Source organism: Rutidosis leptorrhynchoides, chromosome 9, assembly GCF_046630445.1.
Source record: "Rutidosis leptorrhynchoides isolate AG116_Rl617_1_P2 chromosome 9, CSIRO_AGI_Rlap_v1, whole genome shotgun sequence".
Taxonomy (NCBI): Eukaryota; Viridiplantae; Streptophyta; class Magnoliopsida; order Asterales; family Asteraceae; genus Rutidosis; species Rutidosis leptorrhynchoides.
In genome coordinates, this window is record NC_092341.1 from 59525409 (window position 1) to 59597497 (window position 72089).

At 36.4% G+C, this 72089-nt stretch overlaps 1 non-coding gene across 1 annotated transcript; it reads right to left on the minus strand.

The window, feature by feature from the left end:
• Nucleotides 1-33638: 33638 nt before the first annotated feature.
• LOC139869838 (small nucleolar RNA R71) lies at nucleotides 33639-33745 on the minus strand. The gene has a single exon (XR_011766412.1). It is a non-coding gene; the product is annotated as a small nucleolar RNA R71 (small nucleolar RNA).
• Nucleotides 33746-72089: the final 38344 nt, after the last annotated feature.

Consider the following 72089-nt stretch of genomic DNA (forward strand, 5'->3'; position numbering starts at 1 on the left):
AAGCATAAGCACACTATATTACTTATATTACACCACACGAATACAACTATCTTATTCCGACTCGCTTGTTTCTTCTTCTTCGGTTTTGGTTCGTTTTGCCAAGTTTCTAGGGATATATGATGTTCCCCTAATATGAGCCGTCGTTATCCACATTGGTTTAGAAAAACCTGGTGGTTTAGAGGTTCCAGGGTCATTGTTACAACTTAAGGACTTCGGGGGTTGACGATACATATAAAGTTCATCGGGGTTGGAATTAGATTTCTCTATTTTTATGCCCTTTCCCTTATTATTTTCTTTTGCCTTTTTAAATTCAGTTGGGGTAATTTCTATAACATCATCGGAATTCTCGTCGGAATCCGATTCATCGGAGAATTGGTAATCCTCCCAATATTTTGCTTCCTTGGCGGAAACACCATTGACCATAATTAACCTTGGTCGGTTGGTTGAGGATTTTCTTTTACTTAACCGTTTTATTATTTCCCCCACCGGTTCTATTTCTTCATCCGGTTCCGATTCTTCTTCCGGTTCCGATTCTTCTTCCGGTTCCGATTCTTCTTCCGGTTCCGACTCTTCTTCCGGTTCCTCTTCGGGAACTTGTGAATCAGTCCACGAATCATTCCAATTTACATTTGACTCTTCATTATTATTAGGTGAGTCAACGGGACTTGTTCTAGAGGTAGACATCTATCACATAATATCAAACACGTTAAGAGATTAATATATCACATAATATTGACATGTTAAAAATATATAGTTTCCAACAAAATTTGTTAAGCAATCATTTTTCAAGTAAACACGGTCGAAGTCCAGACTCACTAATGCATCCTAACAAACTAGATAAGACATACTAATGCAAAATTTTGGTTCTCTAAGACCAACGCTCGGATACCAACTGAAATGTCCCGTTCTTATTGATTAAAAACGTTCCATATTAATTGATTTCGTTGCGAGGTTTTGACCTCTATATGAGACGTTTTTCAAAGACTGCATTCATTTTAAAACAAACCATAACCTTTATTTCATCAATAAAGGTTTAAAAAACTTTACGTAGATTATCAAATAATGATAATCTAAAATATCCTGTTTACACACGACCATTACATAATGGTTTACAATACAAATATGTTACAACAAAATAAGTTTCTTAAATGCAGTTTTTACACAATATCATACAAGCATGGACTCCAAATCTCGTCCTTATTTAAGTATGCGACAGCGGAAGCTCTTAATAATCACCTGAGAATAAACATGCTTAAAACGTCAACAAAAATGTTGGTGAGTTATAGGTTTAACCTATATATATCAAATCGTAACAATAGACCACAAGATTTCATATTTCAATACACATCCCATACATAGAGATAAAAATCATTCATATGGTGAACACCTAGTAACCGACATTAACAAGATGCATATATATAAGAATATCCCCATCATTCCGGGACACCCTTCGGATATGATATAAATTTCGAAGTACTAAAGCATCCGGTACTTTGGATGGGGTTTGTTAGGCCCAATAGATCTATCTTTAGGATTCGCATCAATTAGGGTGTCTGTTCCCTAATTCTTAGATTACCAGACTTAATAAAAAGGGGCATATTCGATTTCGATAATTCAACCATAGAATGTAGTTTCACGTACTTGTGTCTATTTTGTAAATCATTTATAAAACCTGCATTTATTCTCATCCCAAAAATATTAGATTTTAAAAGTGGGACTATAACTCACTTTCACAGATTTTTACTTCGTCGAGAAGTAAGACTTGGCCACTGTTGATTCACGAACCTATAACAATATATACATATATATTAAAGTATGTTCAAAATATATTCACAACACTTTTAATATATTTTGATGTTTTAAGTTTATTAAGTCAGCTGTCCTCGTTAGTAACCTACAACTAGTTGTCCACAGTTAGATGTACAGAAATAAATCGATAAATATTATCTTGAATCAATCCACGACCCAGTGTATACGTATCTCAGTATTGATCACAACTCAAACTATATATATTTTGGAATCAACCTCAACCCTGTATAGCTAACTCCAACATTCACATATAGAGTGTCTATGGTTGTTCCGAAATATATATAGATGTGTCGACATGATAGGTCGAAACATTGTATACGTGTCTATGGTATCTCAAGATTACATAATATACAATACAAGTTGATTAAGTTATGGTTGGAATAGATTTGTTACCAATTTTCACGTAGCTAAAATGAGAAAAATTATCCAATCTTGTTTTACCCATAACTTCTTCATTTTAAATCCGTTTTGAGTGAATCAAATTGCTATGGTTTCATATTGAACTCTATTTTATGAATCTAAATAGAAAAAGTATAGGTTTATAGTCAAAAAATAAGTTACAAGTCGTTTTTGTAAAGATAGTCATTTCAGTCGAAAGAACGACGTCTAGATGACCATTTTAGAAAACATACTTCCACTTTGAGTTTAACCATAATTTTTGGATATAGTTTCATGTTCATAATAAAAATCATTTTTTCAGAATAACAACTTTTAAATCAAAGTTTATCATAGTTTTTAATTAACTAACCCAAAACAGCCCGCTGTGTTACTACGACGGCGTAAATCCGGTTTTACGGTGTTTTTCGTGTTTCCAGGTTTTAAATCATTAAGTTAGCATATCATATAGATATAGAACATGTTTTTAGTTGATTTTAAAAGTCAAGTTAGAAGGATTAACTTTTGTTTGCGAACAAGTTTAGAATTAACTAAACTATGTTCTAGTGATTACAAGTTTAAACCTTCGAATAAGATAGCTTTATATGTATGAATCGAATGATGTTATGAACATCATTACTACCTTAAGTTCCTTGGATAAACCTACTGGAAAAGAGAAAAATGGATCTAGCTTCAACGGATCCTTGGATGGCTCGAAGTTCTTGAAGCAGAATCATGACACGAAAACAAGTTCAAGTAAGATCATCACTTGAAATAAGATTGTTATAGTTATAGAAATTGAACCAAAGTTTGAATATGATTATTACCTTGTATTAGAATGATAACCTACTGTAAGAAACAAAGATTTCTTGAGGTTGGATGATCACCTTACAAGATTGGAAGTGAGCTAGCAAACTTGAAAGTATTCTTGATTTTATGTAACTAGAACTTGTAGAATATATGAAGAACACTTAGAACTTAAAGATAGAACTTGAGAGAGATCAATTAGATGAATAAAATTGAAGAATGAAAGTGTTTGTAGGTGTTTTTGGTCGTTGGTGTATGGATTAGATATAAAGGATATGTAATTTTGTTTTTATGTAAATAAGTCATGAATGATTACTCATATTTTTGTAATTTTATGAGATATTTCATGCTAGTTGCCAAATGATGGTTCCCACATGTGTTAGGTGACTCAAATGGTCTGCTAAGAGCTGATCATTGGAGTGTATATACCAATAGTACATACATCTAAAAGCTGTGTATTGTACGAGTACGAATACGGGTGCATACGAGTAGAATTGTTGATGAAACTGAACGAGGATGTAATTGTAAGCATTTTTGTTAAGTAGAAGTATTTTGATAAGTGTATTGAAGTCTTTCAAAAGTGTATAAATACATATTAAAACACTACATGTATATACATTTTAACTGAGTCGTTAAGTCATCGTTAGTCGTTACATGTAATTGTTGTTTTGAAACCTTTAGGTTAACGATCTTGTTAAATGTTGTTAACCCAATGTTTATAATTACAAATGAGATTTTAAATTATTATATTATCATGATATTATCATGTATGAATATCTCTTAATATGATATATATACATTAAATGTCTTTACAACGATCATCGTTACATATATGTCTCGTTTAAAAATCATTAAGTTAGTAGTCTTGTTTTTACATATGTAGTTCATTGTTAATATACTTAATGATATGTTTACTTATCATAGTATCAAGTTAACTATATATATATATATATATATATATATATATATATATATATATATATATATATATATATATATATATATATATATATATATCCATATATATGTCATCATATAGTTTTTACAAGTTTTAACATTCGTGAATCACCGGTCAACTTGGGTGGTCAATTGTCTATATGAAACATATTTCAATTAATCAAGTCTTAACAAGTTTGATTGCTTAACATGTTGGAAACATTTAATCATGTAAATATCAATCTCAATTAATATATATAAACATGGAAAAGTTCGGGTCACTACACATCAAGTGTGAACCACGTGCCGGTAGCACTATAAAATTTAGTTGTGAACCACGTGCCGGTAGCATCAAGTGTGAACCACGTGCCGGTTGTAGTGACCCGAACTTTTCCATGTTTATATATATTAACTGAGATTGATATTTATATGATTAAATGTTTCCAACATGTTAAGCAATCAAACTTGTTAAGACTTGATTAATTGAAATAGGTTTCATATAGACAATTGACCACCCAAGTTGACCGGTGATTCACGAACGTTAAAACTTGTAAAAACTATATGATGACATATATATGGATATATATATATAGTTAACATGATACTATGATAAGTAAACATATCACTAAGTATATTAACAATGAACTACATATGTAAAAACAAGACTACTAACTTAATGATTTTTAAACGAGACATATATGTAACGATTATCGTTGTAAAGACATTTAATGTATATATATCATATTAAGAGATATTCATACATGATAATATCATGATAATATAATAATTTAAAATCTCATTTGATATTATAAACATTGGGTTAACAACATTTAACAAGATCGTTAACCTAAAGGTTTCAAAACAACACTTACATGTAACGACTAACGATGACTTAACGACTCAGTTTAAATGTATATACATGTAGTGTTTTAATATGTATTTATACACTTTTGAAAGACTTCAATACACTTATCAAAATACTTCTACTTAACAAAAATGCTTACAATTACATCCTCGTTCAGTTTCATCAACAATTCTACTCGTATGCACCCGTATTCGTACTCGTACAATACACAGCTTTTAGATGTATGTACTATTGGTATATACACTCCAATGATCAGCTCTTAGCAGCCCATGTGAGTCATCTAACACATGTGGGAACCATCATTTGGCAACTAGCATGAAATATCTCATAAAATTACAAAAATATGAGTAATCATTCATGACTTATTTACATGAAAACAAAATTACATATCCTTTATATCTAATCCATACACCAACGACCAAAAACACCTACAAACACTTTCATTCTTCAATTTTCTTCATCTAATTGATCTCTCTCAAGTTCTATCTTCAAGTTCTAAGTGTTCTTCATAAATTCCAAAAGTTCTAGTTTCATAAAATCAAGAATACTTTCAAGTTTGCTAGCTCACTTCCAATCTTGTAAGGTGATCATCCAACCTCAAGAAATCTTTGTTTCTTACAGTAGGTTATCATTCTAATACAAGGTAATAATCATATTCAAACTTTGGTTCAATTTCTATAACTATAACAATCTTATTTCAAGTGATGATCTTACTTGAACTTGTTTTCGTGTCATGATTCTGCTTCAAGAACTTCGAGCCATCCAAGGATCCATTGAAGCTAGATCCATTTTTCTCTTTTCCAGTAGGTTTATCCAAGGAAATTAAGGTAGTAATGATGTTCATAACATCATTCGATTCATACATATAAAGCTATCTTATTCGAAGGTTTAAACTTGTAATCACTAGAACATAGTTTAGTTAATTCTAAACTTGTTCGCAAACAAAAGTTAATCCTTCTAACTTGACTTTTAAAATCAATTAAACACATGTTCTATATCTATATGATATGCTAACTTAATGATTTAAAACCTGGAAACACGAAAAACACCGTAAAACCGGATTTACGCCGTCGTAGTAACACCGCGGGCTGTTTTGGGTTAGTTAATTAAAAACTATGATAAACTTTGATTTAAAAGTTGTTATTCTGAGAAAATGATTTTTATTATGAACATGAAACTATATCCAAAAATTATGGTTAAACTCAAAGTGGAAGTATGTTTTCTAAAATGGTCATCTAGACGTCGTTCTTTCGACTGAAATGACTACCTTTACAAAAACGACTTGTAACTTATTTTTCCGACTATAAACCTATACTTTTTCTGTTTAGATTCATAAAATAGAGTTCAATATGAAACCATAGCAATTTGATTCACTCAAAACGTATTTAAAATGAAGAAGTTATGGGTAAAACAAGATTGGATAATTTTTCTCATTTTAGCTACGTGAAAATTGGTAACAAATCTATTCCAACCATAACTTAATCAACTTGTATTGTATATTATGTAATCTTGAGATACCATAGACACGTATACAATGTTTTGACCTATCATGTCGACACATCTATATATATTTCGGAACAACCATAGACACTCTATATGTGAATGTTGGAGTTAGCTATACAGGGTTGAGGTTGATTCCAAAATATATATAGTTTGAGTTGTGATCAATACTGAGATACGTATACACTGGGTCGTGGATTGATTCAAGATAATATTTATCGATTTATTTCTGTACATCTAACTGTGGACAACTAGTTATAGGTTACTAACGAGAACAGCTGACTTAATAAACTTAAAACATCAAAATATATTAAAAGTGTTGTAAATATATTTTGAACATACTTTAATATATATGTATATATTGTTATAGGTTCGTGAATCAACAGTGGCCAAGTCTTACTTCCCGACGAAGTAAAAATCTGTGAAAGTGAGTTATAGTCCCACTTTTAAAATCTAATATTTTTGGGATGAGAATACATGCAGGTTTTATAAATGATTTACAAAATAGACACAAGTACGTGAAACTACATTCTATGGTTGAATTATCGAAATCGAATATGTCCCTTTTTATTAAAGTCTGGTAATCTAAGAATTAGGGAACAGACACCCTAATTGACGCGAATCCTAAAGATAGATCTATTGGGCCTAACAAACCCCATCCAAAGTACCAGATGCTTTAGTACTTCGAAATTTATATCATATCCGAAGGGTGTCCCGGAATGATGGGGATATTCTTATATATGCATCTTGTTATTGTCGGTTACCAGGTGTTCACCATATGAATGATTTTTATCTCTATGTATGGGATGTGTATTGAAATATGAAATCTTGTGGTCTATTGTTACGATTTGATATATATAGGTTAAACCTATAACTCACCAACATTTTTGTTGACGTTTAAAGCATGTTTATTCTCAGGTGAATATTAAGAGCTTCCGCTGTTGCATACTAAAATAAGGACAAGATTTGGAGTCCATGTTTGTATGATATTGTGTAAAAACTGCATTCAAGAAACTGATTTCGATGTAACATATTTGTATTGTAAACCATTATGTAATGGTCGTGTGTAAACAGGATATTTTAGATTATCATTATTTGATAATCTACGTAAAGCTTTTTAAACCTTTATTTATGAAATAAAGGTTATGGTTTGTTTTAAAAATGAATGCAGTCTTTGAAAAACGTCTCATATAGAGGTCAAAACCTCGCAACGAAATCAATTAATATGGAACGTTTTTAATCAATAAGAACGGGACATTTCAGTTGGTATCCGAGCGTTGGTCTTAGAGAACCAGAAAATTTGCATTAGTGTGTCTTATCGAGTTTGTTAGGATGCATTAGTGAGTCTGGACTTCGACCGTGTTTTCTTTAAAAATGATTGCTTAACATTTTTGTTGGAAACTATATATTTTTAACATGTGAATATTATGTGATATATTAATCTCTTAACGCGTTTGATATTATGTGATAGATGTCTACCTCTAGAACAAGTCCCATTGACTCACCTAATAATAATGAAGAGTCAAATGTAAATTGGAATGATTCATGGACTGATTCACAAGTTCCCGAAGAGGAACCGGAAGAAGAGTCGGAACCGGAAGAAGAATCGGAACCGGATGAAGAAATAGAACCGGTGGGGGAAATAATAAAACGGTTAAGTAAAAGAAAATCCTCAACCAAACGACCAAGGTTAATTATGGTCAATGGTGTTTCCGCCAAGGAAGCAAAATATTGGGAGGATTACCAATTCTCCGATGAATCGGATTCCGACGAGAATTCCGATGATGTTATAGAAATTACCCCAACTGAATTTAAAAAGGCAAAAGAAAATAATAAGGGAAAGGGCATAAAAATAGAGAAATCTAATTCCAACCCCGATGAACTTTATATGTATCGTCAACCCCCGAAGTCCTTAAGTTGTAACAATGACCCGGGAACCTCTAAACCACCAGGTTTTTCTAAACCAATGTGGACAACGACGGCTCGTATTAGGGGAACATCATATATCCCTAGAAACTTGGCAAAACGAACCAAAATCGAAGAAGAAGAAACGAGCGAGTCGGAATAAGATAGTTGTATTCGTGTGGTGTAATATATGTAATATAGTGTTCTTATGCTTTATGATATATGTAAAAATTGCTTGTATTAATAAGTATTTTTTTTTATGAATCTAACTCTTGTCTATTTTACAGTTTAAAAACACAAAATGGATAGACAACCCAATATTTTAAGAGACCTACCCGGAGACATGATTGATGAAATCTTGTCTAGAGTCGGCCAGAATTCTTCGGCACAACTATTTAAGGCGAGATCAGTTTGTAAGACATTCGAAGAACGTTCCAAGAATGTCTTGGTTTATAAGAGACTTTCGTTTGAAAGATGGGGGATATCACATTGGGAAACCCATAAGTTACGATGTGTTTACTTTGACGCATATATTGCGGGGAACCCAAATGCTATTTTACGCAACGGGTTAAGAAATTATTTTGACTCAATATATCCGAATATTGGACTTCGTGATTTAGAAAAAGCGGCTAACATGCAACATAAAGAAGCATGTTATGCTTACGGATTAGTAATGTTCGCTTCTCACCAAAGTGAGAACAAGAACATCGGGCTACAACTATTAAACAAAACGTTCCCACAAGTGACGGAGTCGGTAATTGGGGTAAGAAATGAGGTTTTTAGATTGTTACGGGACTGTTGGACATTACGTAACCCTCGTCCCTTTGATGACGTTACAACACGATGTCTTATCAACGGCCATAACGGTTATGTTGCACAAGACCAAGGATGGGAAGTAGTCCTAGTAAAACCAGAATGCATGACTTGTTTCTGGACGTATGAATTACGTGTCTTTATTGCCTTTGCTGAACGACTTGTGTACTAGCTAGAATTGTCTTCACAACTATCTTGTATCAAAGTTATTGTGTGCTATATTTCATGCTTTATGTAAAATAAGCGGTATTGTAAGTTTGTAAAATATTGTATAAAAGTTTGAACGCGAAATATTATTACAATCAGTTTTTCATATAGAATTGTAGTAGTTGAATTGTATATTAGCTACTAAGTATGAACTTAACGGGTAGGTACTACCCGAATTTAAACTTATAAAACGCTAATATGAAGAAAAAGCTTTTATAAATGAGTTCATATTATGCTACGAAATACTATTAACTACTCTTAATATTCTGTATGATTAACTTGTTCCATTTAACTATCTTGAAGGAAATGGCACCGACTACTCGACACAACGTGAATATGAATGAAGAGGAATTCCGTACTTTTCTAGCTCCAAACATAGCCGCAGTACAGGCTGCACTACATACCAACAATAACCTTGGATCTAGCAGTACAGGAAATCGTGTAGGATGCACCTACAAAGAATTCACTGCCTGCAAACCTTTGGAATTTGATGGAACCGAAGGACCGATCGGATTGAAACGGTGGACCGAGAAGGTTGAATCGGTGTTTGCCATAAGTAAGTGTACTGAATAGGACAAAGTGAAGTACGCTACGCATACCTTCACAGGTTCTGCGTTAACATGGTGGAATACCTATCTAGAGCAAGTGGGACAAGATGATGCGTACGCACTACCGTGGTCAGCATTCAAGCACTTGATGAACGAGAAGTACCGTCCCAGAACCGAGGTCAATAAGCTCAAGACAGAACTTAGAGGGTTACGAACCCAAGGATTTGATATTACCACGTACGAAAGACGATTCACAGAATTGTGCCTATTGTGTCCGGGAGCATTCGAAGATGAGGAAGAGAAGATCGACGCGTTTGTGAAAGGATTACCGGAAAGAATCCAAGAAGATATAAGTTCACACGAGCCCGCCTCCATACAACAGGCATGTAGAATGGCTCACAAACTAGTGAACCAGATTGAAGAAAGAATTAAAGAACAGACTGCTGAAGAGGCCAATGTGAAGCAAGTTAAAAGAAAGTGGGAGGAAAATGGTGATAAGAATCACCAATACAACAACAACAGCAATTACAACAATAATCGCAACAATTATCCCAACAATCGCAACATCAATCGCAACTACAACAAACGGCCCAACAACAACAACAACAACAACATCAACAGCAACTACAACAATCATCCCAACAACAATAATAACCGCAACAACAACAATAATCAGAAGCAGCTATGCCAAAGGTGTGAAAAGAATCACTCGGGGTTCTGCACCAAATTTTGCAACAAGTGTAAAAGAAATGGTCATAGCGCGGCGAAGTGTGAGGTCTACGGACCAGGGGTTAACAGAACGAAAGGAACAAATGGTGTCGGAACGAGTAATGGCGGAGCAAGTAGTGTGAGAGCAAGTTATGCCAATGTAGTTTGTTATAAATGTGGAAAACCGGGCCACATTATTAGAAATTGCCCGAACCAGGAGAACACGAATGGACAAGGCCGTGGAAGAGTTTTCAATATTAATGCGGTAGAGGCACAGGAAGACCCGGAGCTTGTTACGGGTACGTTTCTTATTGACAATAAATCTGCTTACGTTTTATTTGATTCGGGTGCGGATAGAAGCTATATGAGTAGAGATTTTTGTGCTAAATTAAGTTGTCCATTGACGCCTTTGGATAGTAAATTTTTACTCGAATTAGCAAATGGTAAATTAATTTCAGCAGATAATATATGTCGGAATCGAGAAATTAAACTGGTTAGCGAAACATTTAAGATTGATTTGATACCAGTAGAGTTAGGGAGTTTTGATGTGATAATCGGTATGGACTGGCTGAAAGAAGTGAAAGCGGAGATCGTTTGTTACAAAAATGCAATTCGCATTATACGAGAAAAAGGAAAACCCTTAATGGTGTACGGAGAAAAGGGCAACACGAAGCTACATCTTATTAGTAATTTGAAGGCACAAAAACTAATAAGAAAAGGTTGCTATGCTGTTCTAGCACACGTCGAGAAAGTACAAACTGAAGAAAAGAGCATCAATGATGTTCCCATTGCAAAAGAATTTCCCGATGTATTTCCGAAAGAATTACCGGGATTACCCCCACATCGATCCGTTGAATTTCAAATAGATCTTGTACCAGGAGCAGCACCAATAGCTCGTGCTCCTTACAGACTCGCACCCAGCGAGATGAAAGAACTGCAAAGCCAATTACAAGAACTTTTAGAGCGTGGTTTCATTCGACCAAGCACATCACCATGGGGAGCTCCTGTTTTGTTTGTCAAGAAGAAAGATGGTACATTCAGGTTGTGTATCGACTACCGAGAGTTGAACAAACTTACCATCAAGAATCGCTACCCACTACCGAGAATCGACGACTTATTTGATCAACTACAAGGCTCGTCTGTTTATTCAAAGATTGACTTACGTTCCGGGTATCATCAAATGCGGGTGAAAGAAGATGATATTCCAAAGACTGCTTTCAGAACACGTTACGGTCATTACGAGTTTATGGTCATGCCGTTTGGTTTAACTAATGCACCAGCTGTGTTCATGGACCTTATGAACCGAGTGTGTGGACCATACCTTGACAAGTTTGTCATTGTTTTCATTGATGACATACTTATTTACTCAAAGAATGACCAAGAACACGGTGAACATTTGAGAAAGGTGTTAGAAGTATTGAGGAAGGAAGAATTGTACGCTAAGTTTTCAAAGTGTGCATTTTGGTTGGAAGAAGTTCAATTCCTCGGTCACATAGTGAAAAAAAAAGGTATTAAGGTGGATCCGGCAAAGATAGAAACTGTTGAAAAGTGGGAAACCCCGAAAACTCCGAAACACATACGCCAGTTTTTAGGACTAGCTGGTTACTACAGAAGGTTCATCCAAGACTTTTCCAGAATAGCAAAACCTTGACTGCATTAACGCATAAAGGGAAGAAATTTGAATGGAATGATGAACAAGAGAAAGCGTTTCAGTTATTGAAGAAAAAGCTAACTACGGCACCTATATTGTCATTGCCTGAAGGGAATGATGATTTTGTGATTTATTGTGATGCATCAAAGCAAGGTCTCGGTTGTGTATTAATGCAACGAACGAAGGTGATTGCTTATGCGTCTAGACAATTGAAGATTCACGAACAAAATTATACGACGCATGATTTGGAATTAGGCGCGGTTGTTTTTGCATTAAAGACTTGGAGGCACTACTTATATGGGGTCAAAAGTATTATATATACCGACCACAAAAGTCTTCAACACATATTTAATCAGAAACAACTGAATATGAGGCAGCGTAGGTGGATTGAATTATTGAATGATTACGACTTTGAGATTCGTTACCACCCGGGGAAGGCAAATGTGGTAGCCGATGCCTTGAGCAGGAAGGACAGAGAACCCATTCGAGTAAAATCTATGAATATAATGATTCATAATAACCTTACTACTCAAATAAAGGAGGCGCAACAAGGAGTTTTAAAAGAGGGAAATTTAAAGGATGAAATACCCAAAGGATCGGAGAAGCATCTTAATATTCGGGAAGACGGAACCCGGTATGGGGCTGAAAGGATTTGGGTACCAAAATTTGGAGATATGAGAGAAATGGTACTTAGAGAAGCTCATAAAACCAGATACTCAATACATCCTGGAACGGGGAAGATGTACAAGGATCTCAAGAAACATTTTTGGTGGCCGGGTATGAAAGCCGATGTTGCTAAATACGTAGGAGAATGTTTAACGTGTTCTAAGGTCAAAGCTGAGCATCAGAAACCATCAGGTCTACTTCAACAACCCGAAATCCCGGAATGGAAATGGGAAAACATTACCATGGATTTCATCACTAAATTGCCAAGGACTGCAAGTGGTTTTGATACTATTTGGGTAATAGTTGATCGTCTCACCAAATCAGCACACTTCCTACCAATAAGAGAAGATGACAAGATGGAGAAGTTAGCACTACTGTATTTGAAGGAAGTCGTCTCCAGACATGGAATACCAATCTCTATTATCTCTGATAGGGATGGCAGATTTATTTCAAGATTCTGGCAGACATTACAGCAAGCATTAGGAACTCGTCTAGACATGAGTACTGCCTATCATCCACAAACTGATGGGCAGAGCGAAAGGACGATACAAACGCTTGAAGACATGCTACGAGCATGTGTTATTGATTTCGGAAACAGTTGGGATCGACATCTACCGTTAGCAGAATTTTCCTACAACAACAGCTACCATTCAAGCATTGAGATGGCGCCATTTGAAGCACTTTATGGTAGAAAGTGCAGGTCTCCGATTTGTTGGAGTGAAGTGGGGGATAGACAGATTACGGGTCCGGAGATTATACAAGAAACTACCGAGAAGATCATCCAAATTCAACAACGGTTGAAAACCGCCCAAAGTCGACAAAAGAGCTACGCTGACATTAAAAGAAAAGATATAGAATTTGAAATTGGAGAGATGGTCATGCTTAAAGTTGCACCTTGGAAAGGCGTTGTTCGATTTGGTAAACGAGGGAAATTAAATCCAAGGTATATTGGACCATTCAAGATTATTGATCGTGTCGGACCAGTAGCTTACCGACTAGAGTTACCTCAACAACTCGCGGCTGTACATAACACTTTCCACGTCTCGAATTTAAAGAAATGTTTTGCTAAAGAAGATCTCACTATTCCGTTAGATGAAATCCAAATCAACGAAAAACTTCACTTCATCGAAGAACCCGTCGAAATAATGGATCGTGAGGTTAAAAGACTTAAGCAAAACAAGATACCAATTGTTAAGGTTCGATGGAATGCTCGTAGAGGACCCGAGTTCACCTGGGAGCGTGAAGATCAGATGAAGAAGAAATACCCTCATCTATTTCCAGAAGATTCGTCAACACCTTCAACAGCTTAAAATTTCGGGACGAAATTTATTTAACGGGTAGATACTGTAGTGACCTGAACTTTTCCATGTTTATATATATTAACTGAGATTGATATTTATATGATTAACTGTTTCCAACATGTTAAGCAATCAAACTTGTTAAGACTTGATTAATTGAAATAGGTTTCATATAGACAATTGACCACCCAAGTTGACCGGTGATTCACGAACGTTAAAACTTGTAAAAACTATATGATGACATATATATGGATATATATATATAGTTAACATGATACTATGATAAGTAAACATATCACTAAGTATATTAACAATGAACTACATATGTAAAAACAAGACTACTAACTTAATGATTTTTAAACGAGACATATATGTAACGATTATCATTGTAAAGACATTTAATGTATATATATCATATTAAGAGATATTCATACATGATAATATCATGATAATATAATAATTTAAAATCTCATTTGATATTATAAACATTGGGTTAACAACATTTAACAAGATCGTTAACCTAAAGGTTTCAAAACAACACTTACATGTAACGACTAACGATGACTTAACGACTCAGTTAAAATGTATATACATGTAGTGTTTTAATATGTATTTATACACTTTTGAAAGACTTCAATACACTTATCAAAATACTTCTACTTAAAAAAAATGCTTACAATTACATCCTCGTTCAGTTTCATCAACAATTCTACTCGTATGCACCCGTATTCGTACTCGTACAATACACAGCTTTTAGATGTATGTACTATTGGTATATACACTCCAATGATCAGCTCTTAGCAGCCCATTTGAGTCACCTAACACATGTGGGAACCATCATTTGGCAACTAGCATGAAATATCTCATAAAATTACAAAAATATGAGTAATCATTCATGACTTATTTACATGAAAACAAAATTACATATCCTTTATATCTAATCCATACACCAACGACCAAAAACACCTACAAACACTTTCATTCTTCAATTTTCTTCATCTAATTGATCTCTCTCAAGTTCTATCTTCAAGTTCTAAGTGTTCTTCATAAATTCCAAAAGTTCTAGTTTCATAAAATCAAGAATACTTTCAAGTTTGCTAGCTCACTTCCAATCTTGTAAGGTGATCATCCAACCTCAAGAAATCTTTGTTTCTTACAGTAGGTTATCATTCTAATACAAGGTAATAATCATATTCAAACTTTGGTTCAATTTCTATAACTATAACAATCTTATTTCAAGTGATGATCTTACTTGAACTTGTTTTCGTGTCATGATTCTGCTTCAAGAACTTCGAGCCATCCAAGGATCCATTGAAGCTAGATCCATTTTTCTCTTTTCCAGTAGGTTTATCCAAGGAAATTAAGGTAGTAATGATGTTCATAACATCATTCGATTCATACATATAAAGCTATCTTATTCGAAGGTTTAAACTTGTAATCACTAGAACATAGTTTAGTTAATTCTAAACTTGTTCGCAAACAAAAGTTAATCCTTCTAACTTGACTTTTAAAATCAACTAAACACATGTTCTATATCTATATGATATGCTAACTTAATGATTTAAAACCTGGAAACACGAAAAACACCGTAAAACCGGATTTACGCCGTCGTAGTAACACCGCGGGCTGTTTTGGGTTAGTTAATTAAAAACTATGATAAACTTTGATTTAAAAGTTGTTATTCTGAGAAAATGATTTTTATTATGAACATGAAACTATATCCAAAAATTATGGTTAAACTCAAAGTGGAAGTATGTTTTCTAAAATGGTCATCTAGGCGTCGTTCTTTCGACTGAAATGACTACCTTTACAAAAACGACTTGTAACTTATTTTTCCGACTATAAACCTATACTTTTTCTGTTTAGATTCATAAAATAGAGTTCAATATGAAACCATAGCAATTTGATTCACTCAAAACGTATTTAAAATGAAGAAGTTATGGGTAAAACAAGATTGGATAATTTTTCTCATTTTAGCTACGTGAAAATTGGTAACAAATCTATTCCAACCATAACTTAATCAACTTGTATTGTATATTATGTAATCTTGAGATACCATAGACACGTATACAATATTTCGACCTATCATGTCGACACATCTATATATATTTCGGAACAACCATAGACACTCTATATGTGAATGTTGGAGTTAGCTATACAGGGTTGAGGTTGATTCCAAAATATATATAGTTTGAGTTGTGATCAATACTGAGATACGTATACACTGGGTCGTGGATTGATTCAAGATAATATTTATCGATTTATTTCTGTACATCTAACTGTGGACAACTAGTTATAGGTTACTAACGAGGACAGCTGACTTAATAAACTTAAAACATCAAAATATATTAAAAGTGTTGTAAATATATTTTGAACATACTTTAATATATATGTATATATTGTTATAGGTTCGTGAATCAACAGTGGCCAAGTCTTACTTCCCGACGAAGTAAAAATCTGTGAAAGTGAGTTACAGTCCCACTTTTAAAATCTAATATTTTTGGGATGAGAATACATGCAGGTTTTATAAATGATTTACAAAATAGACACAAGTACGTGAAACTACATTCTATGGTTGAATTATCGAAATCGAATATGTCCCTTTTTATTAAAGTCTGGTAATCTAAGAATTAGGGAACAGACACCCTAATTGACGCGAATCTTAAAGATAGATCTATTGGGCCTAACAAACCCCATCCAAAGTACCGGATGCTTTAGTACTTCGAAATTTATATCATATCCGAAGGGTGTCCCGGAATGATGGGGATATTCTTATATATGCATCTTGTTATTGTCGGTTACCAGGTGTTCACCATATGAATGATTTTTATCTCTATGTATGGGATGTGTATTGAAATATGAAATCTTGTGGTCTATTGTTACGATTTGATATATATAGGTTAAACCTATAACTCACCAATATTTTTGTTGACGTTTAAAGCATGTTTATTCTCAGGTGAATATTAAGAGCTTCCGCTGTTGCATACTAAAATAAGGACAAGATTTGGAGTCCATGTTTGTATGATATTGTGTAAAAACTGCATTCAAGAAACTGATTTCGATGTAACATATTTGTATTGTAAACCATTATGTAATGGTCGTGTGTAAACAGGATATTTTAGATTATCATTATTTGATAATCTACGTAAAGCTTTTTAAACCTTTATTTATGAAATAAAGGTTATGGTTTGTTTTAAAAATGAATGCAGTCTTTGAAAAACGTCTCATATAGAGGTCAAAACCTCGCAACGAAATCAATTAATATGGAACGTTTTTAATCAATAAGAACGGGACATTTCACCGGTAGCACTATAAAATGAGGCGTGAACCACGTGCCGGTAGCGCCAAAGTGTGAACCACGAGCCGGTAGCACTATAAAAGAGTGAGACTCAAATGCGTATGGTGTGAACCACGTGCCGGTAGCACCATTGTAGCGACCCGACAAAATCGTCATTGACGGCGCCATCTACTTAGGTCCCGTTATGTGGTCATAAGTCTTTAAAATGACGTTTGACCAAAATATGTCGCATTCATTTCAAGTGTAAAAGTGGTGCAAGTTTACAAAGGTAGTTCCACGACTAGTTATATTACAATGTTTGACGTACAAATGAAACCTATGCGACACAATTTTGAAAGTAATCCAAAAGATGCTCCATGTATGCATATAAACTCGACATCCAAGCAAGTATCAAAAAGAGTGCGGAAGCATGTATCACATGGCATTTAAGGACCTGAGAAAACATATAGAAAACTTTCAACGAAAAACGTTGGTGAAATCATAGGTGTATTAGTAACGTTTGTTTTTGAACCACACGATTTAATATAGTTAATTATCCAAATCGTTTGTATTCTAAAAGTATGTTCGCGAGCACCCAATTATCAAGACTTAACTGTTTTGTACCCTGTTACGTAGTGTTAGAACATACACTATACTCGAAAATATATTTCATCCGCTAACGGTAGCGAACCTTCCGAATAAAGCTCGTCAAGCCCATGTGATCACATAATATAAGTTCTCGTTTACACCCTGCAAGTGTAACTAATGATAATTGAATTGAGGCTTTTTGTTCAAACTCCCACGTGGAATGTTTGTTTTCATACTTGTGTTCAAAGCATAAATGTATGATACATATATGTTTCTCATCCCATAGTTTAAAGTAAAAGTTGTTGAAAAGGTGGGACTATGATCTCACCTTGAGTGCAAGCGTATAAAAGTACTTCACAAGTAAATGTGTGCAAGAACGAATGCTAGTCTTAACCTAAACAAGTAGGTCGTATCAATAACGGTAAACACGATAGGTCAAAGTGTTCAATTAGTCCTATGGCTCGTTACGACTCGATTATTATAGCATGTGAATCAAATTGTCAAGTTTCATGCAAGGTACAAGTATAAAAGCATGTTAGAATGATTGCATAAGTATTTGGTTAAGTTTGGACAAAAGTCAACTTTGGTCAAGTCAAAGTCAACGAAAAAGTCAACACGTTCGGGTCGGGTCCCGAACTATTTTTCTGAGGTTTTTATTCATATATAAGCATGTTAGAACAAGTTACATGTGAATCGGAGGTGCGTAGCATAGCAAACATTTTTCGAAATTTGACCATGTAGGTCAGAAGCCAAACACGGCAAATGCCGCGCCGTGACCAAGGAGGGCCGCGCAACGTGGTCTGGTGCCTGGTCAGTTTCAATTGTTCAAGTCTAAATTAAATCTTCGATTTAGCACAATTCACAAACCGTAAACACTTACGACACGTATCTTATATCGTTGGAAAGGTAATTTGACAAGGAACACAACTAAACACGTTTCATCAATCAAAAACATCATTTGCAATAATCGAAATTTCCAAATCAAATGCTCATTTAATGCTCATCATAAATGCTTCAATTTCATAAATGCATAATTATGATTCGGGAAATAAATGCACACATATGATACGCCGTTTCGTAGATAATTACGCATACAATGTAATTAAACACTTACAAACAACATTTGTAAAGCATTCAATGTATCAAAGTTCATTTTACTCCTATCAAACCCTAACCCAAATTCACAAATTTAACAATTTTACTTATGAAGCTAGTCCATGTCAACTTACATATCAATTTGAAGCTAGTGATGTTAGGAACACATTTAATACATGCATTTATAACATCTAACAACATTTAAGCAACCAAAACTCAAGATCAAACACACTAAACTTTCAAGTTCATGCTAAATACTTAAAATAATGAGATCGAGCATATAAATCACATATTCATATTAAACTTGAGCCATAGACACTAATTAACACTTTTACAAGTAAAAATCATCAAGAACACAAAATCTAGTGTTTTTAGAAAGTTACCCAAATGCAATAAAGTTGGTATGGATTCGAAGAGAAAGATGCAAGGATTCCGAATACGTAATTTGTTTGGATTGATGCTTGCTCGATTTGAAATAGATGATGATTCTTTGGATTTGAGTTTGAGAGAAAATGTGAAAGTATTAAAGAAAAATTAAAAAGGAAAGGATAATGAATGGAGGAGGTGGGTGTTGACTAGTCCATCTAGTCACACCTTTGATCAATTGGCGAAACTAGTCCCTCGAGTTCGGTTGCGGGTGCGTGAATTACCTAAACGAATTATTTTTAGAGCGCGTTTTAACGGAAGATGTTATAATTACATAACGGACTTTAAATAAGTAAAAGAAAAGTAAACAGAAAAAGGCGGGATGTTACATTACCTACTCCTTAAAAGAAATTTCGTCCTGAAATTTAAGTAGGCATAGTAGTCGTTGTTTCTTCCTCGAGATCTTGCGTTTCTGAATCCGCGAATAAATGAGGGTATTTCTTTTGCATTTGATCTTGTCTTTCCCAAGTAAACTCGGGTCCCCTTTTGGCATTCCAACGGACCTTAACAATCAGGATTCGACTTTGTTTTAGCGTTTTGACGGAGTGGTCCACAATTTCGATCGGTTCTTCCACAAAATGTAGTTTGTCATCATTAGCAAGTTCCCCGAGAGGGATGATGAGTTCGGGTTCGGCAAAGCACTTCTTCAAATTTGATACATGGAAAGTAGAATGAACGGAGCTTAATTGAGGCGGAAGATCTAAACGATAAGCAACGGTTCCAACACGCTCCAAGATTTCGAAAGGACCAATATACCGTGGATTTAGCTTCCCGCGTTTCCCGAAAGGGATTACACCTTTCCAAGGTGCGACTTTTAACATTACGCGGTCACCGACTTGAAATTCGAGGTCGTTGCGTCTTTTGTCGGTATAGCTCTTTTGAAGACTTCGTGCCGTCCGGAGCCTATCTCGGATTTGAACGATTTTCTCGGTTGTTTCATGAATGAGTTCAGGCCCGGTGATTTGTGTGTCGCCTACTTCGGCCCAACAAAGAGGAGAACGACATTTTCGGCCATATAACGCTTCGAATGGTGCAGCGTTGATACTCGCATGATAACTATTGTTGTAGGAGAATTAGGCGAGAGGTAAGTGCTTGTCCCAAGCTTTTCCGAAATCGATAACGCAAGCTCGTAGCATGTCTTCCAAGGTTTGAATTGTGCGTTCGCTTTGTCCGTCGGTTTGTGGATGATATGCGGTGCTCATGTCTAAACGCGTTCCCAATGCTTCTTGTAAAGTACGGCAAAATCTAGAAACAAAACGGCCATCTCGATCGAAAATAATCGATAAGGGCACACCGTGACGATCGACGATCTCTTTAATATAAAGTTGTGCAAGTCTTTCCATGTTATCGGTTTCCTTCATGGCTAAGAAGTGCGCGGATTTGGTGAGACGGTCAACAATAACCCAAATAGTATCATAATCGCCCACCGTCTTTGGTAGTTTGGTGATAAAATCCATCTTTATCCTTTCCCACTTACATTGCAGGATTTCGGGTTGTTGAAGTAGTCAGGACGGTCTTTGATGTTCGGCTTTGACTTTGGAGCAAGTTAGGCATTTTCCAACATAAGTAGCGACGTCCCTTTTAATGTTCAGCCACCAATATTGTTCCTTGAGGTCGTGGTACATCTTATTGGCACCAGGGTGAATCGAATATCTTGACTTATGGGCTTCGTCTAAAATAGGGCTTCGTCTAAAATAAGGCTTCGTAGGTCCCCATAACTAGGTACCCAAATTCTTTCGGCGAAATATCGGATTCCGGTTTCTTTAACTTCGAATCGAGAGGTGAGGATGTTCAAGTGCTCGAGAGAGATGTTTTCATCCTTGAGAGCCTCGTCTTGGGCTACACGAATTTGACTATTGAGGTTGGTGTGAATGGTGATGTTTAAAGCTCGGACACGAAGAGGCACCGCTCTTTCCTTATGACTTAAGGCATCGGCCACTACATTTGCCTTCCCGGGATGGTAACGAAGCTCGCAATCATAATCGTTTAAAGTTTCAATCCACCGGTGTTATCTCACGTTTAGTTGCTTTTGGTCGAAGATGTGTTGGAGGATTTTGTGATCGGTGAAGATAGTACTCTCGGTTCCATAAAGATAGTGTCTCCACATTTTAAGTGCAAAGACAACGGCTCCGAGTTCAAGATCAAGTGTCGTGTAGTTCCGTTCATGAATTTTTAGTTGTCGAGAGGCATAAGCAATGACTTTCTTTTGTTGCATCAATACACACCCAAAACCATGTTTCGAGGCATCGCAATATACAACAAAATCATCATTGCCTTCGGGAAGAGACAAGATAGGAGCGGTGGTTAGCTTTGTCTTCAAGATTTGAAATGCGGATTCTTGCTCGGTTGCCCAAATGAATTTCTTTCCCTTGTAAGTTAACGCGGTTAGAGGACGTGCAACCAAAGAGAAGTTTTCGATAAATCTACGATAGTACCCGGTGAGACCTAAGAATTGACGAATGTGAGTAGGAGTAGTAGGAGTCTCCCATTTACTAATGGCTTCGATTTTTGATGGATCGACCTTAATACCTTGATCACTTACAACATGACCAAGAAATTGAACTTCCTTCATCCAAAATTCACACTTGGAGAATTTGGCATAGAGTCATTCTTGTCTCAAGAGTTCAAGCACAAGTTGGAGATGTTTTTCGTGCTCTTCTTCGCTTTTAGAATAGACCAAAGTATCATCGATGAACACGAAAACAAATTTGTCGAGGTACGGTTTGCACACGCGGTTCATAAGATCCATGAACACCGCCGGTGCATTAGTGAGACCAAATGGCATTACAAGAAATTCATAACTACCATAACGAGTCCGGAAAGCGGTTTTGGAGACATCTTCCCCTTAACCCTTAATTGATGATAACCCGAGCGGAGATCGATTTTTGAATATACACGAGATCCTTGTAATTGATCAAAGAGGTCATCGATGCGTGGAAGAGGATATCGGTTCTTAACCGTCAATTTGTTTAGTTCACAATATTCGATACACAGGGATCCATCTTTCTTCTTAACGAATAAAATTGGAGCGCCCCATGGTGAATGGCTAGGTTGGATAAAACCACGGTCAAGTAGTTCTTGGATTTGACTTTGCAATTCTTGCATTTCGGATGGAGCAAGTCTATACGGTGCACGTGCTACGGGCGCGGCTCCCAGAATAAGATCGATTTGGAATTCAACCGGTCGATGAGGTGGAATACCCGGAAATTCGTCGGGAAATACATCGGAAAAGTCACTTACAATTGGCACATCATCGATATGCTTCTCACCGGACTCGACTTTCTTAACGTGGGCAAGGATCGAAAAACAACCCTTACGGACTAATTTTCTAACTTTAAGGCACGAGACGAGGTTGAGTCCGGTGCAACTCTTATCGCCATAGACAATCAAGGGTTCACCGTTCTCGATAGGAATCCGGATTGCATTAAGATCGCAAAGAATGTGAGATTTCATTTTGACCATCTAATTCATACCGATTATTACATCGAAACTTCCTAGTTCCATGGGTATCAAGTTAATTTCAAACTCATTTCCCAAAATATTTAACGTACACCCCCGGTAATATGTGTCGGCACTCAATAGGTTCCCGTTAGCCACCTCAATGGCATAAGTAGTATCTAGGGGGAGTGATGGAGTGCTAAGAGTATGAACCAAAGTCTTGGATATAAAACATTTATCGGCACCCGAATCGAATAAGCAAGAAACATAAGTTTTGTTGAGAAGAAACGTACTCGTGACTAGTTCATTGTCATCTCAGGCCTCTTGGGCGTTAATGTTGAAAGCTCGGCCGCGTGTGTTGTGTAATGACCCGTCCTAATCCACCTGGAAGAAGTCTTCAACAACTGGTTCCATTGCGAGGTACAGAACCTCTATATGTCTTGAACGACTCCATGTAATATCTTTAAAATGAGCAAATGCACAGCGGAAGACTTAATTCGTACCTGAGAATAAACATGCTTAAAGGTGTCAACCAAAAGGTTGGTGTGTTCATAGGTTTATCATATCAATCATTTCAATATATTAATAGACTACAAGATTTCCATTTATAAATATATGTACACTCGCAAGTGTATAAAACCGTTCTGCTTATGTTGAGGCCTTGGTAACCAACCTTAACAATAATATAATAAGTCATCTTCGCAAAGATGGATATGTACACTCACAAGTGTATAAATAATCCTCGAAGTACTAAACATCCGCCCACTAGCTCTTATGTCTAGTGCAGCCTACAGGATGGGGGTGTTAAACCCGATAGATCTATCTTTAGGATTTGCGCTTACATGTTCTTATAACATATAACTAAATTACCTAGCACATCAATCCGCAGAATATCATTTTTAATCACTTGTCTCTATTTCGTAAAGCATTTATAAAAGCAGCGCATGTATTCTCAGCCCAAAAATATATATTGCAAAAGCAATTAAAAAGGGAGCAAATGAAACTCACCTAATGTATTTTGTAGTAAAAATACATAGAACGACATTGAACAAGTATAGGGTTGGCCTCGGATTCACGAACCTATATCAGTTATATATATATTAAAACATGTAATAGTATTCAAACAAGTTTATTTACTAATATTAATATACCTGTTATCTTAATAATTTATATGTTATTTTATTAAGTAGTTTAATTATAACTATTTTATATATTTTGAATAATTAATTTATATTTAGATATCAGATTCTTATTAGAGTACTTTAATTAAAATATATATAATGTATTAATATTTATATATATGTTTATATTAAAATATATTTATATATTATATCTAACTTAAATAATAATAATAACATTTTGTTTAAAAACAATAGTATGTAATATTAATATAATCATGATATATGTAGTAAATATATTTTTATATAAATATCTTTTGTTTAAAATAATAATAATTATAAATATATTAAAGTATTACTAATAGTATTAATAATTTAATAGTGATAAAACTAGTCATTTTATTTGTAGTACTAATAATAATGATCATAATAATATATTAAAAATAATGATAATAATGATAATGATACTTATAATAATAATGGTAATATAATAATAATAATAATAATAATAATAATAATAATAATAATAATAATAATAATAATAATAATAATAATAATAATAATAATAATAATAATAATAATAATAATGATGATGATGATGGAAATAGAAGTAAAAGTATATACCCTTTCAAGAGAATGTTTTTCTAAAAAGAAATGTCCTATACAAGACTCGAACCCGAGACCTCTCGCTCACTCATCAACTCTTAACCATCTCTCTGATCCCTCTTTTCTGTTTTATATTACGATTCAAATCTTATAACCCTTCATCTAGTTATCATTGGGCCGTATGCAAACCTCTTCCAAACAGCCCATATTCTAGTCTAATACTTGATAAGCCCAAGGTTGTTATTTGATAAAAGTAATCGATCAAGAACAAAATAAAGGTTTTAGCCGTCACTTTTCAATCACAAGTGGGGTTCGTTTGATATTAAAAACAACAAACACTTAGCAAAAATTTCCTTTACAGCTCACATCAACCTTTTAGCTTTTGGCTCTACCCTTGGTTTGTTGAAATTCAAATATAACTCAATCATGTGGGGACTTCAGTTGTTTAAAAAAATAAGGCAAATGGTATCATTCATTCCACTGGCCGACTATGATTATTTAAAGTAGTACGATATCACATTTTTTATTTGATAAAGTTAGTTGGTGAATTCATATGTAAAGTGGTGTACATGCAGTAATTTGTAAGGGGTTGGTGGTTTTTCACGATACAGAAACGAACGAGAAAAAAATATACTATCGGTAATCATGTGAGAGTTTCATGGTGGTTGTAGGGTTTGTTGAGGCGATGGGTTGTGGGTGTTGAAGTCGATTACTAACAAATGGGAGTAGGTATTCGTGAAATAACAAAAGCAATAAGGGTTATGGTTTGATGTTTATCGAGTAGAAAAAGGAATAGCAGCAAGTTTCATGGTGGTGGTTATGGTTTAAGATCAAAAATCATAGAGAGAGAAGAGATAATTAGAGAGAGCGAGGTGGCAGTTAGAAGGAAAACAGAAAAAAAAATCCTTAGCATTAGTGACTAGCAAACAGCTTGTTGTTCGAATCATTCATGAACCGAACATGAAAATCTTGAGGGTGGTTTACGAAGTGATTAGTGGTAGTGTCGAATGAGTAAATAGAAACGAGTAATATCAATTGGGTTGAGTTGGATATGGTGGTTTGGGTTTTGTGGTTTTGATGAGAAAGGTGATGACTATGGTGAACCGAAAAGAAGAAAAAGAATTTGATGATGATTTGGGGTCTGTTCTTGCTCTCAGAAACAAGGATAGCAGTAGTAGGTTTATATGATGTGGTTGAATATATGCTTTAACAGCTAAGTTTGATTCTAATGGATTCGTGAAATCGATGTATAACAGAAAGGCAGACATGAATTCTTAAACAAGGAGAAGAAGTTAAAAAAAATATCACAGATTATGACATATAACAACAATTACGTGTGATATATCTATTTCTATATATATTATTTTAATTTTAATAATTAATAATTATATAAATAATAATATTGATATTAACATTTGTAGTAATAATGAAAGTAATAATACCATTACTAGTACATCTTTATTTACAATTTGTAATTACGTTTAATGTATTAATATTACAATTTATTAGTTATGTATTATCATATTATATATATAATAACATACTTTGAATATTTAATATTTATATATATGACAATATACATACATTCAATAATTATGTATATTCAATCTACTCTCCATAATCAATTTTAAATAACAAGTTTAAGTATTATTTCATAATAAACTAAATCATATGATAGTTTATTAGTATATTTAATTTACAATATATAATTACTCACATGTATAGTTATTTATACATCCCTATTTATTATTTAATGGTTCATGAATCGTTGGAAATGGTCGAGGTTAACTGAATCTACATAAACTATTCAAAAATTTTTAAGACTCAACTTTACAGGCTTTGCATATCGTGTCGAAATCAGATAAGAATAAAGTTTAAATTTGGTCGGAAATTTTCGGGTCGTCACAGTACCTACCCGTTAAAAAAATTTCGTCCCGAAATTTGAGTGAGGTGGTCATGACTAACAATAAAAATGTTTTCATGACGATTATTTGAAGCGTACGAATGAAGCTATCGCAAAAGAGTGAAATAAATTAAATAAAGGTTCGTCTTAACTTTTGACGTTGTTTTGGTTGAATTTCGGAATTCAAGGGATTTAAAGAAAATCTTGGAAATCTATAAGATCTGATTCTTCAGGATTTAAGGAAATTAGGATCTCTTTAATTAAATGCGAAGATCTGTCCCGATTACTACGTCTGATATCTCCATTATAAATTTACCTTTTCCGTTCCATTAGTTTTCACCTCTTCTATACTCAATTCCTAAATTCAAAAGATTGTGAAAATGCTTAATCCAGTTCTGATTCTTGTTCTTATCCTCACTATCGCAACAATCATTCTCCTTTTCCATTTACCACCGGAGGAATCTGTTTTCTTCTACTTCGCCCTTGGGGTTGTAATGTTTATCATTCTCCCGTGTCTTTATATTGCTATTCGTATTAATGTACACGGTTTGTGATTTCAGTGTTGTTGTTGAGTTTTATATCTTCCCTTATGTTTCGGAGTTCTTTGTCTTTTTATTCTCTTCTCGACCTTTAGTAAAGCGAGTAATGGTTCAGAGTTCATATGTATGAAATTTTGAATGATCATAATATACTAAGCAGAAGAATTGTAATAGCACGATTTGATTGGTTAAATTACCAGAATTACCGAAGATAGAACTATCAAGAATATATTTTTTCTGGATATGTTCGGAGGTTAAGTAGAATGAAAGAGTTATGTAACATGACACATGATGATGGTATGATCTACTATGAACCATCATCACGTTTCATTAGAAATTCAGCATGACTTACTGTAATATAATCACGTTGGCCGGGCGTCATTATATTATACTAACCCATGCTTCAATTCCCAACACTTCTCCACAATTCATTCATAATTTATACTTAGATTTTACAGAAGTTTCCAATATAATGGAATACAGAAAACACGAAGAGGTAGATAATTTCGGACAAGAATATTTATGAAAATATTCTCAGAAATATCAAAGATATTTATGATGATATTTTGGAATTGCTAAGTTCGAAGGTTGATGAGGAAAAAATTTCCGCAAGATTTTATCATGAATTCGGAGCAAGATATTCTCTAAAAATTTCATCGGATCCAGAATTACCTCGATTCTTCGAATATAGGGTTTGGTCCTTGTATTTGTCCTTGGTCTCCTTCATGATTAGCTCAATCCATTTTTCAGTACCAAATTTCCTATCGAGCGTTCCCAACACTCCATTCTTTATCATCAAACTCTTGGCCATTTAGGCCATCTACAATTTTACTGTTTCCTCTGCATTTAATGTAGCCATATCTGAATCATCGATTATCAATCCGAGGTGGTTTAAGGAGAATTGTGTTTTTAGATGATTAAATGCTGATGATAATATGGTGGAATATAAAAGGTTCTCTAGTAACAATAAATGAGCACGCATATATCAAGGTTATAATAAGGTTGTTTTGAGTGAAAAGTCGAACTGTCTTGCTGGAGCTGTGACAAAATTGGCTATTTTGAAAAAGAACTGCAAAGTTATTTTGGGTAATAATAACACTAAATGAATTAGCACAGCTATGTGTTAAACGTTTACTCAGTTTCCGAGAGTTTTTCAGGTGCATAACTATATGCATAAATCTTTCCTTCCGTAGATGAAGTGCGGTTGGTTCATTCTCTCAATCGAGGTGTTTTCAAGAATCATGATAGGTTTGAACGCAGATTGTAAGCGTTAAGATACAATTGAGGTTTAAGATGAAATCAAGTGGCAGACTTGAAGAATTGTTGAGTTTCATATGTTATAATCAATATTTTAATTCATTTTAATTGTCCAATGTTGGTAATCCATAGTTCAAAGTCCACTATTAGCAATTTAATAATTCATATATAGTTTAATATATAACATTCGAATTAATTAATACGTATCGTTACCCGTGTACATGTCTCAGACTCGATCACAACTCAAACTATATATATTATTATAGAATCAATCTCAACCCTGTATAGCTAACTCCAACATTACTGCATATAGAGTGTCTATGGTGATTCCAAATAATATATATAGATGAGTCGATATGATATGTCAAAACCTTGTATACGTGTCCCGATATTTAAAGTGCGTAAAATAAATAACAGAAATTAAATGACTATAAATTAAATTGCGAGAATTAAAAATTGCGATAATAAATTGCGATAAATAAATTGCAATAAATAAATGTAATATGGAATTAACAGTTAGCTAGGAATAGTTAGCGTGGATTCTTAACAAATTTTTTCTCATAGTTAATTTGTTTGTTTCTAACAAATTTTATTTTGTCCAATGTTTTCTTCATTATGCAACTTGTTAGATTCTGATAGGTCAAAATCCAAATATGAAATTGAATAAAAAATGGTTATTCTGTAGTGAACGGATTCGTATATCTGTGGATGTGAGTAGGATAGTAAATGACTGTTGAATCAGATTCGAAGAATGTACAGTGTAACTTATTAATGTGAAATCTAAATATTCCTCGGGTATTACCTACCCGTTAAAATATTTTCACCATTAATAGTTTGTACAAAAAAATTTTTAATTACACTCCTTATGAAAATATATATACATATATATTTTCTTCAGATGTAATCATGGATTTAATGAGTTAATATAATATTAATCTCATTTGATTTATCATTAGAGCTAGATCACATAATCTCTAAAACATTAGAGATTACATAATCGTTATGTCGAACGAAGATAAATGATGTAAATCGTCATGTAGAACGAAGATTATACTCGAGGTACAGAATGAGATGTTGGGGCATGTGATGTTGAAACTTGGGTTGTTGGTGGTACTGGTGTTGATGTTGGTGGTTCTGCTGGTCCTGGTGATGTTGTTGAAGCTGGTAACTTTTGCACCACGTTTTCCAAATTGATTACTCGAGCGCGAAGTTCGTTGACTTCTTCTATTACTCCGGGATGATTGTCGGTAAGAACGAGTGAATGAATAAGGTTTAGAATCTGAGATAGTATGTAATCATGACGAGATATTCGGGAAATGAGGGTGAAAATGGTATTTCGGACTGGTTCACTGGTAAGTGCTTCAGGTTCATCGCCAAGAGGTAAATTCGGTTGGTGAAAAGGATCGCCTTCTTCGCGTCTCCATTGGTTAAGTCGACTACGAACCCATCAGATGAATTGGGGATGGCTGATTGATTGATTCATTCTGGTGACACCGCTTTCGGAGCTTAGGTGAATATCCATGTCGGAATAGCTATCGGAATAACTATCGGAATAGCTATCGAAATCTGAGGGACTCGAACTGGTTGAGGGATTCATCCCGTACGATCAGATGAAGTATTTTCGATAAGAAATAGATTATAGGATGTAGATTAGTACCCTGCAATACATAATTTACATATGCATATAATACTAAAATCCCATAAGTTACGGAGGAATCTACGGAAGCTGTCAGGCAAAGGTAACAATAACAGGTACGCTAAGATATGAATTTATCTATACACTGTCTATGCAATAGAGGCAGTAAGACGTGTCTAGACTTTAAGGATGATAAGCAAAAATTTTCGACACTAAATGATAAGCAAAACTTTTGACATGCAGACACGGTCGAAGTCCAGACTCACTAATGCATCTAAACAACTATCAGTTAGACACACTAATGCAAGACCTGGTTCGCTAAGACCACCGTTCTGATACCAACTGTAATAACCCATCTTAATCCACCTGGACGAAGTCTTCAACAACTGGTTCCATTGCGAGGTACAGACCTCTATTTGTCTTGAATGACTCCATGTAATATCTTTAAAATGAGCAAATGCACAGCGGAAGACTAATTCGTACCTGAGAATAAACATGCTTAAAAGTGTCAACCAAAAGGTTGGTGAGTTCATAGGTTTATCATATCAATCATTTCAATATATTAATAGACCACAAGATTTCCATTTATAAATATATGTACACTCGCAAGTGTATAAAACCGTTCTGCTTATGTTGAGGCCTCAGTAACCAACCTTAACAATAATATAATAAGTCATCTTCGCAAAGATGGATATGTACACTCGGAAGTGTATAAATAATACTCGAAGTACTAAACATCTGCCCAGTAGCTCTTATGTCTAGTGCAGTGATATCGGCTAAAAAGTCACGTTTTCACCCCGGTATTAAGGCCCAAAAACAAGAAAGATTCGAACTTTGTTGGAAAAATACCCACTTCATCGGTTAGAATTGAAGAACAAGTAATTACGAAGGCGGTGCAAAAAGAATCAAGAGAATTGGAGCTAAAACAAAGATTCTAGAGCGAAAACGGTGAAAGACAAGAAATCAAGTTACGATCCAGGTAATCAAGGCTGACCAGCAAGCCATACGGCCTGCCATACAGCCTGCCATACGGCCTGCCAGTATGGAAACAGCCTGCCATATACGTGCCACCACACGAGCCACCATACGGCCTGCCTTGCATACGGCCTGCCAAAAACGGGCTACCATACGCCCTGCCAGGAGTATGCTGGCAAATTCCAAGTCTATTTAAAGGGTCTTTGTCATTCATTCCAACACACACTTCAATTCACTTCTTTCTCTCTCTTGTACAATATTAGTCATACTCTCAAGGCCTTCGACTCCGTGCGGGAAACCTAGTACCCGGAGAAGAACGCTGAAGATTGTATTAGGAGCGGTCTCGAGTCTTGAAGTTGTCACTTTTGTATTCGGAACTCGTTTAATCTACCGGTACTTCTATCCTTTATCTTATATAATGTTTTATGATATTATTGCCATAATTAGCGAGTAGTTATCTTTAGTGTATGCTATGATGTAAGCAGTTATAATGCCAAAATAATATTATGGTCTGTGTATGTTGTCGAAGTGCTTTCCGATTATGCTTTAAACTCAATCGCTTTTCCAACTAATAGAACATAGTTATAGGCTCTGTTATTGGGAAGTCGCGAACCCCGATTCAGAGTACACTATCTATGTCACCCCTTGGTAAGAGAAGTCTATCGGATACAACGTAAGATCGACCGAGGCACACCGGTTGTAGTAAGTCTATTGAGCTTTGGATTCCGACTGAGGACTCTTTCATAGTGAAACATCTGACTAGACCCCTAATACATTGTCGGTCCTAGACCATGCTAGTGTAGTCACCAAGCATATAAACTTCGTACGTGCACGCTGAAGCACAGCGGTTGTTGTAAGCTGTACCTTTGCTAAGTAAGGCCATGGAACACGGTTAGTGTTGACCAGTACACTGCACCATAATGTGGTCTCAAGCATTGCACCCCGCTTGAGGGATTCTTAGTTAATTAAGGAATTGTTTGTTTAGACACATAAAGGATTAGACCGTTAGGATAACCGAACGTGTTCATGGAAGTCAGACTTGACTTGGCCACGGTGTTCTTTATAGTTGAACTCTTTTTAAGGGCATAACTATCTTTTACCAATCATTAACGAAAGCATTGAAACACATCACGTCTCTCGGATATAGTAAACCATGTATTCTATTATGCTTAAGAAAGTTTAGACCATTTTGGAATGTTAATAAGTCACCCAACCGAGTCGCTCAAATGGATGAGCGGTCTGAATGTGTATGCCTGTAGTCAGACTGCACGGGCGTCGAGGGTAAGGGACGTTGCTGTCTATTCAGAATCTTCAAGCCTAACGCAGTACCCAGTGACATGTCTTATGACAGGGGCATTTAGGACATGTGTAATGAATACAAGGCCTCTGCCTATTCATGAGCCATCATTCCATAATCTCGGCAGAATAACTGATGAACTCTTAGTATGCACTTACTTTAACCTTATCTGAATTACAAATTTTATCGCATTTACTTTATCTGTCTTATAAATTAGAAAATTCCAAAATAAATATTCACTACTCCCTAACTATCTTAGGCTACAATATAGGTTCGATGTTACTGATATCTCAAAAATACGACTCTAGGTCATACTTCCCTTACTTATAAGTAGTAAGATTTAGGCCCCCGCTAAATATAAATTTAAAACAGTATCCTCTCCCACGAGTGGCTGATCCTGGCGAGCCGCAGCCTAACGACACCGCGCAAATAAAAACCGTCCGTTTCGGCCATATCAAGAGAGGTACCTAGTTTTTGGCGCCGCTGCCGGGGAACTGGTATCAGGCAATACTGCTCTCGATCAAACTTATTCGCAAGAATTTAGTGGTGTCTAAGAAAGAAAATTATACATGGACTTGGTTATTGGATTTTCCGAACAGTCGCCAATTATATTGGGACCAAAAGGATCCTACCTCTCCGTAGTCGGCCTGGCCACTTGGTTTGTTGAATAGTTTGTGCGGAGCTTTGTTACCGAAATACCAGGGAATCAGTAGCCAGAACAAAAAAAAACATATTCCACCATAGGATAGTAAATTAATTAGATTAGATTACTTTAGATTACTCTAGTTTACCTTAGATTAGACCACCTTAGATTGCCTTAGATTAAATTAGATTACCTTAGAATTAGATTAGTTTAGTTTAGCTTATTATAATTTAGCTTATTTGCGAAAATTAAAAACAAAAAGGCATACCCAGTGTATGACTCAAACCCGATCTAAACCAGGACCGTTGTTATTCGTACCTGATCCAGACGCAATAATCTCTAAAGCACGCAAGGAAGCACGAATCAGAAACCAAATGGCGGTACGCGTTACTTTAGCAGAAAACACGAAACCCTCGATTGAAGGTCGAGGAGGACCAATCAGATTTCCAGAGATTCAAGGACACTCGTTCGAGTTAAAACATCACATCATCCAGCTCATTCAGAATAGCTGTCAGTTTCATGGATTACCGAATGATGATCCTAATTCTCACCTTGACAAATTCATATCTCTTTCGAACTCCTACAAATAGCCAGGGATACGACAAGATATAGTCTGGCTATACTTGTTCCCCTATTCTCTCACTCATCATGCTCAAACTTGGTTTGAAGGACTGGAAAAAGATTCCATCACGTCATGGACGGAGATGGCTACTAAATTCCTAACCAAATATTTCCCTCCTTCTAAACAAACCAAACTGAAGAATTACATCATTAACTTCAAACAAAGTTATGATGAATCTCTTTACACTGCATGGGAGCGTTTCAAAACCCTGCTGAAGAAATGCCCTAATCACCAGTTAGAACGGTCAGCCCAAATCTGTACCTTCTACAATGGTCTTACGGTAAATCATAGGACGACGATCGATGCAGCAGCTCAAGGGAATCTGATGAACCAAACCGCAGATGAAGCATGGGAATTGCTCGAGAACATGACGATGCATCATCATGACTGGAACAGTGGTGAAACAACTTCATCATCTGCCCCACTCTCTGCACTTAACAATCAAACGGAGGCCATCAAATCCCTCACGGACAAGATGGAATCTCTTGCTAAACAACTCGGAGAATTGAAGACGCAACCCCAGCAGGTTAACCAAGCTCAGGCTTGTGTTAATTGTACCAACCCGCAACCTACTGAAGACTATCAAGTTGAGTACGAAAACCCTGACGGTTCAGTCTGTTACGTTCAATACCCAGCTCGTCCACCAAATCCCGGATTTAATCAACCACCAAGGGTTAATCAATTTTAGCGAAGCAATCAACCTTTCCGCTATCGCTATCCACCTTATCCAGCCCAACAATCTCAATTGACCTACGATCAACCACTTCCACTCACTGGTCCCCCAGTTGAGGAAAATTCCCCTACCACCCAGATTACAACAGCAGCTAACCCCACTCTCGGAGCTGATGATCAGTTAACTCAGTTCATCCAAGCACAACAACAGTTAAATCAGAGAACTGCAACCAGACAAGATCATACGGAGATACTAATGAGAAATCAATTGGCTCTGCTTAAAAGTTTGGAAACGCAGCTCAGACAGTTATCACAACGCCTTGAAACCCGACCGCAGGGAATATTGCCAAGTAATATTATCCAGAATCCCCACATAGAAGAAGCAAAGCAAATGGATTCCGTAATCCCAGAGGAAGAACCACAGAGAAGGTCAACTAGGCTCAAGAACAAATCAACATGTACTCAGAAGCTGACCCCTGAAACTCCAGTTCGCGTACCTTATCCTGGAAGGCTATAAGAAAAACCATCCAAGTTTGATTCCTTCAAACTAGATGGAAGATTCTTGGACACTATGTCCAAAGTTCCCAACCAGAAGAGATACATCCGAAGGCTTCTATCTAAAAAGGAGAGGATACCAGACTCTAACAAAATTCCACTGAGTGAAGAATGCTCTGCATTACTCAGAAACTCTCTACCACCTAAGCTAGGAGATACGGGTCGATTCGTTTTCCCGTGTTCAATATACCAATCTGGAACCATTCATGCGCTAGTAAATTTAGGAGCAAGTATCAACCTAATCCCCTACTCTCTCTACAAGAGATTAGAGTTAGGAGACTTGTCACCAATCAAAATGACAATCCAACTTGCCGATCATACAATTTGATATCCTAAGGGCATAGTTGAGAACGTCTTGGTGAAAGTCGACAAATTCTTGTATCCTACGGATTTTGTAGTAATGGATATTAAGGAAGACCTACACACCCCAATAGTGTTAGGAAGACCTTTCATGAATACGGCTAGGACTGTCATTGATGTGTACAATCAAACCATGATCTTACAATCACATGGGGAGAGCGTTACCTTCAAAATTGATCGACCAACCGATCTTTTTGGACAGGCAGAGATGTTTGCTATTTCCACCAGACTGATCATTTCCGATGATGAGTCATTACCACCAGCCAACGATATCGAGATGTGTGTCGAATCACAGTCTATAGACGACCCAGAAATGGAAGAAGAGGATCCCAGCGAAGAAATAGAGGAAAAGGAGGAATCTGAAGAGGAAGAGGAAGAGGAAATGGAAGATGTAAAATAAACTGCGACAACACCCGTTCCAAGCACTGAGCGTCATGAAGAAATAATGAGGCTTGAAATGGCAGATCACAGTTTAATCATTCGCTTCAAAAAGAAGAACGACAAGGCTGAGGTTAAGGATATAGAAATTGATCCTGTAAGTATCAAAGTGGAGAATCAGAATACTGAAGAAACCCGTTCATCAGACGCATCCTTAGAGGAACCGAATACCGATGATAACGAAGAAGAGCATCACGAAGACATTCTGACTAACTCACACTCTCCAACCGAAGTAGATCAAGGGGAGCCGGAATCTTCTTCAGATCAAATTTCGGTTATATCCACACATGCAGACATGATTACCTTCATTAATGATACCGATGAATTTGAAGACATTCTCGAAGCCATCCAAAAGTCAACCATTGATTTTTCACTACGCTTAATAGAACGAATCATGGCTATCAGAGAAGAGCACCACCTCTATCTCCAAAGAAAAGACAATGATGTTGAAATCCTAGAAGAATGCATTCAAGACTTTATCAACTCTCTTCATGATCATATCTATCACGAAGAAAGGCAACGAGAGCATAATTCAGTGGTTCGCACTATTCTCGAGACAAGATTCTGTCGAGATCAGAAGATCATTTACTCTAAGGATTATAACGCCTTAGCCGGATCTGCACTTCCGTTCTCATGAAATGAACGAGCACTACTGACTCTCATCCGGAAGCATATGGATCTTTCCACCGGCCTCCCGACTTATCACTCTGATTTGCAAATGATCGAGGATATTCACAGTCTTTTCGCTCTTCTGGATAGAGATAACTTCGAAAGCACACCAGATAGACTAGTGATTTACGTAACAATTGATCACCACGCTGATTTGATTATCAAAGAGTTACAAGACGCTGTTATGGAGGAAGTAAGACGAAACAATCCGTTCTCTCATCTTGAACCAGATCGTGTCAACATTGCCACCTATGTTACGAAGCAGCTATCACGTATCTTCCACGAATCCACAGATCCTAGTTTCATATTTAAAGCTGGATGTCGGGAGATATACTCAAAAATGGTGAAATTAATACTCGGATCAGGATTGCTGTTCACTTCTTTCCAGCTTCATCTCTTAACTAATCTTTGCAAAGCTACAGACTCTTACTGTGGAGATCACCGCTCCAAAGACTTCGAAATTCTAAAGATACAGTTTCTTACATTGTTTGAAGACCTCCGAAATGAGCATCCAGTCAGAGAAATCATCAACACCAGCACTGTGACCATGATTGACATTCATGGGTCAACCAGCAGAGCTGTGGATCATATTCTCATCGGACTTCAAGACTTATCAAGACCGAAACTATGCACTACTTATCGTTCAGAAGATCTTCAAGAGAAGTACCGAACTTGTTACCACTATTGGTCCGACACTTTCTCAGGACTTATCCACCAAGACTCACATTCCCTCAAGAAGACCAAGATCACAACCATCAACGAGGAATGTTTGCTTTTTGAAGAATCACTACGGCCGAGACAACGACCTTAATCAAAAGCGCTTCTTGGGAGGCAACACGTGGAATAAAGTAGAGTAGAAGAATAAAGGATGACAAATGAGCCGATAAAGAAGCAAGGAAGCCAGCCGCATCTGCTAGGGGTATTTCTTTCTTTTCGCTACTAGCTCAAGATTCAAACCATACCGCATCCTAGCTTATCACTAAGTGTGGGATAACACCCAATTAAAACACTAGACAAACACTCCCAAATCTTCAACTAAAACTCCTAAGTGTGGGATACACTAGGAATATTGAGGACAATGTTCATCTAAGTGTGGGATATTGGTATCTTTTTATGCTGTATCATGATAAACCATTACGAAGATTCCAAGTCCTTAAGCCAAATTTCAAATTTTTACAAAAGAAACCCTTTTCGAAAAACTATTTTTGAAAACCTAAAACGTTTGTCAATAAAATTAAGGCTTAAGTAAGGTGAAAATCTTGTTAGATTGAAATCTCTAATAGAGCATTGCATGACTAAGGCATTATCGACCTAAATTGATTATGGTGAGGCACCCCAAATAAGACCAGCATTCATCTTTAATGCTTCACTATTTTCCGTTGAGAGTGCCGATGTCTGTGCTCAGAATAAAAACTTGCTTTAGATCTACATCTCCAAGCAGCAAAGCATGATTCGGTTGTAATCAAAATAGCTACCCATTTGTCAAACATAAGCCTTCCACACCTCCACTACCTCTACTCCACCACCACATCCATATCACCTTTACGATTTCTCAGAAAACCCAGAAAATGAGATTCCTTTCGAAAACCCAATGTTATAAACCTCTCAAGTATCATGTCAAAGGTCTTGAAAAAGTTTACCGGCAAAAAGTTTCTCGAGATGAAGTCTCCAAAAAAAAGAAAATGATGAAGGAGCAGAACTAAATAAGAGAAATGCCGAAGAGAACTCGACCGAAAATGCTTATCAAATGAAGAAAAGTTCAAAAGTGCTTCTCAAAATACTTCAGCACTCCTATCTATCCGAATAAAAGTCTGTATAAAGACTATATTACCCTTTTATCTCACCCTTCAAAAACAACTTCACTACCACTCCAAAATTCCCTCTCCATCATTGACAAATAACCCATAAAGCTGAGATTACTACCGTTCTCGCGTTAGCAGTAAGGATTTGAGTCTTTCTCAAGCCTATGACGATGGGTGCAGCATGACTGGCTATGAGTGCATTCATTTCTTAGATCTATAGGGAACCCTAAACAATTGAGTGATTTGAGTGACCCATGAAAGCTAGTCTATGTCATGTAACCTCCTCGCATGCTTGTAGAGATAATTTCAATCCTAACATAGATGACTCACCTTATCTTTTTGCTCTTATAATAAAAGCAAACCGCTTAGGCTATTAGAAAAGAAATTCCGAAAAGATTCTTTAAAATGAGAGTTTGCTTGAGGACAAGCAAAGTCTAAGTGTGGGATATTTGATATCGGCTAAAACGTCACGTTTTTACCCCGGTATTAAGGGCCAAAAACAAGAAAGATTCAAACTTTGTCGGCCAAATACCCACTTCGTTAGTTAGAATTGAAGAACAAGTAATTACGAAGGCGGTGCAAAAAGAATCAAGAGAATCGGAGCTAAAACGAAGATTCTAGAGCGTAAACGGTGAAAGACAAGAAATCAAGTTACGATCCAGGGAATCAAGGCTTACCAGCAAGCCATACAGCCTGCCATACGGCCTGCCTGTATGTAAATGGCCTGCCATATACGTGCCACCACACGAGCCACCATACGGCCTGCCTTGCATACGGCCTGCCAAAAACGGGCTACCATACGCCCTGACATACGCCCTGCCAGGCGTATGCTGGAAAATTCCAAGTCTATTTAAAGGGTCTTTGTCATTCATTCCAACACACACTTCAATTCACTTCTTTCTCTCTCTTGTACAATATTAGTCATACTCTCAAGGCCTTCGACTCTGTGCGGGAAACCTAGTACCCGAAGAAGAACGCTGAAGATTGTATTAGGAGCGGTCTGGAGTCTTGAAGTTGTCACTTTTGTATTCGAAACTCATTTAATCTACTGGTACTTCTATCCTTTATCTTATATAATGTTTTATGATATTATTGTCATGATTAGCGAGTAGTTATCTTTAGTGTATGCTATGATGTAAGCAGTTATAATGCCAAAATAATATTATGGTCTGTGTATGTTGTCGAAGTGCGTTCCGATTATGCTTTAAACTCAATCGCTTTTCCAACTAATAGAACGTAGTTATAGGCTCTATTATTGGGAAGTCGCGAACCCCGATTCAGAGTACACTATCTGTGTCACCCCTTGGTAAGAGAAGTCTATCGGATACAATGTAAGATCGACCGAGGCACACCGATTGTAGTAAGTCTATCAAGCTTTGGATTCCAACTGAGGACTCTTTCGTAGTGAAACATCTAACTAGAACCCTAGTACATTGTCGGTCCTAGACCATGCTAGTGTAGTCACCAAGCATATAAACTTCGTACGTGCACGCTGAAGCACATCGGTTGTTGTGAGCTGTACCTCTGCTAAGTAATGCCATGGAACACGGTTAGTGTTGACCAGTACACTGCACCATAATGCGGTCTCAAGTATTGCACCCCGCTTGAGGGATTCTTAGTTAATTAAGGAACTGTTTGTTTAGACACATAAAGGATTGGACCGTTAGGATAACCGAACGTGTTCATGGAAGTCAGACTTGACTTGGCCATAGTGTTCTTTATGGTTGAACTCTTTTTAAGGGCCTAACTATCTTTTACCAATCATTAACGAAAGCATTGAAACACATCACGTCTCTCGGATATAGTAAACCATGTATTCTATTATGCTTAAGAAAGTTTAGACCATTTTGGAATGTTAATACGTCACCCAACCGAGTCGCTCAATTGGATGAGCCGTCTGAACGTGTATGCTTGTAGTCAGACTGCACGGGCGTCGGGGGTAAGGGACGTTGCTGTCTATTCAGAATCTTCAAGCCTAACGCAGTACCCAGTGACATGTCTTATAACATGGGAGTTTTGGACCAGTGTAATGAATACAAGGCCTCTGCATATTCATGAGCCAGCATTCCATAATCTCGGCAGAATAACTGATGAATTCATAGTATGCACTTACTTTCACCTTTTCTGAATTAAAATTTTATCGCATTTACTTTATCTGTCTTATAAATTAGAAAATCCCAAAATAAATATTCACTACTCCCTAACTATCTTAGGCTACAATATAGGTTCGATGTTACTGATATCTCAAAAATACGACTCTAGGTCATACTTCCCTTACTTATAAGGAGTAGTAAGATTTAGGCCCCGCTAATTATAAATTTAAAACAGTACCCTCTCCCACGAGTAGCTGATCCTGGCGAGCCGCGGCCTAACGACACCGCGTAAATAAAAACCGTCCGTTTCGGCTATATCATGCAGCCTAGAGGATGGGGGTGTTAAGCATTTATAAAAGCAGCGCATGTATTCTCAGCCCAAAAATATATATTACAAAAGCAATTAAAAAGGGAGCAAATGAAACTCACCTAATGTATTTTGTAGTAAAAATACATAGAACGACATTGAACAAGTATAGGGTTGGCCTCGGATTCACGAACCTATATCAGTTATATATATTAAAACATGTAATAGTATTCAAACAAGTTTATTTACTAATATTAATATACCTGTTATCTTAATAATTTATATGTTATTTTATTAAGTAGTTTAATTATAACTATTTTATATATTTTAAATAATTAATTTATATTTAGATATCAGATTCTTATTAGAGTACTTAAATTAAAATATATATAATGTATTAAAATTTATATATATGTTTATATTAAAATATATTTATATATTATATCTAACTTAAATAATAATAACATTTTGTTTTAAAAATAATAGTATGTAATATTAATATAATCATGATATATGTAGTAAATATATTTTTATATAAATATCTTTTGTTTAAAATAATAATAATTATAAATATATTAAAGTATTACTAATAGTATTAATAATTTAATAGTGATAAAACTGGTCATTTTATTTGTAGTACTAATAATAATGATCATAATAATATATTAAAAATAATGATAATAATGATAATAATGGTACTTATAATAATAATGGTAATAATAATAATAATAATAATAATAATAATAATAATAATAATAATAATAATAATAATAATAATAATAATAATAATAATAATAATAATAATAATAATAATAATAATAATAATAATAATAATAATAATAATAATAATAATAATAATAATGATGATGATGATGGAAATAGAAGTAAAAGTATATACCCTTTCAAGAGAATGTTTTTCTAAAAAGAAATGTCCCATACAAGACTCGAACCCGAGACCTCTCGCTCACTCATCAACTCTTAACCATCTCTCTGATCCCTCTTTTCTGTTTTATATTACGATTCAAATCTTATAACCCTTCGTCTAGTTATCATTGGGCCGTATGCAAACCTCTTCCAAACAGCCTATATTCTAGTCTAATACTTGATAAGCCCAAGGTTGTTATTTGATAAAAGTAATCGATCAAGAACAAAATAAAGGTTTTAGCCGTCACTTTTCAATCACAAGTGGGGTTCGTTTGATATTATAAACAACAAACACTTAGCGAAAATTTCCTTTACAGCTCACATCAACCTTTTAGCTTTTGGCTCTACCCTTGGTTTGTTGAAATTCAAACATGACTCAATCATGTGGGGACTTCGGTTGTTTAAAAAAATAAGGCAAATGGTATCATTCATTCTACTGGTCGACTATGATTATTTAAAGTAGCACGATATCACATTTTTTATTTGATAAAGTTAGTTGGTGAATTCATATGTAAAGTGGTGTACATGCAGCGATTTTTAAGGGGTTGGTGGTTTTTCACGATACAGAAACGAACGAGAAAAAAATATACTATCGGTAATCATGTGAGGGTTTCATGGTGGTTGTGGGGTTTGTTGAGGTGATGGGTTGTGGGTGTTGAAGTCGATTACTAATAAATGGGAGTAGGTATTCGTGAAATAACAAAAGCAAGAAGGGTTATGGTTTGATGTTTATCGAGTAGAAAAAGGAATAGCAGCAAGTTTCATGATGGTGGTTATGGTTCAAGATAAAAAATTATAGAGAGAGAAGAGATAATTAGACAGAGCGTGGTGGCGGTTAGAAGGAAAATAGGAAGAAGAAAAATCCTTAGCATTAGTGACTAGCAAACAGCTTGTTGTTCGAATCATTCATTAACCGAACATGAAAATCTTGAGGGTGGTTTACGAAGTGATTAGTGGTAGTGTCGAATGAGTAAATAGAAACGAGTAATATCAATTGGGTTGAGTTGGATATGGTGGTTTGGGTTTTGTGGGTTTGATGAGAAAGGTGATGACTATGGTGAACCGAAAAGAAGAAAAGGAATTTGATGATGATTTGGGGTCTGTTCTTGCTCACAGAAACAAGGATAGCAGTAGTAGGTTTATATGATGTGGTTGAATATATGCTTTAATAGCTAAGTTTGATTCTAATGGATTCATGAAATCGATGTATAACAGAAAGGCAGACATGAATTCTTAAACAAGGAGAAGAAGTTAAAAAAAAATGTCACAGATTATGACATATAACAACAATTACGTGTGATATATCTATTTCTATATATATTATTTTAATTTTAATAATTAATAATTATATAAATAATAATATTGATATTAACATTTGTAGTAATAATGAAAGTAATAATACCATTACTAGTACATCTATATTTACAATTTGTAATTACGTTTAATGTATTAATATTACAATTTATTAGTTATGTATTATCATATTATATATATAATAACATACTTTGAATATTTAATATTTATATATATGACAATATACATACATTCAATAATTATGTATATTCAATCTACTCTCCATAATCAATTTTAAATAACAAGTTTAAGTATTATTTCATAATAAACTAAATCATATGATAGTTTATTAGTATATTTAATTTATAATATATAATTACTCACATGTATAGTTATTTATACATCCCTATTTATTATTTAATGGTTCGTGAATCATTGGAAATGGTCGAGGTTAACTGAATCTATATAAACAATTCAAAAAATTTTAAGACTCAACTTTACAGGCTTTGCTTATCGTGTCGAAATCAGATAAGAATAAAGTTTAAATTTGGTCAGAAATTTCCAGGTCGTCACATGTTGGGGTTAGCTTTCTTCTTCAGACATGCATTTCTAAAATGACCCGTTTGGCCACATTCAAAACAAGCACCCGGTTTTGGTGCATTGGGCCCCTTTTGAGCGACGGGGGCGACACTTCTACAATCGTTGGTCACATGACCACTCCTTTGGCACCGGTGGCAAAATGATTTGTCACATTCACCATAGTGATGTTCGTGGCATTTGTTGCAAAAGGGTTTATTTCCGCCATAACTTTTCTTGGCGTCGGAGGTGAAAGGCTTTTTGGTGAAGTTGTTGTTTTAGATGCTTGATGGAGTGGCTTCCCATTTTCTTTTGTTGCTACCCGACTTATCCTCGGCTTTAGGTGCCGGTACTACGATTTCGTCCACCGTTTCTATCAATTTGCGGGCCATGTTCAAAGCTTCTTGATGATTTGTGGGTTTGGATGACATTACCCCATGTTTGATGCTCTTTGGAACACCATCCATGTAAAGTTCAACCCTTGAAGATTCGGGATTCACAAGGTTTGGGCACATCAAGGCTAATTCGAAAAATCGTTGATTATAAGCCTTGAGATCGTTTCCGACCGCTTTTAAAGTTCTTAGCTCTTGTTCGAGCTTTCGGGTTTCTTCACGAGGGAAATATTCGATGATCATCTTTTCCCTTAAATCGGCCCAAGAGAGGGCGTGGGCTTCATCGGTACCCACCGATTGTACATAGGTGTTCCACCAAGTGAGAGCGACACCGGCGAAAGTGTGAGTGGAGTACTTGACCTTGTCTTGGTCCCGACAACCGCTTATGCTAAAGACGTCTTCTGTTTGCTCAAACCATCAGGTGAGCACAACCGGTCCCCCGGTCCCATCAAAAGTATGAGGTTTGCACCCCATAAAGGCTTTGTAGGAGCACCCTTCGCTTGAGTTACCGGCCCCTTGATTGTTGTTGTTGTGGTTGTTGTTATTGTTGTTGTTAGAGGAGTGACCGGCCATGGCCGCATCCACAGAGGTGGCTAGCATTCATTGTAGAGCTTGTTCGGGTATTTCGTGGCGTGGTACACGGCGAGGAGGCATTGTTCCTTCAAAACACAAGAATACCGTTGATTAGTATTCTTAATAATACTAATCATGATATGGAATAAGGATAGAGAGGAAATTTTCCTTGATTCGCCTTAAATTCTTTATGTCATAATGTCAGAACGTTCATATGAGTCACCGTAATATAATCCCAGAAATTATATTACCCTAAATCATATGTGCATTCGACATTAATTCATATAGTCAAGGTGACATGTCAATCAAATTAAACAACGTGAGATTAAGATGAAATAAGAGTAGATATGAGTAGAAACATTCGAGTATAAATGCACAAGTAGTCAAGTAATTCCTACTTCAATTCTATATGCCGGTTGTAGTCTAGATTCACTAATGTACCCTATGACTCGGGGTTGACACCAATGAACTCTAAATCCCTACAACCAACGCTCTGATACCATCTGTAGCGACCCGACAAAATCGTCATTGACGGTGCCGTCTACTTAGGTCCCGTTACGTGGTCATAAGTCTTTAAAATGACGTTTAACCAAAATATGTCGCATTCATTTCAAGTGTAAAAGTGGTTCAAGTTTACAAAGGTAGTTCCACGACTAGTTACATTACAATGTTTGATGTACAAATGAAACCTATGCGACACAATTTTGAAAGTAATCCAAAAGATGCTCCATGTATGCATATAAACTAAACATCCAAGCAAGTATCAAAAAGAGTGCGGAAGCATGTATCACATGGCGTTTAAGGACATGAGAAAACATATAGAAAACTGTCAACGAAAAATGTTGGTGAAATCATAGGTGTATTAGTAACGTTTGTTTTTGAACCACAAGATTTAATATAGTTGATTATCCAAATCGTTTGTATTCCAAAAGTATGTTCGCGAGCACCCAATTATCAAGACTTAACTGTTTTGTACCCTGTTACGTAGTGTTAGAACATACACTATACTCGAAAATATATTTCATCCACTAACGGTAGCGAACCGTCAGAATGAGGCTCGTCAAGCCCATGTGATCACATAATATAAGTTCTCGTTTACACCCTGTAAGTGTAACTAATGATAATTGATTTGAGGCTTTTTGTTCAAACTCGCACGTGGAATGTTTGTTTTCGTACTTGTGTTCAAAGCATAAAAGTATGATACGTATGTGTTTTTCATCCCATAGTTTAAAGTAAAAGTTGTTGAAAAGGTGGGACTATGATCTCACCTTGAGTGCAAGCGTATAAAAGTACTTCACAAGGAAACGTGAGCAAGAACGAATGCTAGTCTTGACCTAAACAAGTAGGTCGTATCAATAACGGTAAACACGATAGGTCAAAGTGTTCAATTAGTCCTATGGCTCATTACGACTCGATTATTATAGCCTGTGAATCAAATTGTCAAGTTTTATGCAAGGTACAAGTATAAAAGCATGTTAGAATGATTGCATAAGTATTTGGTTAAGTATGGACAAAAGTCAACTTTGGTCAAGTCAAAGTCAACGAAAAAGTCAACACGTTCGGGTCGGGTCCCGAACTATTTTTCTGAGGTTTTTATTCATATATAAGCATGTTAGAACAAGTTACATGTGAATCGGAGGTGCGTAGCATAGCAAACATTTTTTGAAATTTAACCATGTAGGTCAGAAGCCAAACACGGCAAATGCCGCGCCGCGACCAAGGAGGGCCGCGCCGCAACACTTAACATGGTCTGGTGCCTGGTCAGTTTCAATTTTTCAAGTCTAAATTAAATCTTCGATTTAGCACAATTCACAAACCTTACGACACGTATCTTATATCGTTGGAAAGGTAATTTGACAAGGAACACAACTAAACACGTTTCATCAATCAAAAACATCATTTGCAATAATCGAAATTTCCAAATCAAATGCTCATTTAATGCTCATCATAAATGCTTCAATTTCATAAATGCATAATTATGATTCGGGAAATAAATGCACACATATGATACGCCGTTTTGTAGATAATTACGCATATAATGTAATTAAACACTTACAAACAACATTTGCAAAGCATTCAATGCATCAAAGGTTCATTTTACTCCTATCAAACCCTAACCCAAATTCACAAATTTAACAATTTTACTTATGAAGCTAGTCCATGTCAACTTATATATCAATTTGAAGCTAGTGATGTTACGAACACATTTAATACATGCATTTATAACATCAAACAACATTTAAGCAACCAAAACTCAAGATCAAACACACTAAACTTTCAAGTTCATGCTAAATACTTAAAATAACGAGATCGAGCATATAAATCACATATTCATGTTATACTTGAGCCATAGACACTAATTAAAACTTTTACAAGTAAAAATCATCAAGAACACAAAATCTAGTGTTTTTAGAAAGTTACCCAAATGCAATAAAGTTGGTATGGATTCGAAGAGGAAGATGCAAGGATTCCGAATATGTAATTTGTTTGGATTGATGCTTGCTCGATTTGAAATAGATGACGATTCTTTGGATTTGAGTTTGAGAGAAAATGTGAAAGTATTAAAGAAAAATGAAAAAGGAAAGGATAATGAATGGAGGAGGTGGGTGTTGACTAGTCCATCTAGTCATACCTTTGATCAATTGGCGAAACTAATCCCTCGAGTTCGGTTGCGGGTGCGTGAATTACCTAAACGAATTATTTTTAGAACGCGTTTTAACGAAAGATGTTATAATTACATAACGGACTTTAAATAAGTAAACGGAAAAAGGCGGGATGTTACAACCATAGCGTTATGGTTAACCATATTATGTTGATGGATATTGTTTAGCATGCTATATATATATTGTGTTGTGTATATGCTAATGTGATGTTGTGATAGTGTACGAGTTGTTAGCATTATGAGTAAGACGGCATGCTATTTGAGTTATATTCTCGTATGAGGTATTTGGTGGGTGCGAATGCAAATAGATGGGTTATATATGTGTATATATAATTGTTGCACTCACTAAGCTTTGCTTACCCTCTCATTGTTTATCTTTTTATAGGCTCCGGCGGAGACAAGGGTAAGGGCATTCGTATGGATTAGAGATCCCGCTTTGTTTGTAGGGGACGCTTTTGGATGTTATAGCTTTTGGAGTTTGACCAAGATTTGGGTAGTTTAACCCCCAAACACCATGCTCATAGTATCGTTTGGAATTTAAACTCTTATGGTCGAACTTGGATGTTTTGAACGAAACTCGTAAAACGGCCGATGTGGGCCCCGTTTTGTAAAACTCATTTTATTATTGAATCGTGCGAGTTTTAACCATTATAACATGTTGTGAAAAGCGTTTCGTCTAAATATGTCGAGAAGTGGGAGATCTTTATTTGAAAATGGATAAAACCGGACAGAACTGATTTGGGTCTGTGCGCGCCGTGCACCCTGAGGTGGTAAGCGTGGCGCACTCTCCTGTTATAAAAAAAAATTTGTTTCGCGTAATCGGTTGGTTATTGGTTTGGGTTGTTACAAGTGGTATCAGAGCATTGTCTAAGGGATTTAGACGACTTGAGATAGGTGCCTAGACTTAGACTTTATTGCGTATGCGCGTTATGCGGGACTTGTAGGAGACGGGTCGGACCGGGGATTGGTTAGTGCCTAGTTTTAGGTGAACTAACTATGCGATAATTGTTTTGTGTTGTGTTCTGCAATCATCAAGCGAGATAGACGTTGTACTAGCGAGTTAATGCGACGTGATCGCGTAACAATGATTAGCTACCATTGTTACGGGTTCAAATCGTGTCGAACAAGTGATGTACGACGATTGTTGAGCAAGATGGGGCGGTGAGGTGCTCATGTATATTGTGTCATGTCTTTTCGTTCATTATTTAATTTACTTCGTTTTATAGAATGAAGATGAGAAATGGACATGATACCAATGAAGGAGGCACGAGCGAGGACGTTGAACTCACGGACAAGGTTGAGGCCATCTTTAAAAGGCTAAAAATGGATTTTCTTGACGATATCCGAAAGGTTTTCCAAGAATTGGTTGATGGGCAAGTAACCAAAATGATCAATGAGCGAATGAATACCACGATCGAGGAGGCATTAGAAGCTAGAAACATTCATCCTCGTGGTGAAGGGGATGATGGTAATGGTGGTTATGGAAGGCGAGACTTCCATTATAAAAATTTCAAGGATGCTCAACCCCCGATGTTTAATGGGGTACGAGATCCGTTAAAAAGCACATGTTGGATTTCTGATATCGAGGGAGCTTTTCGTACCGCGGAATGTCCTCCCGAGAAGAAGGCGAGGTATGGTACCAACGAGCTTATAGCTCAGTGGTACCCGATGCATTTGATCCCTGGGCCCACAGTGGGAGAAGCTTTGACCCAAGAAAAGGCGCAAGTTCGATTCTCAGTCTGGGCGCCCCGCATGGAATTATTTCTCCCTCCGGGGCGAAATTTGCGAAGTGCTTTTGGGGGTCTAGCTAGCTGGGGTAAAGATCGCCTTGCCATCACTGTGGGTACTGGGAGGAGGTACTTTTCCGCACAGGTCTCTTTCGGGGTGGGATTGGTGGGTGCTACGGCACATAGGGTTAGCGTGTCCCTGCCAACTTACACGTTTATTGACCCAAGGTATGGTTATAGCGTGTTACGAGAAGAGGCGAAGTTGTGGTGGGATGATAAAATCCAATTATATGGTGAAGAGCAATGCATGAGCTTGATGTGGGAGGAGTTTAAGAAGGAATTTTTCAAAGAATACCGAACTTCTTCCGACCTCGATAGAATTCGGGACGAGTTGCCAATTTGCAACAAGGTCCAATGGACTTGGTTATTCTCAAGTCTACCTTCTTGGCAAAGACTCGTTTTTGTCCGGAATATGTTGGTGACGATCACAAGTTGATGAAAGATTTCTACCGTACCTTGAATGATGAATTGAAGGGTAAGATTAGTCGGGGAATGGCTAAGTCTTTTGAAGAGTTATTCGAATTGGCTCGGGGTTTCGAGCTGGAAGTTGCAAGGAAAAGTGATTTCTCTTTTTCTAAGAGGAAGTTTGAGGGGTCAAGTCATTCGAACTTTTCCAACAAGAAAAATAAGAAAGGCTCCGAAAGTGTTAATAGTGTAAAGAAGGGTGCTTCCGGGGGTTTCGGACCCACGTGTTTCAATTGTAAACAAAAAGGACACATGGCTCGTGATTGTACCAATGCCCCGAACAAATTTACTTGCTATAATTGTGGTAAAGAAGGGCACAAGAGGCCGGAATGTCCCGATTTGAATAATGATCATGTTAAGCGGTTAGAGAAGGCGGCGGGTACGGCTAGGGGGCGAAACTATTAGATGACTGATGAGGAGGCCAAGCAATCCAACAAAGTTGTCTCACGTACTTTCATGGTTAACTCTAATCCGGCAAGGATTCTATTTGATAGCGGTGCAAATTTGTCGTTTGTGTCTCCAAAATTTGTGCCTAAACTTGATCGACCGTTAGCTTAGTTAAGTCGTCCGATAGAAGTCGTAATAGCGAATGGCAAGACGGTGCTAGTGGTTGATGTGTGTAAAAATTGTAATATTGTGTTTGGTGCCGAAAACTTTAAAATCGATCTCATCCCGATGACTTTGGGTGATTTTGATATCGTTGTTGGTATGGATTGGCTCGATCATAATAGAGCCAATATTGCATGCCATGAAAATCTATTCGAGTGAAGACCCCTAGTGGGGGAGAGTTAATTATTCATGGCGATAAGCGGAGAAGACATGTGCCGATATGCACTTTTGCGCGGGCACGTCGTTTCCTTGTTAGTGGTGGCATGGATTTTCTTACCCATGTTGTTGATACTCGTGATGAGCCACCACCCATTCGTGAAATTCTGGTGGTTAATGAATTCGAAAATGTTTTTTCGGATGAGTTACCGGGTGTTCCGGCGGAAAGACAAGTTGAATTTCGCATTGAGTTGGTTCCGGGGGCTACCCCCATTGCTAAAACTCCTTATCGTTTAGCACCAACGGAAATGCAAGAGTTGTTAAATCAAACCCAAGAGTTGCTTGAGAAGGGTTTTATTCGACCGAGTGCTTCTCCATGGGGCGCTCCGGTTTTATTCGTGAAGAAGAAGGATGGTAGTATGCGGATGTGCATCGATTATCGGGAGTTAAATAAAGTGACGATCAAGAATTGTTATCCATTGCCTCGGATTGACAATTTGTTTGACCAACTCCAAGGTGCAACGTATTTCTCTAAAATCGACCTACAGTCCGGCTATCACCAAATGCGGGTCCGCGAGGAAGATATTGAGAAAACGGATTTTCGAACGAGTTATGGGCATTTTGAGTTTGTAGTTATGCCTTTTGGTCTTACGAATGCACCGGCGGCATTCATGGATCTTATGAACCGAGTGTGCCAACCTATGTTGGACAAGTCGATAATTGTGTTCATTGACGACATACTTGTCTATTCTAAGAGTATGAAGGAACATGAACATCATTTGCGGAGTGTGTTAAGGACGTTGCGGAAGGAGAAGTTGTATGCTAAATTCTCCAAATGTGAATTTTGGATAAGGGAAGTTCAATTCCTTGGCCATATTATGAACAAAAATGATATTCAAGTAGATCCTAGGAAGATCGAGACGTTAAAGAGTTGAGGACGACCGACTACGCCTACGGAAATCCGAAGTTTTCTCGGATTGGCCAGTTATTATCGTCGGCTTATCCAAGACTTTTCTAAAATTGCTTCTCCATTGACGAAATTGACGAGAAAGAACGCGAGGTTTAATTGGGAGAACGAGCAAGAAATTGCTTTTCAATTGTTAAAAGAGAAGTTGTGCCAAGCTCCGGTGTTAGTATTGCCGGAAGGTGTAGAAGACATGACGGTTTATTGTGATGCTTCTTTAAATGGGATCGGTTGTTTTCTAATGCAACGAGGTAAAGTCATCGCTTATGCCTCTTGACAATTAAAGGAACACGAAACGAGATATCCGACTCATGATCTTGAGTTGGCGGCGGTTGTGCATGCGTTGAAAATTTGGCGCCATTACTTGTATGGTGTCAAGTGTACGATTTATTCGGATCACAAGAGTTTGAAACATCATTTTGATCAAAGAGATTCGAATTATCGTCAATGTAGATGGATGGATGTGGTGAAAGACTATGATTGTGAAATAATTTATCATCCGGGTAAGGCGAATGTGGTCGCGAATGCGTTAAGTCGAAAGAGTCAACATCCGGTGATACGAGTGGGATCGTTACGCATGATTATTACTAACGATTTTCTTGTAAAGCTTGGCGAGACTCAAATCGAAGCTTTTATTAACAATAAGCATGAGGAACGAATCGTGGGACAAACAGAGTTTATTACCTTAGGTCTGCATGGTTTGTTATCTTTTCAAGGAAGAGTGTGGGTGCCTAAAATGGGTGATCATCGACGAGTGCTACTTGATGAAGCACATAAGTCAAAGTATTCCATTCATCCGGGCGCGACGAAAATGTATCTTGATTTGAAGAAAGAGTATTGGTGGCCGGGCATGAAACGTGATGTTGTAAAGTATGTTGCACAATGTGTCACGTGGTTGCAAGTTAAAGCCGAACACCAAAATCCGTATGGTAAGTTACAACCGTTGGAAATTCCGAAATGGAAATGGGAGCACATTACCATGGATTTCATCACAAAGTTACCAAAGACGGCGAGAACCCAATTTGACTCGATTTGGGTAATAGTTGATCGATTGACGAAGAGTGTTTTGTTTCTTCCCATTTGGGGAGCGATATCGTCGAAAACTTTGGCTAAGTTGTTTATCAAGGAGGTGATAGCGAGACACGGGGTCCCTATATCTATTAGTTTGGATCGAGATACTCGTTTCACATCTCGATTTTGGGAAAAGTTTCATGAAGATATGGGCACACAATTGAAATTGGGCACGGCGTATCATCCTTAAACAGACGGTCAAACCAAACGTACGAATCAAACATTGGAGGATATGTTACGGGCGTGTATTATTGATTTCGGTGGTAGTTAGGATTAGCATTTGCCTTTGGTGGAATTCTCGTACAATAATAGTTATCATACTAGTATCGGGATGCCACCTTATGAGATGCTTTATGGGCGGAGGTGCCGAACTCCAATTTGTTGGGGTGAAGTGGGACAAATGGAAATCGGGAGTACCGATTTGGTTTTAGAGACGAATAGCAAGATTTATATGATTCGGGCTCATTTAAAAAAGGCTCAAGATAGACAAAAGTCGTATGCCGACAAACTTAGGCGAATGATCGAATTCCAAGAAGGTGACGTGGTGATGCTTAAGGTTTCGCCATTGAAGGGTATTATTCGGTTTCGAAAACGGGGAAAGTTAGCTCCTCGGTTTATTGGTCCTTTTAAAATTTTAGCTCGTGTTGGTGAAGTCGCGTATCGTTTGGAATTACCCGAAGATCTTGCGGGGATCCATAATACATTCCATGTTTCCCATCTCCGTAAGTGTCTTGCGGATGATTCATCATGGGTGCCATTAGACGAGATTGAGCTAAACAATAAGTTAGAGTATATTGAGGAGCCGATTGCTATACATGATGAGAAGGTCAAAGGTTGAGAAATAAAGAGGTTAGGACTTTTAAAGTTCAATGGCGTCGTAGTAAAGGTTCCGAGTTTACTTGGGAGCCCGAAGAGTTTGTGTTAGTTTATCTTCCCTCTTGTCATGCGGCTTGGATCGCGAGGACGCGCTCCGATTCTAGTGGGGAGAGTTGTAAGACCCTAATATTTATTGTACAGAGTTGTAAATAGAGTAAATGAAGTGTGGGTGACGTTGTGTATTTAAACTAAGGTCAAAAGCTGAACTGGGCAAGGTGCGCTCAACGCACACCTAATGGTGCGCGTGGCGCACTGTTAACTGTAACCGGGTTCTGTTTGTTTTAATCAGATATTTTGATGGGCTTTTTGGTAATTTCACTTGGGGATGAGTTAAAGGCTACCAGATCAGTTTGGGGTGAGTCATAACTCCATTATCACCAACCTTATCCTTTTCCACTTCAATTTTAGAGAGAGAGAGAGAGAGAGATTCTTGTGTGAGAAAGTTCAAGCAAGGGAAGAAGGAGCTAGTTTTGGGTCTTAGCTCAAGTTATAAAGTTGTTCATCTCCTCTCTAGCTACGTTTTGGTTGTAGTGGTATGTTCTAACTTTAATTTCCTTACTTTGATTTTGTGTAAGGGTTAGGGTTTGGGTAAATGAAGAACATAAAACCCATATTTGATGATTTTGGGTGTTCTTGGGTAAGATTGAGTTATGAGGACTCAAGAATGACTAACCTAGAATTTCAAAATGATGAATGGGTTTATGAGTCATAATTGGTTAGTTAATTACTAGCACACCTAGTTATTAATGTAAATGGGTGTCATTGGGTTAGTGGATAACCCGAAATGGGTGTGTTGGTTTTAAAATGGTCAAGTGTGTAATAATTGACCTAGTTGGGAAAGATGGGTATGAAATACCCTAATTGTGTGTTAGTTAGTGTTGATGGACCTTAATCACTAGCTTTTAAATGATTAATGATGATCTTGACCCTTAAGGGGCGGTTTTGGTGAAAATGGGGCATTTAATGCATTAAGTCATTAAATGCACATGAGTGAAGTATTGGTATTTAGTCCAACAAGTTTATTTGTTGATCGAGTACTTATTGCATTAGGTACTTGGCTTTGAAGCTTGCGGAAGGATAAAACCATCACCAAATCTTTAAGGTGAGTGGAATAATTATGCGTACATGTATATGGCGTGTTTATTTGTGAATGTTATGGTATGAACCACGTGTTGGTAGTACCATAACATGTATGTGACGAGTATTATGATGTGAACCACGTGCCGGTAGCATCAAGTGTGAACCACGTGCCGGTAGCACTATAAAATTTGGATGTGAACCACGTGCCGGTAGCATCAAGTGTGAACCACGTGCCGGTAGCACTATAAAATGAGGCGTGAACCACGTGCCGGTAGCGCCAAAGTGTGAACTACGAGCCGGTAGCACTATAAAAGAGTGAAACTCAAATGCGTATGGTGTGAACCACGTGCCGGTTGTAGTGACCCGAACTTTTCCATGTTTATATATATATATTAAATGAAATTGTTATTTACATGATTAAGTGTTTCCAACATGTTAAGCAATCAAACTTGTTAAGACTTGATTAATTGAAATAGGTTTCATATAGACAATTGACCACCCAAGTTGACCGGTGATTCACGAACGTTAAAACTTGTAAAAACTATACGATGACATATATATGGTTATATATATAGTTAACATGATTTTATTATAAGTATGTATCTCATTAGGTATTTTAACAATGAGTTATATACATAAAAATGAGACTATTAATTTAAGAAACTCGAAAACGATATATATAACGATTATCGTTATAACAACGTCTTACTAGGTACATATGAATCATATTAAGATATTGATACACTTGGATAATTATGTTAAATGATAAGTAAATATATTATTAAGTGTATTAACAATGAAATACATATGTAAAAATAAGACTACTAACTTAATGATTTCGAAACGAGACATATATGTAACGATTATCGTTGAAACGACATTTAACTGTATATACATCATACTAAGATATATTATATATCATAATATCATGATAATATAACAATTTAACATCTCATTTGTTATAATAAACAATGGGTTAACAACATTCAACAAGATCGTTAACCTAAAGGTTTCAAAACAACATTTACATGTAACGACTAACGATGACTTAACGACTCAGTTAAAATGTATATACATGTAGTGTTTTAATATGTATTCATACACTTTTGAAAGACTTCAAGACACTTATCAAAATACTTCTACTTAACAAAAATTCTTACAATTACATCGTCGTTCAGTTTCATCAACAATTCTACTCGTATGCACCCGTATTCGTACTCGTACAATACACAGCTTTTAGATGTATGTACTATTGGTATATACACTCCAATGATCAGCTCTTAGCAGCCCATATGAGTCACCTAACACATGTGGGAACCATCATTTGGCAACTAGCATGAAATATCTCATAAAATTACAAAAATATGAGTAATCATTCATGACTTATTTACATGAAAACAAAATTACATATCCTTTATATCTAATCCATACACCAACGACCAAAAACACCTACAAACACTTTCATTCTTCAATTTTCTTCATCTAATTGATCTCTCTCAAGTTCTATCTTCAAGTTCTAAGTGTTCTTCATAAATTCCAAAAGTTCTAGTTTCATAAAATCAAGAATACTTCCAAGATTGCAAGTTTACTTCCAAGTTTTCTAAATCCATTCCAAGTAATCATCCAAGATCAAGAAACCTTTGTTACTTACAGTAGGTTATCTTTCTAATACAAGGTAATAATCATATTCAAACTTTAATTCAATTTCTATAACTATAACAATCTTATTTCGAGTGGAAATCTTACTTGAAATTGTTTTCGTGTCATGATTCTGCTTCAAGAACTTTCAAGCCATCCAAGGATCCTTTGAAGATAGATCTATTTTTCTCATTTCCAGTAGGTTTATCCAAGGAACTTGAGGTAGTAATGATGTTCATAACATCATTCGATTCATACATATAAAGCTGTCTTATTCGAAGGTTTAAACTTGTAATCACTAGAACATAGTTTAGTTAATTCTAAACTTGTTCGCAAATAAAAGTTAATCCTTATAACTTGAATTTTAAAATCAAATAAACACATGTTCTATATCTATATTATATGCTAACTTAATGATTTAAAACCCGGAAACACGAAAAACACCGTAAAACCGGATTTACGCCGTCGTAGTAACACCGCGGGCTGTTTTGGGTTAGTTAATTAAAAACTATGATAAACTTTGATTTAAAAGTTGTTATTCTGAGAAAATGATTTTTATTATGAACATGAAACTATATCCAAAAATTATGGTTAAACTCAAAGTGGAAGTATGTTTTCTAAAATGGTCATCTAGACGTCGTTCTTTCGACTGAAATGACTACCTTTACAAAAATGACTTGTAACTTATTTTTCCGACTATAAACCTATACTGTTTCTGTTTAGATTCATAAAATAGAGTTCAATATGAAACCATAGCAATTTGATTCACTCAAAACGGATTTAAAATGAAGAAGTTATGGGTAAAACAAGATTGGATAATTTTTCTCATTTTAGCTACGTGAAAATTGGTAACAAATCTATTCCAACCCTAACTTAATCAACTTGTATTGTATATTATGTAATCTTGAGATACCATAGACACGTATACAATGTTTCGACCTATCATGTCGACACATCTATATATATTTCGGAACAACCATAGACACTCTATATGTGAATGTTGGAGTTAGCTATACAGGGTTGAGGTTGATTCCAAAATATATATAGTTTGAGTTGTGATCAATACTGAGATATGTATACACTGGGTCGTGGATTGATTAAAGATAATATTTATCGATTTATTTCTGTACATCTAACTGTGGACAACTAGTTGTAGGTTACTAACAAGGACAGCTGACTTAATAAACTTAAAACATCAAAATATATTAAAAGTGTTGTAAATATATTTTGAACATACTTTGATATATATGTATATATTGTTATAGGTTCGTGAATCAACCAGTGGCCAAGTCTTACTTCCCGACAAAGTAAAAATCTGTGAAAGTGAGTTATAGTCCCACTTTTAAAATCTAATATTTTTGGGATGAGAATACATGCAGGTTTTATAAATGATTTACAAAATAGACACAAGTACGTGAAACTACATTCTATGGTTGAATTATCGAAATCGAATATGCCTCTTTTTATTAAGTCTCGTAATCTAAGAATTAGGGAACAGACACCCTAATTGACGCGAATCCTAAAGATAGATCTATTGGGCCTAACAAACCCCATCCAAAGTACCGGATGCTTTAGTACTTCGAAATTTATATCATATCCGAAGGGTGTCCCGGAATGATGGGGATATTCTTATATATGCATCTTGTTAATGTCGGTTACCAGGTGTTCACCATATGAATGATTTTTATCTCTATGTATGGGATGTGTATTGAAATATGAAATCTTGTGGTCTATTGTTATGATTTGATATATATAGGTTAAACCTATAACTCACCAACATTTTTGTTGACGTTTAAAGCATGTTTATTCTCAGGTGAATACTAAGAGCTTCTGCTGTTGTATACTAAAATAAAGACAAGATTTGGAGTCCATGTTTGTATGATATTGTGTAAAAACTGCATTCAAGAAACTGATTTCGATGTAACATATTTGTATTGTAAACCATTATGTAATGGTCGTGTGTAAACAGGATATTTTAGATTATCATTATTTGATAATCTACGTAAAGCTTTTTAAACCTTTATTTATGAAATAAAGGTTATGGTTTGTTTTAAAAATGAATGCAGTCTTTGAAAAACGTCTCATATAGAGGTCAAAACCTCGCAACGAAATCAATTAATATGGAACGTTTTTAATCAATAAGAACGGGACATTTCAGTTGGTATCCGAGCGTTGGTCTTAGAGAACCAGAAAATTTGCATTAGTGTGTCTTATCGAGTTTGTTAGGATGCATTAGTGAGTCTGGACTTCGACCGTGTTTTCTTTAAAAATGATTGCTTAACATTTTTGTTGGAAACTATATATTATTAACATGTATATATTATGTGATATATTAATCTCTTAACATGTTTGATATTGTGTGATAGATGTCTACCTCTAGCACAAATCCCATTGACTCACCTAATAATAACGAAGAGTCGAATATATATTGGACTGATTCACAAGTTCCCGAAGAGGAACCGGAAGAAGAATCAGAACCGAAAGAAGAATCAGAACCGGAAGAGGAGGAACCGGAGGAGGAAATAGAACCGGTGGGGGAAATAATAAAACGGTTAAGTAAAAGAAAATTCTCAACCAACCGACCAAGGTTAATTATGGTCAATGGTGTTTCCGCCAAGGAAGCAAAATATTGGGAGGATTACCAATTCTCCGATAAATCGGATTCCGACGAGAATTCCGATGATGTTATAGAAATTACCCCAACTGAATTTAAAAAAGCAAAAGAAAATAATAAGGGAAAGGGCATAAAAATAGAGAAATCTAATTCCAACCCCGATGAACTTTATATGTATCGTCAACCCCCGAAGTCCTTAAGTTGTAACAATGACCCGGGAACCTCTAAACCACCAGGTTTTTCTAAACCGTTGTGGAAAACGACAGCTAGTATTAGGGGAACATCATATATCCCTAGAAACTTGGCAAAACGAACCAAAACCGAAGAAGAAGAAACGAGCGAGTCGGAATAAGATAGTTGTATTCGTGTGGTGTAATATATGTAATATAGTGTGCTTATGCTTTATGATATATGTAAAAATTGCTTGTATTAATAAGTATTTTTTTATGAATCTAACTCTTGTCTATTTTACAGTTTAAAAACACAAAATGGATAGACAACCCAATATTTTAAGAGACCTACCCGGAGACATGATTGATGAAATCTTGTCTAGAGTCGGTCAGAATTCCTCGGCACAACTATTTAAGGCGAGATCAGTTTGTAAGACATTCGAAGAACGTTCCAAAAATGTCTTGGTTTATAAGAGACTTTCGTTTGAAAGATGGGGGATATCACATTGGGAAACCCATAAGTTACGATGTGTTTACTTTGACGCATATATTGCGGGGAACCCAAATGCTATTTTACGCAACGGGTTAAGAAATTATTTTGACTCAATGTATCCGAATATAGGACTTCATGATTTAGAAAAAGCGGCTAACATGCAACATAAAGAAGCATGCTATGCTTACGGGTTAGTAATGTTCGCTTCTCACCAAAGTGAGAAAAAGAACATCGGGCTACAGCTATTAAACAAAACGTTTCCACAAGTGACGGAGTCGGTAATTGGGGTAAGAAATAAGGTTTCTAGGTTATTACGAGACTGTTGGTCATTACGTAACCCTCGTCCCTTTGACGACGTTACAACACGCTGTCTTATCAACGGCCATAACGGTTATGTTCCACAAGACCAAGGATGGGAAGTAGTCCTAGTAAAACCAGAATGCATGACTTGTTTCTGGACGTATGAATTACGTGTCTTTATTGCCTTTGCTGAACGACTTGTGTACTAGCTAGAATTATCTTCACAACTATCTTGTATCAAAGTTATTGTGTGCTATATTTCATGCTTTATGTAAAATAAGCGGTATTGTAAGTTTGTAAAATATTGTATAAAAGTTTGAACGTGAAATATTATTATAATCAGTTTTTCATATAGAATTGTAGTAGTTGAATTGTATATTAGCTACTAAGTATGAACTTAACGGGTAGGTACTACCCGAATTTAAACTTATAAAACGCTAATATGAAGAAAAAGCTTTTATAAATGAGTTCATATTATGCTACGAAATACTATTAACTACTCTTAATATTCTGTATGATTAACTTGTTCCATTTGACTATTTTGAAGGAAATGGCACCGACTACTCGACACACCGTGAATATGAATGAAGAGGAATTCCGTACTTTTCTAGTTTCAAACATAGCCGCAGTACAGGCTGCGCTACATACCAACAATAACCTTGGATCTAGCAGTACAGGAAATCGTGTAGGATGCACCTACAAAGAATTCACTGCCTGCAAACCTTTGGAATTTGATGGAACCGAAGGACCGATCGGATTGAAACGGTGGACCGAGAAGGTCGAATCGGTGTTTGCCATAAGTAAGTGTACTGAAGAGGACAAAGTGAAGTACGCTACGCATACCTTCACAGGTTCTGCGTTAACATGGTGGAATACCTATCTAGACCAAGTGGGACAAGATGATGCTTACGCACTACCGTGGTCAGCATTCAAGCACTTGATGAACGAGAAGTACCGTCCCAGAACCGAGGTCAATAAGCTCAAGACAGAACTTAGAGGGTTACGAACCCAAGGATTTGATATTACCACGTACGAAAGACGATTCACAGAATTGTGCCTATTGTGTCCGGGAGCATTCGAAGATGAGGAAGAGAAGATCGACGCGTTTGTGAAAGGATTACCGGAAAGAATCCAAGAAGATATAAGTTCACACGAGCCCGCTTCCATACAACAGGCATGTAGAATGGCTCACAAACTAGTGACCAGATTGAGGAAAGAATTAAAGAACAGACGGCTGAAGAGGCCAATGTGAAGCAAGTCAAAAGAAAGTGGGAGGAAAACGGTGATAAGAATCACCAATACAACAACAACAGCAATTACAATAATAATCGCAACAATTATCCCAACAATCGCAACATCAATCGCAACTACACAAACGGCCCAACAACAACAACAACAACAATAACAACAACAACAACAACAACAACAACAACAACAACAACAACAACAACAACAACAACAACAACAACAACAACAACAACAACAACAACAACAACAACAACAACAACAACAACAACAACAACAACAACAACAACAACAACAACAACAACAACAACAACAACAACAACAACAACAACAACAACAACAACAACAACAACAACAACAACAACAACAACAACAACAACAACAACAACAACAACAACAACAACAACAACAACAACAACAACAACAACAACAACAACAACAACAACAACAACAACAACAACAACAACAACAACAACAACAACAACAACAACAACAACAACAACAACAACAACAACAACAACAACAACAACAACAACAACAACAACAACAACAACAACAACAACAACAACAGCAACTACAACAATCATCCAACAACAATAACAATCGCAACAACAACAACAATCAAAAGCAGCTATGCCAAAGGTGTGAAAAGTATCACTCAGGGTTCTGCACCAAATTTTGCAACAAGTGTAAAAGAAATGGTCATAGCGCGGCGAAGTGTGAGGTCTACGGACCAGGGGTTAACAGAACGAAAGGAACAAATGGTGTCGGAACGAGTAATGGCGGAGCAAGTAGTGTCGGAGTAAGTTATGCCAATGTAGTTTGTTATAAATGTGGAAAACTAGGCCACAATATTAGAAATTGCCCGAACCAGGAGAACACGAATGGACAAGGCCGCGGAAGAGTTTTCAATGTTAATGCGGCAGAGGCACAGAAAGACCCGGAGCTTGTTACGGGTACGTTTCTTATTGACAATAAATCTGCTTACGTTTTATTTGATTCGGGTGCAGATAGAAGCTATATGAGTAGAGATTTTTGTGCTAAATTAAGTTGTCCATTGACGCCGTTGGATAGTAAATTTTTACTCGAATTAGCAAATGGTAAATTAATTTCAGCAGATAATATATGTCGGAATCGAGAAATTAAACTGGTTAGCGAAACATTTAAGATTGACTTGATACCAGTAGTGTTAGGGAGTTTTGATGTGATAATATGTATGGACTGGAAGAAAGAAGTGAAAGCAGAGATCGTTTGTTACAAAAATGCAATTCGCATTATACGAGAAAAAGGAAAACCCTTAATGGTGTACGGAGAAAAGGGCAACACGAAGCTACATCTTATTAGTAATTTGAAGGCACAAAAACTAATAAGAAAAGGTTGCTATGATGTTCTAGCACACGTCGAGAAAGTACAAACTGAAGAAAAGAGCATCAATGATGTTCCCGTCGCAAAAGAATTTCCCGATGTATTTTCGAAAGAATTACCGGGATTACCCCCACATCGATCCGTTGAATTTCAAATAGATCTTGTACCAGAAGCTGCACCAATAGCTCGTGCTCCTTACAGACTCGCACCCAGCGAGATGAAAGAACTGCAAAGCCAATTACAAGAACTTTTAGAGCGTGGTTTCATTCGACCAAGCACATCACCGTGGGGAGCTCCTGTTTTGTTTGTCAAGAAGAAAGATGGTACATTCAGGTTGTGTATCGATTACCGAGAGTTGAACAAACTTACCATCAAGAACCGCTACCCACTACCGAGAATCGAAGACTTATTTGATCAACTACAAGGCTCGTCTGTTTATTCAAAGATTGACTTACATTCCGGGTATCATCAAATGCGAGTGAAAGAAGATGATATTCCAAAGACTACTTTCAGAACACATTACGGTCATTACGAGTTTATGGTCATGCCGTTTGGTTTAACTAATGCACCAGCTGTGTTCATGGACGTTATGAACCGAGTGTGTGGACCATACCTTGACAAGTTTGTCATTATTTTCATTGATGACATACTTATTTACTCAAAGAATGACCAAGAACACGGTGAACATTTGAGAAAGGTGTTAGAAGTATTGAGGAAGGAAGAATTGTACGCAAAATTTTCAAAGTGTGCATTTTGGTTGGAAGAAGTTCAATTCCTCGGTCACATAGTGAACAAAAAAGGTATTAAGGTGGATCCGGCAAAGATAGAAACTGTTGAAAAGTGGGAAACCCCGAAAACTCCGAAACACATACGCCAGTTTTTAGGACTAGCTGGTTACTACAGAAGGTTCATCCAAGACTTTTCCAGAATAGCAAAACCCTTGACTGCATTAACGCATAAAGGGAAGAAATTTGAATGGAAGGATGAACAAGAGAAAGCGTTTCAGTTATTGAAGAAAAAGCTAACTACGGCACCTATATTGTCATTGCCTGAAGGGAATGATGATTTTGTGATTTATTGTGACGCATCAAAGCAAGGTCTCGGTTGTGTATTAATGCAACGAACGAAGGTGATTGCTTATGCGTCTAGACAATTGAAGATTCACGAGCAAAATTATATGACGCATGATTTGGAATTAGGCGCGGTTGTTTTTGCATTAAAGACTTGGAGGCACTACTTATATGGGGTCAAAAGTATTATATATACCGACCACAAAAGTCTTCAACACATATTTAATCAGAAACAACTGAATATGAGGCAGCGTAGGTGGATTGAATTGTTGAATGATTATGACTTTGAGATTCGTTACCACCCGGGGAAGGCAAATGTGGCAGCCGACGCCTTGAGCGGGAAGGACAGAGAACCCATTCGAGTAAAATCTATGAATATAATGATTCACAATAACCTTACTACTCAAATAAAGGAGGCGCAACAAGGAGTTTTAAAAGAGGGAAATTTAAAGGATGAAATACCCAAAGGATCGGAGAAGCATCTTAATATTCGGGAAGACGGAACCCGGTATAGGGCTGAAAGGATTTGGGTACCAAAATTTGGAGATATGAGAGAAATGGTACTTAGAGAAGCTCATAAAACCATATACTCAATACATCCTGGAACGGGGAAGATGTACAAGGATCTCAAGAAACATTTTTGGTGGCCGGGTATGAAAGCCGATGTTGCTAAATACGTAGGAGAATTTTTGATGTGTTCTAAGGTCAAAGCTGAGCATCAGAAACCATCAGGTCTACTTCAACAACCCGAAATCCCGGAATGGAAATGGGAAAACATTACCATGGATTTCATCACTAAATTGCCAAGGACTGCAAGTGGTTTTGATACTATTTGGGTAATAGTTGATCGTCTCACCAAATCAGCACACTTCCTGCCAATAAGAGAAGATGAAAAGATGGAGAAGTTAGCACGACTGTATTTGAAGGAAGTCATCTCCAGACATAGAATACCAATCTCTATTATCTCTGATAGGGATGGCAGATTTATTTCAAGATTCTAGCAGACATTACAGCAAGCATTAGGAACTCGTCTAGACATGAGTACTGCCTATCATCCACAAACTGATGGGCAGAGCGAAAGGACGATACAAACGCTTGAAGACATGCTACGAGCATGTGTTACTGATTTCGGAAACAGTTGGGATCGACATCTACCGTTAGCAGAATTTTCCTACAACAACAGCTACCATTCAAGCATTGAGATTGCGCCGTTTGAAGCACTTTATGGTAGAAAGTGCAGGTCTCCGATTTGTTAGAGTGAAGTGGGAGATAGACAGATTACGGGTCCGGAGATAATACAAGAAACTACCGAGAAGATCATCCAAATTCAACAACGGTTGAAAACCGCCCAAAGTCGACAAAAGAGCTACGCTGACATTAAAAGAAAAGATATAGAATTTGAAATTGGAGAGATGGTCATGCTTAAAGTTGCACCTTGGAAAGGCATTGTTCGATTTGGTAAATGAGGGAAATTAAATCCGAGGTATATTGGACCATTCAAGATTATTGATCGTGTCGGACCAGTAGCTTACCGACTTGAGTTACCTCAACAACTCGCAGCTGTACATAACACTTTCCACGTCTCGAATTTGAAGAAATGTTTTGCTAAAGAAGATCTCACTATTCCGTTAGATGAAATCCAAATCAACGAAAAACTTCAATTTATCGAAGAACCCGTCGAAATAATGGATCGTGAGGTTAAAAGACTTAAGCAAAACAAGATACCAATTGTTAAGGTTTGATGAAATGCTCGTAGAGGACCCGAGTTCACCTGGGAATGAGAAGATCATATGAAGAAGAAATAACCGCATTTATTTCCAGAAGATACGTCAACACCTCCAACTGCTTAAAATTTCGGGACGAAATTTATTTAACGGGTAGGTACTGTAGTGACCCGAACTTTTCCATGTTTATATATATATTAAATGAAATTGTTATTTACATGATTAAGTGTTTCCAACATGTTAAGTAATCAAACTTGTTAAGACTTGATTAATTGAAATAGGTTTCATTTAGACAATTGACCACCCAAGTTGACCGGTGATTCACGAACGTTAAAACTTGTAAAAACTATACGATGACATATATATGGTTATATATATAGTTAATATGATTTTATTATAAGTATGTATCTCATTAGGTATTTTAACAATGAGTTATATACATAAAAATGAGACTATTAATTTAAGAAACTCGAAAACGATATATATAACGATTATCGTTATAACAACGTCTTACTAGGTACATATGAATCATATTAAGATATTGATACACTTGGATAATTATGTTAAATGATAAGTAAATATATTATTAAGTGTATTAACAATGAAATACATATGTAAAAATAAGACTACTAACTTAATGATTTCGAAACGAGACATATATGTAACGATTATCGTTGTAACGACATTTAACTGTATATACATCATACTAAGATATATTATATATCATAATATCATGATAATATAACAATTTAACATCTCATTTGTTATAATAAATAATGGGTTAACAACATTCAACAAGATCGTTAACCTAAAGGTTTCAAAACAACATTTACATGTAACGACTAACGATGACTTAACGACTCAGTTAAAATGTATATACATGTAGTGTTTTAATATGTATTCATACACTTTTGAAAGACTTCAAGACACTTGTCAAAATACTTCTACTTAACAAAAATTCTTACAATTACATCCTCGTTCAGTTTCATCAACAATTCTACTCGTATGCACCCGTATTGGTACTCGTACAATACACAGCTTTTAGATGTATGTACTATTGGTATATACACTCCAATGATCAGCTCTTAGCAGCCCATGTGAGTCACCTAACACATGTGGGAACCATCATTTGGCAACTAGCATGAAATATCTCATAAAATTACAAAAATATGAGTAATCATTCATGACTTATTTACATGAAAACAAAATTACATATCCTTTATATCTAATCCATACACCAACGACCAAAAACACCTATAAACACTTTCATTCTTCAATTTTCTTCATCTAATAGATCTCTCTCAAGTTCTATCTTCAAGTTCTAAGTGTTCTTCATAAATTCCAAAAGTTCTAGTTTCATAAAATCAAGAATACTTCCAAGATTGCAAGTTTACTTCCAAGTTTTCTAAATCCATTCAAAGTAATCATCCAAGATCAAGAAACATTTGTTACTTACAGTAGGTTATCTTTCTAATACAAGGTAATAATCATATTCAAACTTTAATTCTATTTCTATAACTATAACAATCTTATTTCGAGTGGAAATCTTACTTGAAATTGTTTTCGTGTCATGATTCTGCTTCAAGAACTTTCAAGCCATCCAAGGATCCTTTGAAGCTAGATCTATTTTTATCATTTCCAGTAGGTTTATCCAAGGAACTTGAGGTAGTAATGATGTTCATAACATCATTCGATTCATACATATAAAGCTATCTTATTCGAAGGTTTAAACTTGTAATCACTAGAACATAGTTTAGTTAATTCTAAACTTGTTCGCAAATAAAAGTTAATCCTTATAACTTGAATTTTAAAATCAACTAAACACATGTTCTATATCTATATGATATGCTAACTTAATGATTTAAAACCTGGAAACACGAAAAACACCGTAAAACCGGATTTACGCCGTCGTAGTAACACCGCGGGCTGTTTTGGGTTAGTTAATTAAAAACTATGATAAACTTTGATTTAAAATTTTTTATTCTGAGAAAATGATTTTTATTATGAACATGAAACTATATCCAAAAATTATGGTTAAACTCAAAGTGGAAGTATGTTTTCTAAAATGGTCATCTAGACGTCGTTCTTTCGACTGAAATGACTACCTTTAAAAAAACGACTTGTAACTTATTTTTTCGACTATAAACCTATACTTTTTCTGTTTAGATTCATAAAATAGAGTTCAATATGAAACCATAGCAATTTGATTCACTCAAAACGGATTTAAAATGAAGAAGTTATGGGTAAAACAAGATTGGATAATTTTTCTCATTTTAGCTACGTGAAAATTGGTAACAAATCTATTCCAACCATAACTTAATCAACTTGTATTGTATATTATGTAATCTTGAGATACCATAGACACGTATACAATGTTTCGACCTATCATGTCGACACATCTATATATATTTCGGAACAACCATAGACACTCTATATGTGAATGTTGGAGTTAGCTATACAGGGTTGAGATTGATTCCAAAATATATATAGTTTGAGTTGTGATCAATACTGAGATACGTATACACTGGGTCGTGGATTGATTCAAGATAATATTTATCGATTTATTTCTGTACATCTAACTGTGGACAACTAGTTGTAGGTTACTAACGAGGACAGCTGACTTAATAAACTTAAAACATCAAAATATATTAAAAGTGTTGTAAATATATTTTGAACATACTTTGATATATATGTATATATTGTTATAGGTTCGTGAATCAACCAGTGGCCAAGTCTTACTTCCCGACGAAGTAAAAATCTGTGAAAGTGAGTTATAGTCCCACTTTTAAAATCTAATATTTTTGGGATGAGAATACATGCAGGTTTTATAAATGATTTACAAAATAGACACAAGTACGTGAAACTACATTCTATGGTTGAATTATCGAAATCGAATATGCCTCTTTTTATTAAGTCTCGTAATCTAAGAATTAGGGAACAGACACCCTAATTGACGCGAATCCTAAAGATAGATCTATTGGGCCTAACAAACCCCATCCAAAGTACCGGATGCTTTAGTACTTCGAAATTTATATCATATCCGAAGGGTGTCCCGGAATGATGGGGATATTCTTATATATGCATCTTGTTAATGTCGGTTACCAGGTGTTCACCATATGAATGATTTTTATCTCTATGTATGGGATGTGTATTGAAATATGAAATCTTGTGGTCTATTGTTATGATTTGATATATATAGGTTAAACCTATAACTCACCAACATTTTTGTTGACGTTTAAAGCATGTTTATTCTCAGGTGAATACTAAGAGCTTCCGCTGTTGCATACTAAAATAAGGACAAGATTTGGAGTTCATGTTTGTATGATATTGTGTAAAAACTGCATTCAAGAAACTGATTTCGATGTAACATATTTGTATTGTAAACCATTATGTAATGGTCGTGTGTAAACAGAATATTTTAGATTATCATTATTTGATAATCTACGTAAAGCTTTTTAAACCTTTATTTATGAAATAAAGGTTATGGTTTGTTTTAAAAATGAATGCAGTCTTTGAAAAACGTCTCATATAGAGGTCAAAACCTCGCAACGAAATCAATTAATATGGAACGTTTTTAATCAATAAGAACGGGACATTTTACCGGTAGCACCATAGCGTTATGGTTAACCATATTATGTTGATGGATATTGTTTAGCATGCTATATATATATATATATATATATATATATATATATATATATATATATATATATATATATATATATATATATATATATATATATATATTGTTTTTTGTATATGCTAATGTGATGTTGTGATAGTGTACGAGTTGTTAGCATTATGAGTAAGACGGCATGCTATTTGAGTTATATTCTCGTATGAGGTATTTGGTGGGTGCGAATGCAAATAGATGGGTTATATATGTGTATGTATAATTGTTACACTCACTAAGCTTTGCTTACCCTCTCGTTGTCTATCTTTTTATAGGCTCCGGCGGAGACAAGTGTAACAACCCGACTTCATAAACTCAAAACGCGTACCAAAATAAAATTTTAAGGCAGTGCATCTGGACGGCGTCCAGAATCCTGGACGGCGTCCAACTCAGAAGGGTGGGACGGCGTCCAGAGTTTTGGGAATGCGTCCAGCTCAAACAACTGGGACGGCGTCCAAGGAATTGGGACGGCGTCCCAATGGCCTTCCAGCCACTGATCACGGGTCCAACTCACACGAGCGGAAAACCCGCTTCCCGACACTTTCAAACGAAAACCTTTTTACCAAAAGTCAATATAAATGAAACTAAGAGATTTTCATCATCAAATCAAGTTTTACATCAACGGGCCCACATCGCCCATTTTACGAGTTTCGTTCAAAAATAAAAGTTTCGGCCAAATATAAGTTTAAGTTCCAAACGACACTAGAGCATGGTGTTTGGGGTTAAACTACCCAATCTCGGTCGAACTCCAAAAGCTAACACCCAAAAGCGTCCCCTAACAAACAAGCGGGAGATCACTAATCCAATTGAACGCTCTTACCCTTGTCAACGCCCGAGCCTATAAAAAGTAAACAACGAGAGGGTAAGCAAAGCTTAGTGAATGCAATAATTATACATACATATATATAACCCATCTATTTGCAATCACAATTACCGAATACCTTGTACGAACTTGAAACTCAAATTAGCATAACATCATACCCGAAATACTTAACAAGTCGCACATTATCACAAAACCGCATTAGCATATACTCAACACAATATATTTAAACAATATGCCAAACAATCAACAATCTCAATATGGTTAACCATAACGCTATGGTGCTACCGGCTCGTGGTTCACACCATACGCAATTGAGTCATACTCTTTTATAGTGCTACCGGCTCGTGGTTCACACTCGATGCTACCGGCTCGTGGTTCACATCTTAGTTTATAGTACTACCGGCTCGTGGTTCACACTCGATGCTACCGGCTCGTGGTTCACATCTTAGTTTATAGTGCTACCGGCTCGTGGTTCACACTCGATCACACACATGTTATGGCACTACCGGCTCGATGGTTCATACCATAACACCCACAAATAAATACGTCATATACACATACGTATAATTACTCCACTCACCTTAGAGTCTTCGTGAAAGATAACTGAACTTGCCACTTCAATGTAACGTACCTATTACATTTTAGCACATAATCAATTCACAACTCAAGTCGGTCAAGCAACTCACTCAAAAATCTAGAGTCTTTTGTCCCAAAGTGCAATCCCGACCCATTTTGCACCCTTAACCCTAATAATGGGTTAACTTCACCAAAAACCCTAACTTTAGCCAATTAAGGTCTTAACACACTTTTAACCACAAAGTTAACTCGTTTTCGTACATGCAAGACAACCTAGGTCATCAAAGACCCATTCGACCCATTTCTAGGTCAACACACCCATTTGGGTCACCCACAACCCAAATCACACCCACTAACATTAACTATAAGTGTATTAGTATTTACTTAGGTCTTTAAGACCCATTTACACCATTTACCCATTCAAAACCCTAGGTTAGTCACCATTTGGGTCTTCATGACCCAAACTTACCCAAAACCCCCAAATCACTCATACATGGGTTTTAAGGTTCAACACTACCTAACCCTAGCTCATAAACGATTTAAAACAAGGAAATTAGATTTAGGGCTTACCACAACTATCAAAACGTAGCTAAGGAGGAGATGAACAACTTTAACTCCCGAGTTCTAACCCGAAATGAGCTTCTTCTTCCCCGATTTAAGCTTTCTCACACTTAACCACCCCCTCTCTCTCTAGAATGAATGGATGATGTTTGGTGGTTGAGAAATGAAGTAATGAGCTCACCAAACTGATACCAAATTGCCCAACTAAAATATTTAAAAACCCAAATCTGGCTCGACAGATCATCTGGACGGCGTCCAGGCCTTCATAATGGGACGGCGTCCCAGATTTTTGGACGGCGTCCAAACCAAAAGAAAACAGGATCTTACAACTCTCCCCCACTTGAACCGGATTGCGACCTCGCAATCCACGCCGCATGACAAGCAGGAAGATAAGCCAAGACAAACTCTTCGGGCTCCCAAGTAAACTCGGAACCTTTACTTCGCCGCCATTGAACCTTGAAAGTTCTCACCTCTTTATTCCTCAACATTTTCACCTTCTCGTCAAGGATAGCAATCGGTTCCTCGACATATTCTAACTTGTTGTTTAGCTCGATCTCGTCTAAAGGCATCCATGAAGAATCATCCGCAAGACACTTACGGAGGTGGGAAACATGAAATGAATTATGGATCCCCGCAAGCTCTTCGGGTAATTCCAATCGATATGCAACTTCACCAACACGAGCTGAAACCTTGAACGGCCCAATAAACCGAGGAGCTAACTTTCCCCGTTTTCGAAACCGAATAATACCCTTCCATGGTGAAACCTTAAGCATCACCATATCGCCTTCTTGGAACTCTATCAATCGCCTACTTCTATCGGCATACGACTTTTGCCTATCTTGAGCCTTCTTCAAATGTTCCCGAATCAAATCGATCTTGCTATTTGTCTCTAAAACCAAATCGGTACTCCCGATCTCTCTTTGACCCACTTCTCCCCAACAAACGGGAGTTCGACACCTACACCCATAAAGCATTTCGTAAGGTGGCATCCCGATACTAGTATGATAACTATTATTGTACGAGAATTCCACCAAAGGCAAATGCTCATCCCAACTACCACCAAAGTCAATGATGCACGCCCGTAACATATCTTCTAAAGTTTGATTAGTACGTTCGGTTTGACCGTCCGTTTGAGGATGATACGCCGTGCTCAACTTCAATTGCGTACCCATATCTTCATGAAACTTTTCCCAAAACCGAGATGTAAAACGGGTATCTCGATCCGAAATGATAGATATAGGAACCCCATGTCGCGAGACCACTTCCTTGATAAACAACTTAGCCAAGGTCTCCGACGATATCGCTTCTTTAATGGGAAGAAACAAAGCGCTTTTTGTCAAACGGTCAATTATAACCCAAATCGAATCGAATTGGGTTCTCGCCGTTTTAGGTAACTTTGTAATGAAATCCATGGTAATGTGCTCCCATTTCCATTTCGGGATTTCTAACGGTTGCAATTTACCATACGGCTTTTGGTGTTCGGCTTTTACTTGCAAACACGTGACGCATTGCTCAACATACTTCACAACATCACGCTTCATGCCCGGCCACCAATAATCTTTCTTCAAGTCAAGATACATTTTCGTCGCGCCCGGATGAATGGAATATTTTGACTTATGTGCTTCATCAAGTAGCACTCGTCGGTAATCACCCATCTTAGGCACCCACACCCTTCCTTGGAAAGACAACAAACCACGCGGACCCATTGTAATAAACTCTGATTGGCCCACGATTCGTTCCGTGTGCTTGTTGTGAACATAAGCCTCTATTTGAATCTCACCAAGCTTTTCAAGAAAATCGTTGGTAATAATCAAACGTAACGACCCCACTTTTATCGCCGGATGTTGACTCTTTCGACTCAACGCATCCGCGACCACATTCGCCTTACCCGGATGATAAAGTATTTCACAATCGTAGTCTTTCACCACATCCATCCACCTACGTTGGCGATAATTCAAATCTCGTTGATTAAAGAGATGTTTCAAACTCTTATGATCCGAATAAA